Genomic DNA, 72,089 nt, shown 5'->3' on the forward strand with positions numbered 1-72,089 from the left:
TACTATTTATCCATCAAAGAGTAGTATGGTAGACCATCATAGAGTACACTCATCTACTCTAAGCCTTACATTAAGAGAATTGATAACCTACATATGCTAGTGGGTTATCAACCTCTAAAGTTTCAGTTTTTCAATAGAAAGGGAAATTCAAAGCAACATGTTACCCACTTTGTCTAAACTTGCAACAATGCTTGTATATAGAGTGACCTCTTAGTAAAACAAGTTGTTTGTTCCCTCTAAGGGAACATTTTTTATTGGTACACAAACCTTGGACTTAAGTACATTGATAGTTGGAACCAAATGGAGCATGAATTTCTCAATCGCTTTTATAGTTCCCTACGAAATGTAATAATGATGAAGCTTACCAATACCAAGTAATGGAAAGATGAGCCAGTCATTGACTACATCAATAATTAGCATTCGTTAAGCCTTAACTACAAGGATAGATTATTTGAGATGTTAGCTGTGGAGGTGTGCATATAAGTAATGCATTGGGGTCTTTTATACATCCTCCAAGGGATATGACCCTACACCTTTAAAGCCAAAGAAGACAAAATCAGATTCTCAAAAACACTAGAGGAAATTATTTACAAGTTTACTTGAGATCTAGTCATCATTGACTATTGATTAAACTTTGTTCTAAGAACACGTGTTTACCACCCTTTGGTTGAAATCAAATCCAAAAATCAAACTTCAAAAGATAAGATCAAACTCCAAACATTCTTCTACAAGCCTATTGAAAAATATCAAACAGAATACAAAAGTGTCATTCATCCACTTTCAAAGCCAAAGAATATAAAATTAGATTCTCCCAAACACTCGAGTAAAATATTTACAAGTTTACTTGAGATCAAGTCATCATTAACTTTTGATTAAACTTTGCTCCAAGAACATGTGTTTACCACCCTTGGATCAAAATCAAATCTAAAAATCAAGTTTTAAAAGATAGGATCAAACTCCAAACATTCTTCAATAAGCCCATAAAAGAATATCAAACGTGATACAAAAGTGTCATTCATCCACCTTCAAAGCCAAAGAAGACAAAGTCAAATTCTCCAAAACATTTGAGGAAATTATTTACAAGTTTACTTGAAATCAAGTCATTAACTCTCAATTAAACTTTGCTCCAAGAACATGTGTGAAAAAACATTGAAAGTCCAATAGGGAACTCTTAGAAGGGTAGTGAATGGATGATTAAAAATTTTAAACAAATATTTATATATCATACCTAATTTTTTTAACGTAATAGATATCAAGGGTATCCTAAATAACTAAATGGGTTATACTTAAAATCTTTAGATAAAAAACTGATTTTTACCTTTTAGAAATATCTTATGATTAGTTAAGGATAAAATAATATAATTATTAATATCTGAAATATAATGTGAGAAAAGTTAGGGAAAACAATAATTGGTTATAGGTCTAACTACCTTAACGTCTAAGATAACCAACCCAACAATCTCAATATCAAACTAACCAATCAATCTAAAGGATGTCAATATCATCAAATAGAATATAAGCAGGAATAAAAATATATGCAATAAGACACAAGATTTTTACATGGAAAACCCCCACAAACTAAGGAAATAAGAAACCACGAGGTCTAAGACCTACCAATCTAAATCCACTATTTGAAATCAAGTTACACAGATTTACCTAACCACTTTACCCTAAAGACTTACTCTTCAACACTTACAACTCAATTAACGTCTACGACGCAACAACTTCTTGTTGCTCCTTAGTTGATCCTTCAACCACTCAGAAGGGATGATGGGCTTCAACCTAATAATCAAATATCAAATCTTTGAATGAGAAATCGGGAAAGATGTGACACTTTAGGTTTTCTCTTTAGGAGATCTAAAACGATCTCGTCAATGAAACTCTCTTAACTAAAGTGAGATCTCTAATGTCCAAGATCTCTACTTTCAGATATCTAACCCTCAAAGGGTTATAATGAGGTATTTATAAGTAAAAACCTAAGGAGTTTCAGCATCTTAAGTTTGCAAATTAGAGTTTGAGTGAAATTCATCCAAAATCCATTTCTAAACTCTACAGGATTGTCATAATCGCTTGGGTGGACTTACATTGCTTGAGTGGTCCGCTTGAGCGAGCCTTACCATTTGAGCAGCTTAACCACTTGAGTGGGATTAACTACTTGAGTGGCCCCTGCTTTTTTGAAAAATCATTTAAAAAAATTTTAAGTCTAAAAATGGTATTGTGGACCCGCATTTTTCACGTGTGTTCCCACTCGATCGACGAGACTCACTTTTTATTGGTGAAAAAATAATTTTTGAAAAAGTGGGAGTCGCCACTTATTTTATTTTTATTTTAAAGGGAAAATAAAACAAGAAATAAAACCCTAAAAAAATGACTCCATAATTTTTGGAAAAGCGTGTCTTTGAAAAAACCAGAGTTTAAGTCCGGGGATCAGGTTACTTATTGGGACGGTACCTCTAGGAGGTAACACCCCTTTAAGCCCTAAAGAGGTCTCTACTGACTAAATTGGGGGTAATGTGGCAATTAATTGATTAATTGAGGATACCTAGATAGACTAAGGTGATTTCAAAAAATAACATGCCAAATAGGATCAAATTACCATAAAGGAGAGTTAGGGTGCATACCTGGACGGCTTCTCAAGCACTATCATAAAACATAAACGTTACAACATGCATTTTATCAAAGATAATCAAACAATCATCAAATATATATCAAGGCAATCAAACAGGATAGCAAGCATGGGCATAGTACGCAACGACAATCATATTCATAAGGTTTAGAAAGTGGGTATTAGGGAACATACCTGAATAGTATATATAACTCCTAATGCGCTTCCTTAGGACATGGGGGTTAGATAATAAATAATAAATAATAAATCCTAGCATGCTTATCTAATTAATTAGCAAAAATTATCAGAATACGTAATAATTAATTATCATACATATCTTGTATACAATTCCTAAAAAGAAAAATGTAAATACAATTACAATAAATAGTAGGGTGATAGCAAAAATAAATTTTGAAAATATTTTCTTATGTAGGGATTTCACCAATTCCCCAAATTAATATACACAAATTTAGCCTAAAATTATCCCATTTATTTGGGACCACAAGCTTTGATTCACATTTTGTTCAAAACCAAAATTTTTGTTGAAAATTGAGAAGGATGTGAACCAATTAAGATACGGTTGCATATTATTTTTTTAAAAAGAAAAGAGATTTTGATTATAGAGGCTTTAAATGAATTTTAAAAAAAAATCTTAAAAGGGTTTTTTGAGAAAAAAAAAAGTTTTGTTTTAAAATAAAAGAAATTAACTTTTAAAATAGCAAAAATAGAAAAAAAAAAATATCAATCAAAACAAAAGGAAACAAAGATCACAAAATAAAGATTTTAGAAAATCATGTCAATTAAACTGGCGAGAGTAAGGCTAACCTTCATAGATTTCCAGTGGCCCTCAAAAAAATTTGACCAACAAGCACTAAGGCAACAAATTTATAACTTCCTAATAAAATAAACTAACAAAATAATCATCCAAAAAGTAACATTTAGATTTTAAGAAACACATGAATAACTATAATTAAACTAATTGGAATTAAAAATGTAAACATTTCCTCACAAGATCAATTAAACTAAAGAATTAAGATCGATAACACGTTCAAATTAAAAATAAACTAGAATTTAAATTAATTGGAATTAAAAATATGAACTTTACCTTACAAGACCAATTAAACTAATAGATTTAAGATCAATAACTCATTCAAATTAAAAATAAACTAGAATTTAAACTAATCGGAATTAAAAATATAAACTTTACCTTACAAGACCAATTAAACTAATAGATTTAAGATCAATAACTCATTCAAATTAAAAATAAACTAGAATTTAAACTAATCGGAATTAAAAATATAAACTTTACCTTACAAGTCCAATTAAACTAATAGATTTAAGATCAATAACTCATTCAAATTAAAAATAAACTAGAATTTAAACTAATCGAAATTAAAATATAAACTTTACCTTACAAGTCCAATTAAACTAATAGATTTAAGATCAATAACTCATTCAAATTAAAAATAAACTAGAATTTAAACTAATCGGAATTAAAAAGATAAATTTTGCCTTACAAGACCAATTAAACTAATAGATTTAAGATCAATAACTCATTCAAATTAAAAATAAACTAGAATTTAAACTAATCGGAATTAAAAATATAAACTTTACCTTACAAGTTCAATTAAACTAATAGATTTAAGATCAATAACTCATTCAAATTAAAAATAAACTAGAATTTAAACTAATCGGAATTAAAAATATAAACTTTGCCTTACAAGTCCAATTAAACTAATAGATTTAAGATCAATAACTCATTCAAATTAAAAATAAACTAGAATTTAAACTAATCGGAATTGAAAATATAAACTTTATTTAAACTTTCATGTAGATTAAAATAAACTAGCATAGAACTAATGGATTGCAATCATAAAAGAGAGACATTTAATCTAAGAAAAATAAAAGATTGTTCGAAATCAAGATTTAAAAGAATTTATCATAAACAATTAATTAAACCAATCAACTAAAGCCCAAACTAAAAAAAAGAAATATCGTATCGAAAACCGAAAACTAACCTGTATTGTATCGGAAAAATACTCTCTTGATGTGTCCTCTCTAGAAAAGATCACCCTTGTATGTGAATTTCTGCTCCAAAAGAAAAAGTCTCCTCCCTCAAAAGCCAAAAGTCCCACCGTCCTTCTTCTAATCCTTTTTGTCCCATTTATATGGCAACCTATCCTTTTCATGGAATATTTTATTTCCTTTTGGGATATGTACGTGGGTATATGGAAAGTGATGTTTTAATTGCAAAGTGGTATTTTAACTTTCATGGAAAGTGTTTTTCTATTTTATATACATCATAATTCAAAAAATATATATATATTAACAAACCTTTTTAAATGTAATAATAATAATAATAACTTATCAAATTGGTATAAACAAATATATATATATATATATATATATATATATATATATATATATATATATATATATATATATATATATATATATATTAAAAACTTAACTTACCAAAAAATATATTAAAAGCACTTTAAGAAAATAACCAAATAAAATAAAATAAAATAAAATACAAAATAACTTACTAAAAAAATTTATTAACGTACATATTAGTAAAAACATTTAATAGTAATAATAATAATAATCGTAAAAAGAGATAAGATAATTGAACACATGCAATCTTGTAAAAACAAATAAATAGATAACAATAAACAAATAGCTAAACAAATATAATAAATAAATAACTAAATAAATAAATAGATAAATGAATAAGAAATCAAGCTCATGCAAGTGTTAAGAAATACAAATCATGTGAACTATGCAAGTCATACAGGAGTTATCTAAAAGGTAACATAGGTGGGCCAGGATGCCTAAGTGGACCTAGCAAACCAAAGTGGGCCTAGATGTGCCTAAATGAGCTTAGGTGAGTCTAAGTGGGTTAAAGTGGACCTAAGTGAGCTTAGGTGAATCTAAGTGGGTCAAGGTGGACCTAAATGGGTCAAGGTGGACCTAAGTGGGTCAAGGTGGACCTAAGTGGGCTAGGTGGACCTAAGTGGGCCTAGGGTGAGACTAGGTGGGCCTAACTAAGTCTAACCTGAAGTGCACTTAAGTGAAGCCTAATCTAAACTTGAAGGGCAGCCAAGGTCATAATGTGGAGCCGGGTAAACCCCTCAACTAAAGTCTCCGAGGTGGCTCAAGAAAGGTAAGGAGCGTGAGTAGCTATGGGCTACCAAGAGATTACTCTAAAGTATTGGTAATGGACTTTAAAACATGTGCTAAAGGGACAAAATTGAGGGTCTACAGGTACTGACCCTTTTCATACCTTAAAGGAGCCTAATATGCCACATGCCAAACCTCTTTAGACATACTTATGACTTCTCAGTTGGACAAACAACAACCCTTGATCTTCAATGAAGAGCAAGTCACTATCTAAAAAGATTTTTATGACCAAACATAAAAATGAACAAAATTGCAAATATATAAACAAGATTTAATCTCCTAATAATCTCCCATTTTGGCAATTTTATGAAAAAACAACATTATATAAATCCTCCCAAACTCTCAAAGGAGTTTACATAACACACATTAACACTTAATTAAAAATAAACTATGTGAATGTTTTGAATCACTTTGTAATACTTATCTTCCAACCTTGTAACTTGCACACATACAGAAAACTATACCAAAGGTAAAGCAGTGTGAGGGATAAAATAATGTTGTGAAAGCAAAGTAGGACAGTTAAAGATAATTTCCCTTAATAAATGTAAGAATTGAATTAAAGAATTCAAAAATATTAACTATCTCTAAATTAAGAAGTTTCTTTATGTTTATGCTCACCCTATCTCCCCCTATTCATATATCCATTTTTTTTAAGAGGATTAAATATTCAACGATCTCCCCCCTTTTGTCACAAATTGTCACAAAAATGGTAAAGCAATGGAATTAAAAATACAGATCAATAAAAAACATAGAGATAGATAAAATAAACAACTAAGCATCAGGTGGTGGTGGTGGGGCAAAGCTTGAAGTGCGAATCCATTAAATGATCAAGAGAAATTCTCTACACATGAAGACGTGTATACTTAAACTCTGGATAGGGTTGTTCTGAAGTATATGAATGGGAAGAGCTAGCACTAATCATCCTCTAGTGATGCACAAACCTTTCTTATAGAATCCATCTCATGTAGCAAAACTTGACTGAGTTGACATTCCCTGATACCATCTCTATAGATAATGATTCTATGAGGTTTTAGGGTCAGAAGGGAAACGTATCATACAACCTGAATGAGTCAACAAAGGAAAAATGAATAATATCGATCTAAGGACTCCTAACATTCCATTGATAGAGCCATAAAGTTGAAATGAACCTAAAGCGAAAAACCTTTAACAGGTTTGGATATCCCAAATGGGGTAACCTTAGCCATATCTAAGTGAATACCAAAGGATATGAAAATCGAGAAAATTTTGGAGAAAAGCTAAACCACTAGAAATACTCTAAACAAAGTGTAGAAAAATACTCTAAAGTCAAAAACTCAAAAAACAAAGAAAACTGACCTCAAATATCAAAGAGACAATCCCAAAGCACTTGAGAGAAACAGAAAAGCATTTGAAAACTAAAAGGTCCACTGGATAGGATTTTATAGTCAAACATACCACTGAATGCATATTATCGCTTGATCAGGATGCTCGATGGATGTGTTGTTAGATACAACTAAGAGTGTTGAACTAGTAGTGTCCCTGAGGCGCTTGAGCGCTGGATGAGGCGCTTGAGTGCTGGATGCAGTGCTTGAGCAGTTTGAACCTAATTTCAATACTTACAGGGGACACAAGACTTAATAAAAAAGTTGAAGATCAAGGATTGTCACCAAATAAATAAATAAATTAAAGATAAATTCAAATTAGCAGACAATTATGTCCAAAAACTCTCAACATTAGATCAATTAATAATAACTTAAGTAAGTTACTTTAGATAATACACATCAATCCATGAAGAATGAGGTTTCACGATAAAGGTCAAAGTTAATCATAATCTCGGTTTCAAAAGCCCAATGCATAACCATCAATGTATAAGAGAGATAACATAGAAACATAAGTATTTATTTTCAAGGGAATACTACTTATTGTCTAGTTTTATATTTCGAAATCGGTTACTTAGAAGAGATCTAGTCATGCCTTTGGTCAAATCAATGAATACATCTAGTCAATTTCAACTAAGATTGCCAAATTTCTATTAAACGCAACCTCATTGATCTACATAAAACACAACTTGACTCCCGCTTAATTTGATATCATTTTTTTTCTTTTGGAAGTGAAGACATCATACACCATGATCAATATTGATTTTTCATTTTCTTTTCCTTCATGGTTACCTTTGTATCCACTTTGGGGGTGTTTCCAAATGTTGCAAGAGAGCAATTTACATTTAAGAGCATGAATCTTGGAAAGAATATGAAAGTTATGCTTAACCAAAGATTCAATATTTTGCACTAACTCACTTTGGGAAACAAATATAATGATCATAGTCAGACAAGATATGTGGATAATAAGATTTAAGCATGAATATCCTTCTAAAGCAATCAAAGTCTACTTTATTGAGTTCCACTTAAGAAGTCTCCCTCTTGATCAAGTACAAGATGTAACTAATATTGACTTTCTCACATACAAAGATATTTAATTATCAGGAATCAAATACATCGATAGTGATTAACAAATATCTACGATTCCATTCACATCAAATCTTGAAGATATAGTATATTTCTCCAAATCACAAATTTGAGGTACTAGGAATATGCTAATATATCAAGTAAATAAACAAAAATTATATGCCCAAAGTAAAATAAGTCCAAAGAAAGCAAAAAAGATATAAACACTAACCTCAAAACCTTTGAAGCCTATTTCTAAGATGATCAATCAATTATGCATATGCCCAAGGATTTTCTAAGGTACTTAAACCTAAGAAAATCCAAGGGTTTGGTAAGAATGTCTTCCAATTGATGTTCAATGGGAACAAACTCTAGAGAAACAACCTTTTCTTCAACAAGATCCCTAATAAAATGATGACGGGTTTCAATTTATTTAGTACGTGAATGAAAAACAAGATTCTTTGAGATATTTATAGTACTAGAGTTGTCACAGTGTATATTCATAGTCTTTTGCTTAATTCCATAGTCTTTAAGCATTTGTTTTATCCACAGGAGTTGCATACAATAGCTCTCAACAACAATATACTTAGCCTTGGTAGCAAATATGGGTATAAAGTTTTGTTTCTTACTAAGCCAAGCCACAAGACAATCACCAATAAAAAAACAAGCACCAGATGTGCTATTTTCTATCCTCTACATTTATGGCCTAATCAATATCGGAATGTCCAATAATGACAAGAGAAGAATCATAGGGATACCACAAACCATAATCAAGAGTTCCATTTATATAGTGAATTATTCTTTTAATAGTAGTTAAGTGTGACTTTTTAGGGTTTGCTTAGTACCTAGCACAAGCTCCGACACAAAAAGATATGTTAGGATGATTTACAGGGAGATAAAGTAAGCTTCCTATCATAGTTCTATAAAGCTTTTGCTCAACATCTTTTCTAGATGCATCTTTGCTAAGCTTAGTGGTAGTGCTCATTGGTGTTCTAGAGTGTTTAAAGAATTCTAAACCAAATTTCTTAACTAACTCCCTAACATATTTGGATTGAGAAAGAAAGATTCCATCTTTTAGTTGTCCAATTTACAATCCTAGGAAGAAGTTTAATTCTCCTACCATGCTCATCTCGAATTCAATCTTCATCTCTTTAGTAAAACTAAGGGCAAGGTCACTAAAGGTAGCTCCAAAAACTATATCTTCAACATAAATCTAGGTTACTAACAAGTCATCATTTGACCTATTTGCTAGGAACCCTAGATTTCTCCATTCCCTTACCCTAGATCATATAGGTGTATGTAAAACTACCTTAGGCCTCTAAATCCTATACAATAGAAGTAAAAATCAAAATTTTAACATTCTAGGGTCAAGAAGAAAGTCATTAGAGAACTTTACCTTTGATTTGAATGTTCCCCAATCAATTCTACTCCATGAAGATGAAGAATAATGAATCTGGAAATCTTGTACACCCAAGATCTTCCGTCCGATGAATTGAACCATGATCTTGGCACTACAAAGTGTGGGCTTTGGAAGAGAGGATCTCTTGGCTCTCACTTTCTCCCTCTTTCTTTGGAAGTGGATGACAAATTTATGGAAATCCTAGCCCCAAAATGGATATTTATAGGGTTTCTCTATTGGGCTTAAGGGACTTGAGCCCACCAAGGCATGGGTCACTTAATATATCCAAAAACGGATCCTAATTGATTAATTAACCACATAAGGTCATATAATTAATCAATTATCCCAATCCAAAGAACTTGTTCACTATCCCCTATGCAACCTTGCATAATTACCAAAACGCACTTATGCACAAGAGTGAATCAAGAGCTAATCCAATCTTTATAAACTATGCCATCATGGTATATGAACTCAGAGCGAGCACTATTAGGACCCATTGGAGTACTGGTTCCCTTAGAATCCAATTTTGAAGTTGATTCAACATTCCACCAAAGAGAATCAACTACACTCTAGTATCCTAGGTAAATATAAAAGAGACGAAGATCGGGGTTCGTGACCTACTATCCACTACATGCAGACCCCCCATGAATTGGTGTCCGTAATTTAATAAGGTAGTGTTATCACCTATCAAAATTACCTCTCAAATCCTTAAGTTACAGATCCCACTTATTATGTGATCAATTGACATATTCTAGCTCCAAGGAGCATATGTCAAATTTCAGTTAAAAGAAATGTCATGACCATAGTCTTCTAGATCACATGCCCTTTGGATCACCCAATGGGACACACTACATCAATGCATGAGATATCATGGGATATATGACCATTGAAGGATCTCACCCATAGGTCAAAGCCTTTTGTTGACTTTAGCACAAACTCAATATCCTCTTAAGGTTAAGAGTTCATGCAGTATAGTAGCTTGGTGAATCATGACAATTGATAGCCTTGCATTATGATTCACCATAGGTCCTATCCAATGTGCATCACATGCACTAGTGCACTCACCATAGGAAAATCATCTTGACAACCAAGACAACTCATCCCTCGAATTAAGAGGTAGTGAACTATAGTCTCAAATGGATTGCCCAAATCCATGAACCAACCATGGACAACTCATCACTATGTAAGAAATCCATTACTTGGATCTTTTGTGCAACTCCTAATGAACCTAAGTCATGCACAATGCAAATGATGTGGGGTGTGTATGCTTAAATAACCAATTAATACAAATGAGATAATTAAGGGAAACCAATAAACATAAATGAAAACATTTATAAATGAATCTCAATCTGTTACATTATGTCATGCTTTTTAGGGCTCAATCCCAATACTATTAACAAACAAGGTTCTATCAACTGCCTCTCTTTCAAACTTTTTTCCAAAAGATAGGTTGTGAGCTTCTCATACCAAGCTTTAGGAGTATGCTTTAACCTGTAAAGGGCTTTTTTTTTTTCTAACCTATAGACTTTATTGGGGAATTTTCGATCTCGAATCCCTTAGGTTGCTCAACATAAACCTCTTCACTTAGAATTCCATTTCGAAAAACATTCTTGACATTCATTTGGTAAAGCTTTATCCTCAAGGAGCATGCTATTGCCAAAAAATATCCTAATTGATTCTAATATAACCATTGGTGTAAATGTCTCTTCATAATCAATCCTTTCTATTTGTGAGTATCCTTGGGCAACTTGTCTTGCTTTGTTTCTCACAATGACCCAATTTTCATCTTATTTATTCTTGAAAATCCATTTTGTATCGATGACATGTTTATCTTTAGGTCTAGAGACCACACATCATTCTTAATGAATTGATTTAACTCTTCCTAGAGTGTGGTAGTCCAAGATTCATCTCCTAAATCTTTCTCCACATTCTTTGGCTCCAATTGGGAGGTATAGCACGTAAGACCCATATCATTCAATCTTGATTATCTCCTAGTACCACTCTTTCATTAACATTTGCTATAAAATTTGAGATTGGGTGGTTCTTAGGTACTTTGGATCTAAGCTTACTCTTGTTTCTTCAAATGTTTCATCTAGAGGTACAAATTCATCATTGTTGGGGTTAATGTTTCTTTCAAGGATATCATTAGGGTTATCTTTGGTGATCTCCAAGTCTTTAGGGTTATCCTAAACTGATTCCTAGGTTAAAATTTGACTCTCAATTATATCATATTCATACCTAGTATCATTTATAACCACACTAGAAGATTTATGAATAATATGTGAATTTTGATTATAAACCCTATAGGCTTTACTCATGCTGGAAAAACCTAGGAAGATACCTATATCAGATTTGGCATCAATTTTTCCAAGGTTCTCCCCACCCCTAAGTATATAACACTTACTACCAAATGTCCTAAAATATTTAAGATTAGGTTTTCTCTCAATTCATAATTCATAAGATGTCATATTTGTTCTTGGCTTAAGAAAAATCCTATTAACAGTGTAATATGTAGTATTAATAGTTTTTACTCAAAATTTCATAGAGGTACTATGCATGTGAATCATCTCCCTAGCCATTTCTTGTAGTACTCTATTTTTTCTTTCAGCTACTCCATTCTACTGAGGAGTTCTAGGGGTTGAAAATTCATGTTTAATTCCTTTAGAATTGCAAAAGAAGTCAACATCCACATTGTCAAACTCTCTCCCCTTATTACTCTTAATTTTTACAATTGGATGGCCTATCTCCACTTGTATTCTATTGAATAAAGACTTTAAATGTGCTCTGACCTCTTATTTCTCCCTAAGAAAACTCACAAAGGAGTATCTTGAAAAATCATCCACAACCACAAGGAAATATCTTTTCGCACCTTTATTGTAAGTCTACATTGGACCTATGAGATCCATGTGAAGAAGGCTTAAATATCTAGTAGTCTTTACCTATTTAACCTTTTTGTGTGAACTTTTAATTTGTTTTCCTTTCATGCACTCACCACAAATGGGTTTAGGTTCACCAATAAGTCTAGGGATACCTCCAATTTTTTTAGTATTCACCAGGTCTATAAAGTCCCTATAGTTTATGTGACCTAGTCTTCTATGACAGACCTCAGTAGGGTTAAGCTTTGTCCCACTACACAAAAGAAGTTTTCTAGAGTTAGTATTTATAGCATAACAATTATCAATTGTCCTATGTCTTGTGATGACAACTTTTCCTTCTTTATTGACTACCTCACATAAGTCTTGACAAAAATTTGCCCTATGGTCTTTGTCACACATTTGACTAATGCTTAGGAGGATTACCTTAAGTCCTTTAACATAGAGAACTCCATCTAGTTTGGGACAAGCAAGGGTAGCTATACTATCGTTGCCTTTTACACGAGCTAAGCTTCCATCTCCAAAAGTAATTATGCCACCATTATAGTTTTCAAGAAGATTAAAAGAGGATTTGTCTCTTGTCTTGTGTCTAGAGCAGCCACTATCAAGGTGCCACTCACTAGAAGATTTAGCTTTAAGAGCATTGAACATAACTTGACATTTAGACCTATCATTTCTCAGACAGACTTGTTTAGTCCTAAGTGGTGACTTGGATGAATTAGGTTGACTTCTAGGCTTCTTATTCCCTTTCCAATTATTCAAGATGATATTTTTAAGGGAATTGAAGTCATTCACAAGCCCATTCATTTAAGTTTCAAACCTTTCTAAGAGCCTTGTCTAGCATCTAAATTAAGTGTGTCTAGTTTTCTTCTAGTATGTGCATAGTGATGGCTTTTTAGGAGATTCTATTTGGTTAGGGGTTTCATATTTGCCTTTGATAAACATAGTTTTTCCATTAGAAGGAGTTTCATGTACCCCAAACCTCCTTTATCACCATGGGTTTTACATTTATCAAGTATTTCGTTAAGCATTTTAGTTCTAGGGTGAAAATTTTCATTCATAGATGAAGAAGGGTTATTATTCTTGATCTCTTGAGTGAGAGCATTATTCTTCTCAATGAGAAAATGATGCTTAGATTTAAGAAATCTAATTTTCTCATGAATTAGTTTTTTCAACATTAAGCATATCAATCTTGTTTTTATGAGCTTCAAGAATATCATGATCTTTCATATAACACTTAATTAGTCTTTCACGCTCAACAATAAGATTATTGAAGAATTTAGCCCTTTGTTGATCATTAAACTCATCATCATCATTATCACTATCACAATCACTATCATGCATAGATTCCACAAATACTATAAAAGCTAACAAGTTATTGGGAACGTACCTTGCATTCTCTGAAGTTGTGGAAGCACTCTCTTAAAAATATATGTTACTCCATGTTGCCAGCATAAACTTTTTGGCATCTTTGGGACTAGAACAATCATTATCATAATGTCTTAGACCTCCATAGTTATAACACTCAATTTTCTTACCTTTGGAATAAATTTTTCTTTTCTCATTGGATGACTGTTTATTATGTCTTTTTCCTTTTCTAGATTCTTGGTTCTTGTAGAACCTTTTATTGAATTTCATGACCCTTTTAATCCTTTTAGCCATAAGGGTCAATTCATCCCTAGTTATATCTTATGGCATTTCAATATCTTTCTCTTCATTTTCAGAAGCCTTATAAGTAGTCTTTAGGCTTTTTGGAACTAGGTAGGGTCATCTCATATGTTTCAATGGAGCTTACAAGTTCATCAATTCTCAAGGAATCGATGTCCTTTTCTCCTTTATAGTAGTTACTTTAGGTCTAAATCTCTCTAGAAGAGATCTCAACATTTTCCTAACTACTTTTGAATCTAGAATAGGTTCTCTAAGGTTAAATGAGGAATTAACAATATCACTTAATTTAGAATAAAATGAAGAAAAAGTATTATTGTACATACCCTTATTTTTTTCTTTTTCATGATTTAAAAATTTTCCTGATTTAATTATCATCTTATTTAACTTTATAAATATACAACTATAAATATTTTAGTGTTATTATTTATTTATTTTTCAAATAGGGACTATGGTTGAATAGGAACATATGCAAATTTTTTAGATGTGATTAAGAAGAAACACATAGCAATGATTCTAGATATTGAAATTCTTCATCAATGCTACTGAGAGTGTGTTTGCCAGTGATTCTAGGAAGCGCTTTTAATCTTTCTAATACTTGAAAGTTTTTATTTTTTGAGTATTAGAAAAACTAGAAATGCTTCCAAGAATCATTGCCAAACACACTCTAAATCGAACAACCGTGAGGTGTGCCTTTCTAAATTAGTGCCATTAATTATAGTTTTGGAGGTAACTTGACAAAGTGTTTTAATCTAAAAAAACACGACAAGTTATATGAATCATTTTTCGACACTTACTTGTATTCACATTCCTACTAAAACACAGTTGATTATTACTTTTCCCTTTACATGAGCTTCTCTTTGAAAAAATTTTGCATAAGTAATATAAAATTAATATTGGTCTTGCATGTCATTAGTTGGATGTATGGGGGTTAATGATTGAGAAAAATGGGTTTTGACTCACTAATATGAAAATCTATGGAAAAAAAGAATCCCAGATTTTTTAAATCAGTATTATCTTCATTTATTTAAAAATAATTGAAAATACATACTCTTTTTAATGAGTCATATAATTATTCCTAAAATGCCACTTTTACTTGTCATGTCGTCAACACTAATTCACAATTAGACTTCTTTACGTAAATGTTTTCCTTCTTTCACAAATATTTATTATTATTATTATTATCTAAGGTTTTTTGTTCTCCAAAAACAAACACCCTATAAATACTTTTTTTTTTTTTTTTTTTCCTTTCTCTCAATCAACAAATATTCCATGGATAACAATATATTACCTTTTATCTATATCTTTATTGCTTTAATTGAAAGTGAAGCTAAAAGCAAAGAAAATGCTCTAAATAACTAGAGTCCTTGAAATTAACCTCAACTTGCCCTAATGAAAAAAAATCCTAAAGAGACCATGGGAAGAACCATAAATTTTATTTCTAACCAAACTCAAACTCATTTACAATCCACCAGAGTCACTACTTCTAATGACACACTCTTCATACTACCTCACATTTGCTATGAGATGCTTGTTTATGGAGAAAAAAAAAATCTCAACTTTTCCTATGGTGTATTTATTTATGGAGAAAAAAAATCCTAAATAATAATAATAATAATAATAATAAAATGAAGAACATATTTAAAATGAAGGAAAACATTTACATGGAAGAGTTTAGTTGTTAATTGTTGTTGATGACATGGCAAGTGGAAAGGGCATTTTTGGAAATAATTATATGACTCATTAAATAGTGCACGTATTTCAAATTATATTTAAATAGATGAAGATAATACTAATTTAAAAAAATTGGGGTTCATTTTTCCATATATTTTCATATTAATGAGTCAAAACCCACTTTCCCCTTAATGATTTCTCCTTTTTGACAAGGGTTTAGTGCAATAAATCCATCACTTGAAATAATTTAAGTTAATTTCAATAGGCTGGTATTTTATAAACATTGATGCAAAACTGTTGAAAACAACAACTGTGCTTACAGATATCTAATGGCTATTTTTCAATAGGGAAAAAGCATTCACATGAGAAACATTAATGAAGGCTTAAAGGCTTCAGAACTGTTGAAAAGAACAACTATGCTCATAGGTATCTGATGGCTATTTGTGATCAAAAGACTCAACTTTGATGGGCAGCCCGGAAAAGTAGTTTGCCATGAATAGACTGCATCCCCTTGTCCTCTTACTCCTTACAATAGACTGCAAACATATATGTAGGTGGAAGAATTGCCACCAGGAAAACAGACCGCATCCCCTGAAATCTCGTAAGATTACTGAACTCAACCATATTTGCAATAAAGGGAAAACAAAATTTGAAAATCCAGTTCTTAGAATACAGGAAATGTTAGTATTTTGAGATCAAACCAATCAGTTGACTGTGAAACACAGAAGATCCAATCATATGTACACTATAATACAACTTCAGAATATAAACCAACCTAAAACATTCCCAAGAAAATACACAAGTATATCAGCAGGACGTACAAATAACTCTGGTAAGGACCGTGAAATCTGCATCAACTACCAACTGCTGACAGCTGCAGATGTTGAAGAGACATGAGGAAGTAGCATAGCCAAATCAGCAGTGATATCAGCCATTTCAGTCCATATATAACTGATAACCAAGAAGAGGGCTTTCCCTGCCATTACTACCCAAGTCTGCAGTCACACATCCACATATCCAATGGGCAAGTTTCCACATAAGAAGCATATCAATAGCCTAGAAAGGAAAGAAAAAAAAAACATCAAAAGAGAAAATAAAAAGTTCTCTGTAGTGCATAACAGAGTAAACAACTCATTTTAATGTGAAAACTTTAAGTGGTGTTTGTTTTTTTGGCTTTTTACTGAAAACAATTTAGTTTTACTAAATAGAAAAAGCCAAAATATGTAGCTTTTTCTAAATAGAAAAAATAACATGTTGGTTTTTTTTACTTTTTAATACTTAATAGAAATAAAATACTATAAAAAAAAAACTTAATATTTAACACTATTAAGCATTAAGGTTCTATTTAGAATTAAGTAAAAAAACAAACACCACCTAAGATTCAAAGAAAAAATGGACAGCGTGCAAAATAAAAGGTCTGACTAAAAATGCTGTTTGATCACATTAAAGCTAGTCTCATCCAATGTTTGCCAAAGGAGGGGTTACTTACGCATGGATTTGTAGCAACAAGAGAACATAAGAAATCAGTCTGGATACTCTTCTCCAAGCCTGAAGGTAAAATATTCATACCATCCCTTTATGTTTCAATTAATGAACCCAGTAACTAAGGGAATTTCCCCCTTCCATGACTAAGCTTTTTACATTTAGAACACACATGTGAATGCCATGCAGGGGAGAGAAGAAAAAAAAATTCTTTCCATTGCTCATTGCTCCCATATATATATATATATATAGTTCCATGTCAACTTCCAATCAATGATCTCCATTATCAGAATACTGTAAGAACAAGTAACCAAAAATGCAGCCACATGCATGTTGAGAACCTGTTGACAACTCAAGACCACAATGAAAAACAACTCAATACCACAAATGTAGAATTAAATTTCATCTTCAGAAATTATTATAGCAGAAACTGATTTTATAGTTGGAATAGAAGCAATCCATTTTTCCTGCATATCCAAGTTGTGAATTGAATGTTTGCTTCAGGAATAAGGAAACTTGATGATATCTTAGTGGGGGTTATGTAGTGTAAATATCTCTTACAAATTCTTCAGTTACAAATTGTTTCCACATTTTAAATTAATTGAAGGATTGAATCTACCATTTAGGTGCTAGGACCATGCCTAAAATCCTTTTATTGTTACAAGAAAAAGTCTAGAAGTATCGTTTGTCCTAAAGCAGGAATAGTACCCATTAATGACTGACTGAAAAAATTGATAAATGGAAGGGAAGCACAAACTAGGCCTGTAATGAATGGAGTAAAGGTGAAAGAAGAAAGTACCTGAATGAAAATTGGAGTCCCATCAGTGTAAAGTAGAGGTTCCATGCATGGGCCTCATGGTAAAATGACTTCCTTATCAATCTTTATGCTAGGAACATGAGCAATTTTGGGCCATTCTTTCCCTTTATCCCTCTGGCACCGTTTCGTTAGCAGAGAACAGCCCTCAATTCTAAGCACAGAGAGGGAGCCTGGCAACCCCTCTTTTGGAAAGGATTTGAGTTCATCACAGTTGGAAATGTAAAGCCTTTCAAGAGAGGTGAGATGCTGAAACCCCTCCTTGGCTAGAGATTTCAGATTTGGAAAATCCTCAATAATAAGAAAGGTGAGGGTGGAGGGCAGAAGCCACATCTCTGGAAATGGGTCTGATATCTCTTCTTTACATCCTCTCAAATAAAAATTTTTAAGAAATGGAAGCCTTTGCAAGCCCCACTCCATCCTGTGCTCCATGAGCTTGTAGCAGTTTGAGATGTCAAGTAAAGATAGATTAGTTGGCAGACCCTCATCAGGAAACGAAACAAGTTCTTGACAATCATATAATACCAATATCTCAAGGGATGTAAGGAGGGTGTGCATTCCTTGGGGCAGTGACTTTAGCTTCTTGCACTGTTGGAGAATAAGCACTGATAGGTTGGGAGCTGACAATCCTCCTTGTGGAAAAGACACCAGATTCGGACAATTATTGATGTACATGTAATTAAGAGATGTGAACTCAACATGGTGAATGCCATCTGGAATGGAAAGGGACTCCAGATTTGTGCAGTTGCTCACATAGAAAAACTCAAGCTTTCTGAAGAAACCTAATGGGAAGGAAGTGAGAGAATCACAACTACTGTTTATAATAAGTGTTGTAAGGGAAGCATAGTAGCTGGGCATCATCTCCTCAGGCAGGGGTAAGTCCAGCTTCCCACAGTCTTTTATATCAAGAAATTTCAGAGAAGCAATGCTGGGGAAGGACCTCAGAGAACCACAATCTTTGATAGTCAGCTGTTGGAGACAAGTATTGTTTTGCATCACCGCATCTTCCAAGGACTCCAGAATGCCGCATTTTTCGATGTCAAGCTTTCGAAGCATGGGTGGGAGCCCCATCTCCAAAAGTGACTGAAGACTTGAGCATCCTTTGATAACCAACTGTTTAAGAGAGTTGAGCTTGTGTAGAATTGGTGGTACTTCCCTTAGCTCTGGACAACCATCAATGGTCAATCTTACAAGAGAATGAAGGTGTTGCAATTCCAGTGGTATCTTACAAATATCATTGACAATTAAAGAAGTAAGTGAGGTGATGTCAACAGCACTTCTAAACACCACATCATTACATTCTGTCAGCTTCAATTCACAAAGGGAGGGGACCATTGGAAGAGAATCCACTAGCTGCCCACATTCAGTAATCTCAAGTTTTGTCAAGAGAGGAAGGTGCTTGGGTATATCGCCTTTCAGCTTTGGACATTTCTGGACATAGAGCTCTTCTAGACAAGGGAATTCAACTTGAGAACAAGTCCATTCCTCCCACTCCAACATCTCTTCAAACTTCAGTGTTTTCAGGGATCCAAAGGGCTTAAAGGAAGATGAACCAGAACCATTCCCACAGAACTCTGGACCAACCCTCTGCACTCCAATTTTCACAATAGAGAGGCCCTTGAGAGACTGAAGCTGCCCAATTGGTGGCAAAGACAAGCAGTTTTTACAGCTTTTGAGTTGCAAGAAAACTAAATTCATGAAAGAAGGATCACCTAACCAATTTGGAAATTTTGAGCCATAGTAGTACTCAATAGTGAGGGTTTTCAACTTGTTGTGAGGCTGTAGGTTTTCAAGAACTCTTGTTTGATTCTGCAAATCACCAGAAACTGCATTACAATCCCATCCAAACACCAAGTGATCGAGCTTTCCCTTATCTTTCAAATTAGCTTCTAAAGCATCTGCTGCACACACCACATTCTGCAAGTTCAAAATCGAGAGCGTTCCCCCAAGTTGTGAAAGATCCCGCAAATCCTTAATTCTTGCTGCAGTATGCTTCCATCCAACAACAAAAGTAGTCAGTACTTGAAGGTCCTTCAGTCTATTAATTCCCATTGGCATCCCTTTTAATTTAGTTTTACTAATATCAAAATAACGCAAGTTGATGAGTTTTCCAATCTCTGATGGCACTTCAGAAAGAAAATTACAGTTTGATAGCATCAACGTTTGCAAGTTGAAAAGCATACCTATTGATTCAGGTAATTTATGGATTGCAGTGTAGGAAAGGTCCAAATAGCGCAAATGCTTCAACTTTCCTACTGAATCAGGCAAATGGGTGATATGATAGTGAGACAGGGAGACAACCCGTAAGCATCTTAATGTTGGCAATAGATGATGACTAACTATCTTGGATAGGTAGCAAGTAGAAACTCCATGAGGCATAGTCAATGGTAAGAAAGTTCGCAAATTAGAAGTTTCATGAACAGGATTAAATTTCTTGGAGACATCAAATTCTTCTCGAACGTATGATAAATATCGGACCCTTTTTGAAATTTGGTTTTGTTTTCCAAATTCCAACCTAAAAGAAAATTCTCCAGAGACAAATTGAGTTAAATCATGAATCAAGTCATGCATCACAAACAATGACTTGTCATGATTAGATTGCTGAAAAAATGATCTCAACAATAGATTGTGAAAACATGTTTCACCTTCTTTTTCTACTGTCTCTCCTCTTCTTGAGCCATTAACCAAACCTTCTCCCATCCATAACAAAATCAATTGCTTCTTTTCAAATTCATAACCCTTTGGGAATATAGAGCAGTACGCAAAGCATTGCTTCAGTTTGGTGGGGAGATAATGGTAACTCAAGTGTAGAGCTGGAAGAATACTACTTTGGTCAGCGGGTAAATCCCATATTTTGTTATTCAACATTTCCTTCCAAGCATTCTCATCTTGTTTAGAGCGTAGGAGACCACCAAGCGTCTTTGCTGCCAATGGCAACCCTTTACATTTCTTCACAATTTTCTTACCAATTAGTTCCAAATTTTGCAGTGCATCTGAAGTTATGTTTTCAAAGGCAAGATGTGCAAATAAAGACCAACAATACTTGTCAGATAGTTCGTTAAGATGATAAGAAGCAGTAGTGCGCATAATTGATGCAACATTTTCATTGCGAGTAGTTACCATGACGAAACTACCGTGTGCTCCAACCCTAAAAGGAGCCTGCAAGACACTCCAGTTGTTGGGGTTCTCATTCCATATATCGTCTAAAACAAGCAAAAATCTTTTCCCATTCAATTCTTTCTTCAAACCATCTTGCAGGAATTGTAAATTTCTAGAGTGTGATGAGTCTTTAGTGACCGATTCTAGAATAGCTTTTGTTATTTCTACCAAATCAAATTGATCAGAAACACAGACCCAAATTCTCGTATCAAAATGGTCCTCCACCCTCTTGTCATTGTAGATAATCTGAGCGAGGGTTGTTTTACCAACCCCACCCATACCAACAATAGGAATTACCCCAACTTTCTGATCAGCAGATACTTCATCTGATAGCAACAACTCCATAATCTTCTCCCTATCAGCATCCCTACCAAAAACCCCAAACTCATCTACCAGGGAAGTAGTCAACCTTTCCTCGGCCGAAAATAAAAACCCTCCAACGCCTTCCCTCAAATGAAGGCCAAATTTTCGGTTTGCAATGGTATCTAGATCCTCAGTAATTTTCTTTATCTTTTTGCTAATCTTGCCATTGAACACGGACCTGCTAGGATGGAAAGTTGGGATGAACTTCCGTACCTTGCTGGAGCTGGGTTGAGGTCCTTCTGTCAAGCTGTGTCGATTGGCTTCCGTGACCAGCTCGTCCAGGACATCTTCAATGTCGTAGGCCAAAGCTTTGAGATCATCCAACCAGACTTTTACTGCTCTCTCCTTTATCTGCTTCTCCTCAGCATCATTCATCACAGCTTCGATATGCAGCAATTTTTTCCTCCATTCTTGGAGTGTCATGTCAACTTTCTGCCTTCGTGCATACTCTAACAGCGGGCCCGCGATCAACTTGTCAATCACAACAGCAAGGAATGAAGATACAGCTGCCTCACCCACAAACATGTTTTCTGCGGAAACAAAAGGAATCGGCAACTTAGAAGAAAAACACAAATGGGATGAGTTTTTGCTGAGAAAGCCTTTGCACTGAAAACCAGAAAGATTGCAACACTTGAGCCTACAAGTTTCCAATTTTTGGTTCTCAAAGTCTCCGTCAAATAAAGAATAAAAATTGTCCTTGTTAACTTTCCATCAATTACTATGCTTTTAAACTTAGTTTTTTTCAAGTCCTTTTCAGAGAACCCCACACTTTGGATTGCTCAACAAAATAGTAAATGATGATCAACAGCAGTCCTTAATATTAATGCACTAAATGTTAACTTATAGTTCAGAAACCTCGAAAAAAAAACTCTGACATAAAAGTAATACAACTTCAGAATATGCTTAACATTGAAGGAGTGGCAGAAGATGCTTCATGAGCACAACAGATACCAGTAAACATCTTTAATATGACTATGAATTAAGATAGTAAGGTGTTAAGAAAAACATGGACATACAATTCACAAATTATCTAGCAAGCATTGTTCTTCACCCTTTCGAGTTCAATATTGACTGAAGTTATTCTCCTTTTAAGTTTCAAAAATTAAGATGGTAATATGGGAACGTAGGAAGGCAACAGAAATCTGTATGCCTACTCTTCTCCCACAACTGAAAGACAAAAGTGCCAAATCAATTTGAAGACAAAATATTTCAGAGCAAGCAAAATAATATTCATCCAATGGCTTCCACCTGCACATATTTTCAAAAGGCTATGAGACATGATGCCATGCTGTTTATTTTTCTATATAATTTTTCTTTGGGATTTTCCTAGCATTCTGCGGATCAACATGAAATCCAGTTCATCAGTACAAGTCCTACTTAACGGGTCTTTTTTAATTTCAGCTCCACTTACCCATTGCAAATTAATTCTCAAATGTGCTTTAAATCAAAATCTCATTTATATCACAATCTTCATACACTAAGTTTCAGAAATCCAAATTCTGATATGGATATAAACTATTAATTAAATTCAAAGTTTAAAATTATTGAATAATGACATGAAATTAGTGAATAAAATAAAAGAATATAAGGGTAAAATTATTTTTCTAAGTAATGGGTACTTTATTTTTTATACCATTTACGATAACAAGGTTGCTATACTTGTGGAGTGACTTTTACCAATGAAAGGGTTGACTGGAAAATAGTGATTTCACAAAAATGGGGCAAATTGCCAAATATTTTATATGGTTAGGAAGCTAGTCAACAAAAAGTGAGAGTTATATGGGTCCCTCCACAGCCCCAAACAAGGAAAAATGAGAGGATGGGTGTATTTTTGCCTTTTAGCAAAGGGTCCTAGTCAGTGATAATGCATTTTGATGTGGGGCAAGTGCTGAGAAAATACCTATTAAAAAAAAATACCCTTATCAAAGAAAATGCAATTTTTTTATAATACTTATTTTTCAATAAGATATGTGATACCTTATCATAATTCTTTGATGCTATCCCCAATGCGCTTATTGTAATTGAACAATGTTCTTTGTCATGAAACAATGGTTTTTTGTTTTTTTTTAAAAAAAATAAAATAAATAAATCACCCTTTTCTCATTTTATCTATTACAAATACATTGGATCGATCCATCATCAATTTCCATCTACTCTTGTTCACAAACTAGAAACTAAAAATTTTGAATGCTTTTTAGAAGCTAATGTTTCCAAGGCTTCTCTTGTTCTTGGATGTCAAAAGATAGAAGATTAAAGGACTATGAGGGTGGGGTTGACAATCTTACTACATATGTAGTTCAATTTTTTGCAAATCATAGCTTCATTGAATGCTCATGCCTACAATGAAGGAATTTGATACTCCAAACTCCTCAAAATATTAAAGAACTTTTGTTCTTTTATGAAATTAATTAGAGTTGCCATTGTTTTGGCATGGGAAGGCAGTTCCAAGTAGTGAACTACCAACTATAAGGGAAAACATTTTGATAGAATTCAATTTGGTAACATGGATCATAGAATAGAAATTGTCCAAGTTTGCACAAGATGACTATGAGGCTAATTTGGTATTATTTGAAATGTTACTTGAAGATGTTGAAACCCTTATGCCCTGACTATAAAAACTTTACAAAGGTATATGCTTTGGTTAAATTATAGAATCAAAAAGCAAGATATGGGTGGTTTTATAAAAGCTTCTCAGAGCTATTAAGATTGCCTAGTGAAATGTTGCCTCTTAACAATGAGTTGTCATTGTCTATGTATGAAGCAAAGAAAACATTGAATGCATCGAAAATGGAATATGAGAAAATGCAGGCATGTCCTAACTATTGCTTACTTTAAAAGAATGAGTTTAAAGATGCGTCTTCATTCCTACCTATGGTGCTTCAAGGTGGAAGGTGAATAGAAGACAAACCAAGCAAAGTAAGGTAGTTCCTACTAAAGTAATGTGGTATTTTCCACCTATCCATGATTTAAGAGAACATTTTAGTCCTCAAAAATCACAAAAGACCTCATTTGGCATGCACAAGGAGGAGAATTTGATGGGAAAATGTGTCATCTATCAAACTCCCTATAATGGAAGGTAGTAGATCATAGATAGCTTGATTTTGGTGCAAAACTTAGAAACCTTAGTCTTGTTAATTATTGTAGTTGATAGTAAAAATCCCCATAGGTTTTTAAGTAGTAGACATAGTTGTTGGCCTATAATCATGATCACTTATAACCTTCCACCATGGATACGCATGAAGAAGAAATTTATGATGTTATCTTTGCTAGTATTGAGTTCATGACAACCTGTTAATGACATAGATGTTTATTTAGCACCTTTGTAAAAACATCTCAAAAGTTTGTGGGAAGTAGGAGTTAAAGCTTATGATGCATATCCTTGAAAAATCTTTACATTGAGGAATTTTTTATTATGGGAAATCAATGATTTTCTTGCACGTGGGAACTTGTCTAGTTTCACAATTAAAATATATTTTGCTTCTCCAATATGTGGGGAAGAAACCTACTCAGATTGAAGCATGGGGAAAAGAACTCTTTTACAAGCCACAATCATTTTCTTCCTTGCAATAATCTTTTTATGAAACAAAAGAGGGCATTCAATGGTGGGCAAGACTTTTGATCACCTTCACAACCATTGAGTGAGGAGGAAATACTATTGAAAATTAATGCCATTTGAAATTCATGAGGAAACAAAGGGTTAGACATGATAAATCCAATGACACTACTACTAATTACTGACAAAAGAAAAGTATTCTTTGAACTCAAGTATTGAAGGTATATTCAACATATATATATATATATATATATTCTTCATAATTTGGATGTGATGCACATCAAGAAAAGTATTTGTGAAAACATCATTGGTAAATTACTCAACATTCCATGGAAAACAAAGAATGGACTCAATTTTCACCTAAACCTTACAAAGATGTGCTTAAGGTGTGAATTGACACCAAGGTTTGAAGTGAATTGAACTTATCTCCCACTTGCATGTTATACACTCTCTAGAATGCAGAAGAAGGTATTTTGTCAAACTTAATTTAGCTTACATAAAGGTTCCTAAAAAGTATTGCTCAAATTGTAGAAACCTTGTGTCAATGAAAGATTTGAAGTTTTGTGGTTTGAAGTCTCATGATTATCATACATTAATGCAACAATTCTTTCTTGTGTCCTTATGATCACTTTTGCTAAAGCATGCACGACATGCTATTGCTAAATTCAACTTCTTTTTTCAATGCTCTATGTAACAAGGTGGTTGATGTGTCTGCTTTAGATAAGTTATAGAGTGAGTTAGTAGTGCCATTATGCTTACTTCAAAAGTATGTCCCTCATTTCTTTGATACATCATGATTCATTTAACAATGCATTTTTCTTGAGAGGTGAGACTTTGTGGATTTTTTTTTTATCTTAAATGGATTTATCCATTTAAAGGTTCATGACAGTATTAAAGAGGCTATGTTTGAAACTATAATCACCTTGAAGGTTGTAGGGAACCCTGGATTTCTCTGTTCCCTATCCCAGGTTCAAGTTAGGTACATTAATACTCCCTAGGGCTCTAAATCCTAACAACAAAAACATAAAAATACAATTTCTATTAATAGGATCTAAAAGAATATTGTTATAGAAAACTTTAACCATGATTTAAGCGTTCTCAAATCAATTCCACACAATGAAGAATGTGTCTAGAGTATTCGGAAGTCTCATACACTTAAGATCTTCTCGTCCAATGACTCGAACCACGACCTTAGCACTTCAAAGAGTGGACTTTGGAATGAAGGATGCCTTGGCTCTCTCTCACACTCTCTACAAAGTGGAAGATGATAGTCAAAAGCCTTAGAAACCTTTACTACTAAGGTGGTATTTACAGGGTTTCCCTAGTGTACTTAAGTGACTTGAGCCCACTTGGGTTTTGGTCACTTAATCTACCCCAAAACAAATCTTAATTGATTAATTAACCACATAAGGTCATCTAATTAATCAATTGGCCCAATTCAGAGACTTTGTCCACTATCCCCTACTTAACCATTCATAATTACCAAAATGCCCTTATGCATAAGAGTGAACTTAAAGATAATCTAACCCTTATAACCCATAGTAATATGGTATATAAACTTAGAGTAACGACCACTAGGACCCATAAGGGTACTAGCTCCCTCATAATTCAATTCTAAATTTGATCCAACTCTTACTACAAATAATTAATTGCACTCCTGTACCCAATGTAAATAACAATGAGACAAAGGTCAAATCCATAACCTACCATCCGCTAGATATAGACTCCCCATGAATTGGTGTTTCTAATATAACAAGGTAGTGTTATCACTTATCAAAATTAATTTTCCAATCATTAAGTTATAGATCTCACTTAATATGTGATCAATTGACATACTCTAGCTCCAATGAGCATATGTTAAATTTTCACTAAAGGAAATGCTATGACCATAATCTTCTAAATCACATGCCTTTTGGATCACCCAAGGGGACATATTGTCTCAATCTATGAGTTATCATGGTGTTTTTATTAAAAATACCTATTGCCACCAGCCTCTATCAATAGTGACCCAATTCATAGGGATATGTGACCATCTTAAGGTCTCACCCATTAGTCAAAGTCTCTTATTGACTTTGTCACAAGCTTAATATTCTCTCAAGGTTGAGAGACCATGCAATATATTAGTTTGGTAAATCATGACAACTAATAGTCTTACGTCATAATTCATTGTAGGTTTTGTCCAATGTGCATCACATATATTAGTGCATTCAACAAGGAAAAAAACCATCCTACTGACCAAAACAAGTTCTTCCTCCAATTAGGAGGTAGTGCACTGCAGTCTCACATAGATTGCCCAAATCCATAAATCGATTGTAAACCTCTCATCACCCTGCAAGGAACCCATGACTTAAATCTTCTATGCAACTCTTTATGCATCTAAGTCATGTACAATGCAAGTGATGTGGGTTTTTATGCTCAAATAACCAATTAATGCATTTGGGATAATAAAGGGAAACCAAGAAATATAAATAAATGAGTCTTTCTATGTTACATCATGTCATACTTTATAGGTCTCAATGCCAACAAAGTTCACATTGTTGAATGCTACACTACAAAGGAAGTTATCAAATTTCTAATAAAGCGCTTATTAAAAATAAATGCAATTAGGATTCCTAGTGGCATGAACATTGACCATCAAGTTAGAGCCCTTATACTTGGAAGTCATATCACTATAGTTGATTCCAATTTGTGGTTACAAGAGCATCATTTTGTGTTTGAGAATAAAACTATCATTCAACTTTATATCAAGTAAAAAACCAATTATTTTTATTTTGTCTAGTTTACTTTAACTAAAATTTGAATACTTATTGTTACTTTGTTATACATATCTTCATAGAGAACACATGAAATGGTTGAAATTGAATGTTCCATGTCAATCTAAGAGATAAAAGTGGCTATAAGAAGAGAACATGCACACTTTTACTCATTGGTTGTGAAAAAAGGTAATGGAGTGATTGTAAAATTTTCAATATTTTTAGCACTAATCATAAAATGGATAACTGATAGTAATTAGTTCTTTATATATATATATATATATATAAAGAACTAATTACTATCAGTTATCCATTTAGGTCAAAGTTTCCATTGATTACTAAGAGTCGATAGATGAAACCCTTAGGTGGATAGCACATGGTCCTAGTGTCATGAGCACAAACTTTCCCCACAAGTTTTTCACATCCTTGTGGTGCTTTGAAGCCCTCTAAGCCAGCTTAGTCATACCTTATTAACTCCCATGTGTATATTTTGTAATATATCTTAAGCTTCCTTAAAGGTATTTGCACTTCAAAATCTTCTCAAAAGTACTTCATCCGTGGCTTGATAGATGATGGTGAGAGCTTTCTTGTCTCTTTTCCTTATTTCTTTCAAAAAATCTCTTTGATTTAGGGATAGAGTGGCTTTGTCTTATGGCTCTTTATAGCCTTTCTCTATAACCTCCCATGCATCTTGTGAATAAAGAAAAGCCTTTACCTTGATACTTCAATTATTGTAATTATCTTTATTGACTTGGGGGACTTGAAGTTGATACATCTCCCTTGCCATCCTTTTCCTATGGCTTAGATACCAATTTGTTGAAGTGATAGGTTAAAAGAGAAATACAATCAATTACAAAAAGAAAATAAAACTAGGGACGATTAAAAATTTTATTATCTTTCACCAATCTCTCTTTTTCAAATATTACATAATCTTTTATTTATAGAAACTCATACTTAACTAAATAGAAACTCCTAATAACAAAATATAGAAGTACCTTCTATAACTTTACTTAAATATAGAAACTAGAACTAGCATTAAAAATAGAATATTCTCTTTTGACTTACAATGATTAAATCTAATTCTACACTACAAGGAAAAAGATATATGGTGACATTTATAACGAGTCACCATAAACATAGGGTGTCACTATAACATAGCGTCACCTTCTCCACTGACACCATAGAGGGTACCAATTGGTGACATATTTGGAAGTGACACCAAAGTAGATAAATGGTGACCCATTCGGAAGTGACACCATATATATCTAGTGATGATGGGGTGTCACATTAAATGCATCATCTTTGAGTTATGATGTCACATTAAATGCATCACCTTTGAGTTATGGTGTCACATCATTGTAAATTATTGTAGAAAATATTATTGGTTTTAGTTATAGATTTTTGTAATGCTTATGAATTAATAAGATTAACCTGTTTATATTTTGTCCATAAATATAACAATCATATTATATTTAACTCATTTTTCTGTAATGTTTCTAGAATAACTCATAATGCATTGATCATCTAATAATATTTGTATATCAAATGTTCACAAAAAATAGTACATCCAACATATCAAACCCATCAAAACTAAAAAAGAAGAGTGAATACATACCAAAACATGATTTAGATAAAGATCCTAAGATTCATGTATACCTCCATTTCATAAGCATAAAATCGGCTAACTATAAAATGACATAAAAGTCCCATTTAAAAATCTAAATTTCTCAGTACCAATTAAAGTAACGTTTATGTCCTACAACGTATGACATAAGAGTTGCATTTAAAAACCCAAAATCTTGTTGCCTTCTTCTTTCTTTTTATTCTCCATTCCACCCTCCCAAGAGTGTATACCTGCATTTCATAGTTTAATGAGTTTTATAGATTTTTATTGAAGAAAATAAACATGGATCGATGCTATCATAAATTAACAAATCTAAGAACTATTTTTTTTTCTTTTTTTCAAATAGAAACATTATTCAAAGAATAAGCAATACTATACAATACCTATGGAAAAATTCATGTAGTAGCTAAGGGACTCACCATGCATGGTGATCATGATGCATCAACATGATTCATGATTAGTTGTAGTACAAAAGTAGCCCATTCTCCTCTAATTTCATCGAATTCTACTTGAGAATATGTTTTTTTATCACCAAACTAAAATCAAATAAGAAAATAACATTAAAAGGCATAACATTTGGAAGGCTAAAACTATGTACAATTCATTAAATAAGTAATACCTTTGAAGCAATAATTGTAGGATAAAAAATTATCTCTTTAATGAATCTCATAACAAAGTAGCCACATTCGAACCCTCCTTCTTGTCTTGGACACTAATCGATCAATTATAAAATAACATTAGTACTCATATATATAAATGGTGCAAATGCATAAGCTAATGTGTAAAGAAAATTTTTTGGATGTCACCTGCACTAGTTGCTAAGATGGCTCCCTCTTAGATGTTTTCTTTGCAGATATTCGAAGAGCCCTATGTAAATAAGTTCAATGGGTACATTTTTAAAATAGGTAAATGTTATAGGTTTTAATATATATATAAATAATAAAAAAAATGTGTTTGAGGTGAATGTATTTTTTTTAAAAAAAAATAATACTATGAAAAATAATAAGAAAAACTTACATGTTTACGATATCCTTTAAGTCTTCACATGGTTTGTGATGCATAGGGTCAAGATAGTGGACTATCATTTTCCTTGGCTCAATCACTACCAAGACCCAATGAAAGCTAAAACATTAAAAACAAAAGTAGCATCTAATTAGAAATATAAATCAATCATAAAACCTCAAATTAAAGTATAATATTCGTCACTTACTCGGGGTTGTAGGGCATGAAAACATATTTAGCATCTTGGCACTCTATTAAGCGTTTTGACAACAATTATGCTCTTTTCTCTATTTGAGGAGTACTAAAGTCTGCTCGTGATATTGTAAAAGGATTAACAAATATAAATTATGATTCCTTTTTGGCAATATGTAGTTGATCATGCATGTGCCTATTATTGTATCCAAACACCAAAAGAAAATTATCATTAGTCATATCCAATCTCGTTCAACATGGGCAACTCATATTAAAAAAATAAAAACAAATGAAAATAAAAGGTGCACACCATAAATAGAAGGAGATGCAGTTTGATGACACCTCTAAAGATGAAATAATGTATTCACAATCCTCTCTAGATATATATGTTTGAACTTCAACACCAAATAGTAAAATGGGGAGTTGTATTGGGTATGTCTTGTCATTACCAAGACAACCATCCACAAATTTCTGAAAATTTTTAATGACTGAATGATTTTGAGGCTTAGATTTTCGAATAATTGTTACCTTCACTATCTTCTTATTTCCTTTATCCAACACCTATGAAAAGGGAAGGAATGTTAGTAATATATACTCCTAAACAATAAAATACCAAGTTACAATCAAATTTACTATAGGCATAAAATGACATACCTAAGGATGTTCAATTTCAAGTATGACAAGGCTTGTTGGCTAGTCAAGCTCAAAGCCAAATATTAAATTTAAGTACTAAAATTTTAATTTATAAATACTAAAAGTTATAAGTAATAAAAACAAATAACTAATAAAAACAAAAGTTACAAGCTCACTTTTGGTAGTGAACTCACCTTTAAAAAATTAAATTCTATTTAAAATAAAAATGTATGGTAATTTCAAAATCATTTTTGATGAAATAATTTTTTAAAAAATTACACTACCTCTACAAAATGCCTAACTATGAATGGGTAGATTTTACCCCATACATGAACTTTCATAATCAAATTTAAGTATCTTAAATTTCTTTTAGATACGAGTAAAACTCTAATATATAAAATATTGTATACAATATTCTCACTAACATATACTACCTAAACTATTTTAAATAGGAAAAATAATCCATATATACCTCCGTTATACCATGTTGGCTTGTTGATATGGTATTTTATTATTATTATTATTATTATTATTATTATTATTTGGAATTTAGTTGTCTAATAAAATAACTTACTATTTCATTTTATTTTAGTTAATTTTTTTTAATAAGACAACAACAAAAAGGGATAGTTATGTCATGTCAATATATTTATATGGTAGAAAGAAGGTAATTGATACAAGGTAACCAAGTTATTGTATATTCTCTTTTGGTAAGGAATATATTATGTGAAATATTCATTGATATTCTTTTATGAAAATAGATTTTCATATACTAAATGAGAATTTAAAAATATTTCTATAAATTTTAATTTGTGCATATTCAAATATTAACCACGATCCTACTCTGGGATATACAAGGAAACGTGCATGAGAAAATTTTCAATATTTCATTAAAATCTTTTTTAAAAAAATGTCATAAAAAATTAACAAATTTAGAAAAAAAAAGAAAAAAGGATAGTGTTTTTTAGAACAAATTTTTTGTTTTTCAAAACAAAACAAAAACATACTTTACAATATAAAAAAAAAAAAAAAAAAACCCAAAAGTTTTTAGAATATTTAAGATATAAATACAGTGGCATGGTTGTGGCTTACAAACCTCGTTCAAAAAGATAACAAGCCTGAGAAAATCTGTAGAAAGGGTTTGGCAACCATGAAACCAAAGATAATATCCAAAGAAACTATCAAACCTTCCTCTCCGACCCCACATTCCCAAAGATGGTACAAGCTCTCCGTATTCGATCAAATGAGTTATGGTGTGTATATTCCCATCATCCTATTCTACACCAGCAATGGCGGTGATAACCTAGTTGACTTTTCCCATATTTTAAGTGGGCTCAAGAAATCCCTCTCTGAAACTCTAACTCGATACTATCCACTAGCCGAGAGGATTGGGGATGGTGGGAGTATTATCTTCTCGGATCGGTCCTTTTGGGGTTGGATACTCTCAACGAAATTCTATATCTCATTCCCACTTAGATACAAACAGAAAAATCATTCTTTTTTTTTCTCTCTCTCTCTCGTTTTTTAGAAGGGATGAAGATTATATGGCAGTATATTTCAACAAAATTATGTACCTGTCATTCTCACACAAATACATATTAAAAATCATTCATTTTTTCTTGTTTTTCACTTGTTTTTAAGGAATCGACCATGTGTTTGGTTCAAATTAAAAACTCAATTAATCTACAGGTTTTTTCTTCTATGCTAGAAGTTTAAACCTAAGTTTTTCTTCCCTACAACTCAAGAAAACGTAGTTCACAAAAATCATAATACAAAGATGTTGAAACAATCAATATAATGACATTAATAAAAGAAAAAAGATGATAGATCTAAGAGATTTTGGGTTACCTAGGAGTCCACAAAGAGAAGAATGTTGGTTGTGAGCGTGTTGACTATAGGTGAGAGAAAAGGTAGAAGAAGATCATGATTTTATAAATAGGGTTTGTATACTGAGATTTTTTGGATTGTGGGTGGCATGTGGAAACAATTGGCTTTTTATATATTGTCTCTCATTATTAATTCTGAAAGTGGGCTCAAGTGGGCTCATTAAGTTATAATACTTAAAAAAAATTATTTTATATGATGTCACTTCCCAAAAAATGACACTATAAATATAAAACTAATATCATAAAACCACCTCAATTGAAGATTTTTTTTATTTGATGTGTCACCTTTATTAATTATAAACCCTATGGTGTCATTATTTTAAAAGTGACACCATAAATAGTGACACCATAAATTATTTGTAGCAGTGTAATTTTTAGAAACTTTCTAAATCAAGTTTAACTTTCCAATAAAATCTTAACTAAAAAAAAAATCTCTAGCTTTCTCTTCCTACCTTTAGTTTCTTTCAAATTTATTTATTTTCCCTTTCGATTTTCTTTTTCCTTCCTAAAAAACAACATTCATTTGAAATCCCTTTTTGATACAAAAACTAAACATTAAAAAACTTTGAAATAGAATAAAAAAAAATGAAAAGAAACCAAATTAAAATTATGAAACCACACAAAAACAATCATGGAAGAAATAGTTTCAGACGCAAATATATATCCATTAATTATAGAAATGTCAACTTAGTCCCATAAAGTAATATCCTACCAAGGAAGTAATCTCTGCAATAAACGAAAGAGAGGAAGTAGTAAAGGAAAGCAAGAACCAAAGCTATTGACTAATGACATTAAATAACACAAAGAAATTGAACCTGTTATGAGAACTGTAGGTTTCTCTGCAACTTTTCCTTGTTGCTTGGACTCCAACGGTGGCAGAATAATTGCTTTATTTAGGGTTTGGTCATGTGGAGTTGTAGTGAAAAAGGGTTGTGAGAGAGAAGACAAGTAGATGTTAGCTAGGGTAAGAGATTAAGAGAAATCCATCTTGAGATTAAGAGTGAAAGAATGCACTGCATGATTTTCCATATGTTATTAATTCTCTCTCTGATATGAAGAAGAATGGTGAAACTGAATTAGTATTACAATTTTCTGTATAGAAAACAAGTCATACTGAATGTATGAAATATATAACATTCCAAAACATAGTAGACTAAGAAGAAACACTTTCACTACTTCCAAGAGAGAAAAAGCTCTTAGTATATATAGATAGCCTAGTATCCCTCCATGGTCTTTCCCTTGCCCGACTAGTATCCCATTGCATATTTAGTCTTTTCCCCCTTCTGAAGCTTTCTCTTTCAACATTGTAGTAGTGTAGGCTTTCTTGGTCTGAGTCAACAATTATTTCTCCCCTATGATAAAAATAGGAGTGAAAACAGTGTACACATCGTCAAAGCTATCCAAGATATCGACCCTGATGCTTTATTCTTTCACCCATGTTATATTGTCAAAGTCCTTCAACATCCATATGTTCATCATTAGAGGAATTGAAAAGTTATCTACCAAGCACAAAAATCCCCACAACTCCACCAGAAACATGTAGTTTTCTTCATCATATGAATTAGGCTCAGGAAGACGAATTGTTCTAAAATTTTCTTCTTCCAAAATGAGGGCGAGGATTAGCATGTAATCTGAAAGTTGCCACGTTTATCATCTATTGTCCAATAAAACACATTGTTGATCAGTAGTGCACAATAAGTGATGGGAAAATGGCAGCATTGATCAATTACTTTCCATGAGCGAGAACAAGCTGCATCACCATTTGACAAAGTAAGAATTTCAAACCCAATGTCTAAACCAATACTAGACTCACTTCGAGTGAACATGTGTACCATTTTGTACTCTTTTGTTGATATAACATATCCAAAACCAGCTCCATGATCATCGCAAAGGAATGATGAACCCTCTAACAAGCTTACGAATTCTTGCATGGCAGGGTTGTAAAGGTAGAAATGATTTTCATAGACAAAACATAATAGACCATAGATTGAAGGCAACATGTCAATGTATTCTCCATATACAAGTTTGGTCAACTCATTTCCTACCTTTCCATCCAAGTCCACTAAGGTTAAACAAATAATTTGCCACTTATTTTCATCGCTCTTAGAATCTTTCATCAGTAGTATTTGAGAATTTTCTCTTGATCTATCATAGTAGAAATCAACAAAACTAGGGTATGAGATTAAGCTGCACCAATGTTTTGAAACACACCTGAACTTGCATGAGTCTTTCACAGGAAGTCTTGATAACTTGATATCCCTTGGGAGGTTGCACATCCTTCTCATTTGTTTCTTTGATGACTGATATATCACACTAGATTGCTTAATGGAAAGGCTCAACATGTTGTTTAACCTATGCTTAATAAAGAAAGTAAATGTGAATTAAGAAGAAAAAATTATTATGAAACATAAAGTAATTGTTGTAAGGCATAGAAATCATCCCTAACATTAAAATAAATACTAGCTAATAAAAATTACACTACTTGAATTTGTAGAACAAACCAAACTGCAACAAAACAATACCTAAGGTAACAACATTAGGATCATCAAATATGAAACTGTTTTTGTAGAACAATTAGTATACCAACTTTCTCATATATTAAATTAGAACCTAAATTCTATTTTTTTTTTTTTTTTGTGTAAAAGTTGAGAATTGCAATAAAAGAAATCAAAAAAACCGTTAGCCGTTTAATTGAGTTCACAAACCTTGTTCTTTAATTGTTCTTCAAATAAATGAATCTTAATAGACATACTATATTTTCAACCATGCATCCCCAAATATCTACCGATGAGTATTGCCAATAATCCCCCAATTTATGTACAAACACATGAATAAGATGTTCCAATAGTAAATTCAATAAAGGTATAATATAGAAGAAAAATGAAGGATTACTATAATACATGTTTTAAGCCCTGAAAAAATATTTCTACTAGTGATGCAGAAAGAGAAGGTTTGTGCTTTCAAGAGAAAGGGGAAGAGTAATATACAATAGTTAAAAATACCAAAAAAGATCAGGTATACTTGGCATGCATATCTACAAGAAAGCCAATGCAGGTACCCATGCCTGCAAAAAGAAAGGCAATTAGCACAAATTATTATCTTACTTTGTTATCTTTTTCCCTCAAATATGCATTAGTCAATACCATATATGCATAGACAATAATTGTGATTGGAGCATTTAATATTTTTTATTTTCGTTTATTTACATCTGATTTTTTTGAATCCTTGAATAATTGTTGTGAAAATTTTTGAGTAAGTGATAGATGAATCACATAGTTGATGTTCTCATGACAAAAAAAAAAAAAAAAAAAGCTTTTAAGAACCTTTACCATGGTAATGGAATTCATGAGTTCATTGAGTCTTTTTTTTCTACTTTTTAAGCTTTTTTTCTCTCTGTTAAACCTATGGATAATTAATGTAAATAGGGACAATTGAGTTTTAGGGGTTTCACTTTCTTATAATAGGAAAAGAGCTATAAAAAGTGCATAATTGATGCAAAGTCCATGAATTTTCAAGGATAAAAATAACCATGAATATTGATACATTAAAATTTTATTAAATGTGTGCAGGTGTTTTTGTGGCAAAAATAACATGGGAAAATATCACAAAAAAAAAAACAATGAAATATTCCCCTAAAATATAAGAGAGTCAAACATTGCCTTAAGCATGATTATCCTAAAACCCTAGAAACCTTTATTTTTTATCCAAATTATAGAGGAGTTTGGAAATGCAAAATATGAGCAATTTTTTTTCCCAAACTTGAGTTCTTTAAAATTTCTTTGATTAATTTGTTCTTAGTATGGTTCTTGGTAAAAAAATCTTAGAGAAATCTAGTAAATTTTCTAAAAATTTCTGGATTTTGTTGTGAGCTACTCATATCCATGTTGAAATGTATTTGAGATTACCAAAGAAGAGCTCAAAACTGAAAATTGATGAAGAGACTAGGTGTTGCCCTAACTGTTGTACTTATTGAAAAATATTTCTTTTGTGTATCTATTCAATGAGAAAGAAGAAAATATATATAGACAACTATTCCCTATTTACTTTCTTATATACATAGGAAACAAATCTACCATTTCCTATTTACATTCCTATATACATGGAAAACAAATCAATGAGAATAAAGAAAATTAGTTGACTATTTGTATTTAAAATCGAGATTCCATATATCACATGCATTGACAACTTTTACAATTCTTAACACTCCTCAAGTTTGGGATCGGACAAACAAAGAATAGTCAACCTTTGATTGCTTGTAGTTGGCTTGTTTGAGAGCAATGGAGAATTTGATAAACCATTGACAAGAGGCTTGTTTGAGACCATACAATGATTTGTGAAGTTTGCAAAGTCGAGTCTCCCCCTTTCATCCAAAACAAGGAGGTAACCACATGTATACATCTGCATTAAGATCTCCATGTAGGAAAACATTATTAACATCAAGTTGGTGAAGCTGCCAACATTAAGACAAGACAATTACAAGAAGGAGATGAACGGTTACAAGCTTTACAACAGGAGCAAAAGTTTCATGATAATCTAATCCTTCAACTTGATTGTACCCTCTTGCTACCAATATGGCTTTACAACATTCGACAATACCATCAAATTTGAATTTGATATTGTATACCCATTTGCATCCAATCAATTTCTTCCTTGGAGGTAGTGCTTGAAAAGACCATGTGCCATTAGCCTTTAGAGTAGCAAGCTCTTGTTGCATAGCAAGACACCATTTAGGATCATGAATTGCCTATGCAAAGGATGTTGGTTCCTTTTCGATTGAAAGAAAAATGGTGAAGGCATGATGTTTGGGTAACTATTTATCATATGAAAGTACATTAGATAGGGAATAAGTAATACCTATTACTTTAACTAATGTCAAGTTAGATGAAGGAATGTTCCTAATAGGAAAAGGGATACCAATATGATGCTCACGGAGATAACTATGTATTATTGTTGTTCAAGTCAATCATGAGGGAAGAGCTTGCAAAGTAGAAAACAAAGTTGGAGAGTCTAGCATAGTGGACAAAGAAGTATTAGGTGAAAGGGGATCTAGGGATAGAGATTCAATGATAGAATTAGGAGTAGAAGCTTCTTAAGAGATAATTTCTAATGAAAAGGATTCGATGTTGGAGTGTGAAATAGAAGGTGGATTGGTAAACATCATCATATGTTAGTGATGGAGCAGAAGAAAGTACCAAAAAAGAATTTGCAATGAATTATGGAAAGTGAATAACATTCTCATGAAAGAAAACATCACGTGAGATAAAAAATTTACCAATTGAGATATCATATCGATATCCCTTTTGACAATATGGATAACCCAGGAAAAGACAATGTGTGGCTTTTGCATCAAACTTCGTAGGGTGATGTTGATGTGTTGAAGGGAAACATAAACATCCAAAAATTAGCAAATGTTCATATATGGGTGGTTTGTGAAAAAACACCTCAAAAGATGTTTTTCCTTTAAGAAGAGGTGTAGGTGTTTAGTTGATGAGATAGGTACCAATTAAAGTGGCATCTCCCCAAAATTGCTTGAGTAGATTGGCATGAAAAAGTAAAGCTTAGGCTACATTGAGAAGGTGACAATGTTTTTTGGTTTGCCACTCCATTTTGTTGTGGAATGGCAACACAATTCGTTTAATGAATAATCCATTTGTTTAAATAAAAACTCTTCATTCTAAATTCGGGGCCATTATCACCATGAAGAATTTTAACTTTCAAGGAAAATTGTGTATTAGCCAAATTGATGAATGCAGTTATGTATTTAGGAGTGTCTTATTTATGATGCATCAAATATACCCATGTGCAACAAGTGTAATCATCAATGATAGTAAGAAAATATCGGGTCGCACCAAGTTCAGGAATATGATATCCTTCCCAACTATCAACATGAATTTATTCAAAAGGTGCATGAGTATGAATTGAACTTACTCAAATTTGTAAAGCCAATGGTTGGACTATCACATCAAGTGACCAAAAGAGATAATTGAACCAATAATTGATCAAGTTTTTATATAAAATCTATAAAGAGGAGAATTGAATGATTATTGGTCCAATCACGATTCAATCAAAGAAAAAAAATTAATTGGAATAATGGCTCATGCATGTCTCAAACATGCGACCTTCATGTTATTAGCACAGCGCTTTAACCAACTAAGCTAATAGGCCGATGATTAACAAAATTGTGTAATAGCAAAATTGATGAATGCAGTTATGTATTTAGGAGTGTCTTATTTATGATATATCAAATATACCCATGTGCAATGAGTGCAATCATCAATGATTGTAAGAAAATATTGTGCCCCACCAAGTTTGGGAATATGATATCCTCCCCAACTATCAACATGAATTAATTCAAAAGGTGCATGAGTATGAATTGAACTTACTCGAATTTGTAAAACCCAATGGTTGGACTATCACATCAAGTGACCAAAAGAGATAACTGAACCAATAATTGATCAAGTTTATATATAAAAGCAATAAAAATAAGAATTGAACGATTATTGGTTCAATCACAATTCAATAGAAGAAAAAAAATTAATTGGAATAATGGCCCATGCATGTCTCGAACCTGCGACCTTTGCATTATTAGCTCAATGCTCTAACCAACTAAGCCAATAGACCAATGATTAACTTATGTTTTACAATAAGTATGTGTTAAACATGCAATTTCCTTCTGTTAGAAAAATTAGGCTAATCCAACCTATGGTAATCATCCTAGAGGGGGGGTGAATAGGGTGATGGTCTCTTTTCGCAAATTTAAACTATGTGAATGAAGAGACAATTATATGCAAGTATATAATAAGCAATATAAATACAATTGCATGTAAATTAAAAGAGTAGGGAAGAGAGAATGCAAACACAAGAGTTTATAGTGGTTCAGCGCAACCCGGCCTACATCCACTCTCCTCTAGCTTCAATCCCGAGCTTAAGGTTCCACTAATTCAAGGCTTCCAAACCAAGCCTTCAAGCAATACAATTGGATTATGGTTCCAATTCACCCTCTTGGACTTTTGGCTCCAAGCACCTTTTACACTTCTCAAGAGATATCCCACTCTTGAACAACTTTCTCTCAAGGATTTACAAATAAAATATCTCACAAAAATCCTAGCACAAAGACTTTAAGCTCAATTGATATAAGAAAACTAAGATTGAAAGGTGCACTAAAGATGTGCAAGTTTTAGAACAATGGTGCACTCAAAAACACTCTTCCAAGGCTCAAATATAATCAAGAAAGGTTTGGGAAGGTTAAGTTTTTTAAACAATGAAGATTGGAGCCTTTTTATAGAAGAGAAAAGTCAAACTAGCCATTTGGGGGTTCGACCGGTCGAGGTAAGGGTCGACCGGTTGACTAGCCGTTAGCATTTAATACTTGGCAGGTGACTGTTGGGCCTCAATCGGACCTCAATCGATTGAGGTTCAACCTTGACCGGTTGAACAACCGTTCTAGAAGAAAGAGAAAGTTTTTTGCACCCTCGACCGGTTGAACTAGGGGTCTACCCGAGCCTCGACCGCTTGAGCTGTGGGTCGACTCGGACCTCGACCGAATGAGTTGGGGGTCGACCTGAACCTCGACCGGTTGAGCTTGCGGTCAACTAGTTCCTCACTCGGTTCAACCGGTTGAGCTGTTTTTTTGGCTTAACAACCAAAGTTTTCAACTTAAAACATTTTAAAACAAGTTTGAAAGACATTTAACACAAGGTTTTAGTTGAAAACATGAAATCATCCAATTCTTAATATATTTAAAACAAAATAACACTTGGATGATTTTGGTGCATAAGTAAAGAATGTAATGTATGAAAATCCTGGTGCACCAACAACCTTACAAAGAGATCTTATGAAGCTTGGGTCTTGAAAAACTCTTCTCTTTGAGGTGGTCTTCTTCTTCATGATTTCTCCTTGGCTTGATTTGTCTTTGTGATTGCCACTTTGGAAATCGTCTTGCCTAATTACACTTGAAATATAATCATTAGTTCTAAACCTTGTTTTGTTATCATCAAAATCAAGATTAACCAAACCTTGGTTTCACACCTTCCTTATATCGTCTAATGAGTAGAAAAACTAGGTAGGCATTAAAGGGTTATAAAATTAATTACCTCCTATCAAGAGTCATGCTTACAAGGTAAAACTAACTATTTAAAGAATCAAAGTATCCACCATGGGGCCTAATGTGCTAAGCTTACATCAATTCTCATGGTTCTAAAGAAATAGATTTTATTTGTTAAAAATATTGATCATTTGGCATATATAGTTTTGGTTCATGGTATTGATATTTTTCATTGAAAATAAAAGGCAACATAACTCAAACATTTCTCCATAATTAATAGTTTGCTATTAAATATATGAGTACTTGAACTACTTTCAAGGGATTGAAACAATCCATTAAAAAGGTTTTAAATCAGAGAGAGAGAAATAATTGTCAAGTTTTCTAAGAAAATGGAAAAATTGGGTATAAGGCTACTAATCTAATAAATAAACAAATACAAAATTGATTTAATGGCAAACCATTGGAAAAAGGATTTGCACATAAATTTATGGTAGACCTTTGATACATGCATTATTATTATCAAGTTTAGTTATTTGGTCACCTGAATAGGTTAACGTTATGTGATTCATTTAATTATTTCTTGTTTATATCTCATTAATTCTATATTATGATTAGTTAAATTGTGCAAACTCCAAGAGATACCCATGGGATGACAATTATATATGACTTGCCTTCAATGAAATTTTATGAGAGCTTTATCTTAGTTTGTCATAACAAATAATTGACATTAACTCATGGGGAAGCCTACTTACCTTAATGCACAACACAATGTGCTTGTTAGGGACCAAAAGAGAGAATCGAATAGGTAATTAGTTACACTAACCTATAAATGGTCGGTCAAAAAAAGAATGGTTAGGTCAGCTTTTAAATAGTCCAAAAAAGAATGGTGAAGATGGAATAGAGAATTGAATGATTATTAATCCAATCATGATTCAAGCCAAAGAAATAAATTGGAATAGTGGCCCATGTAGGTCTCGAACCTATGACCTTTGTGTTATTAGCATGATGCTCTAACCAACTGAGCTAATAGGCCAATGATTAATTTATCTTTTACAATAAGTCTGTTAAATAGACAATTTTCCTTCATATACCATCTAATGAGTCAAAAAATCAGTTAGGTATTAAAGGGTGAAAGAACCAATTCCTTCCTATCACAAGTAATGCTTATAAGGTAAAACTAACTATTCATCGTATCAGAGCATCCACCATGGAGCCTAATGTTCTAAGCTTATATTAATTCTCATGGTTTTAATTAATGAAATAGATTTTATTTGTTAAAAATATTGATCATTTGTCATGTATAGTTTTGGTTCATGGTATTGATATTTATCATGGAAACTAATAAAAAAGAGGTGACATAACTCAAACATTTCTCCATAATTAGTAGTTTGGTATTTAAGATATGAGTACTTGAACTACTTTCAAGGGATTGAAACAATCCATCAAAGAGGTTTTAAATCAGAAACAAAAATACATCTTTAGCTTTCTAAGAAAATAGGAAAATTGGGTATAAGTATACTAAGCTAATAAAAAAAATAAAAAATACTAACTTGATTTAATGGCAAACCATTACAAAAAGGATTTGGACATAAATTTAGGGTACACCTTGGATACATGCATTATTATTATTATCAAGTTTAGGTATTTGCTCACTTGTATAGGTTAATTTTATATTATTCATTAAATTATTTCTTGTCTAGATCTCATTAATTATATACTATGATTAGTTAAATTGTGCAAAGTCTAAGAGATACCCATGGAAGTGACAACTATCTATGACTTGCCTTGAATGAAATTTTATGATAGCATTGTCCTAGTTTGTCACAAAAAATATTTTAGCTTAACTCAATGAGAAACCTACATCCCTTAATGCACAATAGAGTGTGCTTGTCAAGGATCAAAAGAGACAATCAAATGAGTGATTGGTTATGTCAACCTATAAGCGGTCTTAAAAAGAAAATCGAATGATAATTGGCATAATTAACCCCTCTAATTTTTAAAGCTTAATGGTTGACAGTCACATCAAGTGACTAAAAGAGATAAGTAAACTAGTAATTGATTAGGTTGATATATAAAAGCTCTAAAAAAAATAATTGAATGATTATTGGTCTAATCACAATTCAATTTGAGAAAAAAAAATTAATTGCAATAATGGCCTATACAGGTCTCAAACCTACAACCTTCGTGTTATTAGCATGACACTCTAACCAATTGAGCTAATAGGCCAATGATTAACTTTTTTTTTACAATAAGTATGTGTTAAACATGCAATTTCCTTCCCTATACCATCTAATGAGTAGAAAAACCAAGGAGGTATTAAAGGGCAATAAAACCAATTCCCTCCTATCATGAGTTGTGATTACAAGGTAAAACTAACTATTTAGAGTATCAAAGCATCCACCATGGTGCCTAATGTGCTAAGCTTACATCAATTCTCATGGTTCTAAAGAAACAAATTTTATTTGTTAAAAAAATTGTTCATTTGGCATATATAGTTTTGGTTCATGGTATTGATATTTGTCATTGAAAATAAAAAAGGCAACATAACTCAAACATTTCTCCATAATTAATAGTTTGCTATTAAATATATGAGTTTTTGAACTACTTTCAAGGGATTGAAACAACCCATTAAGAAGGCTTTAAATCAAAGAGAGAAAAATAAATTTTAAGATTTCTATGAAAATAGTAAAATTAGGTTTATAAGTCTACTAAGCTAATAAATAAACAAATACAAAATTGATTTAATGGCAAACCATTGGAAAAAGGATTTGCACATAAATTTAAGGTAGACCTTGAATACATGCATTATTATTACCAAGTTTAGTTATTTGGTCACCTGTATAGGTTAACTTTATGTGATTCATTTAATTATTTATTGTCTAGATCTCATTAATTATATATTAAGATTAGTTAAATTGTGTAAACTCCAAGAGTTACCCATGGGAGTGACAATTATCTATGACTAGCCTTCAATGAAATTTTAGGAGAGCTTTATCCTAGGTTGTCTCAACAAATAATCGGTATTAACTCAAGGAGAAACCTACATCCCTTAATGCACAACACAACATGGTTGTTGGAGACCAAAAGAGAGAATCAAACGGGTGATTGGTTACACTAACCTATAAACCATAAAATAAAAAAATTAAAAAAAAATGGTCAGGCTAACTTATAAACAGTCCAAAAAGAATGGTCAAGTTAACTTATAAACTGTCCAAAAAAGCATGGTCTTGTTAACCTATAAACGGTTCTAAAAATAAAATCAAATGATAATTGGTCCAATTAACCCCTCCAATTTTTAAAGCCTAATGGTTGGACCATCACTTTAAGTGACTAAAAGAGATAACTAAACCAGTAATTGATCTAGTTGATATATAAAAAATCTAAAAAGTAGAATTAAACAATTATTGGTCTAATCATGATTCGATTGGATAAAAACAAAAATTCCTTAAAATGATGGACCATGTAGGTCTCGAACGCGACCTTCGCATTATTAGCACAACACTCTAACCAGCTAAGCTAATAGGCTAATGATTAATCTATTTTTGACAATATGTCTATGTTAAACATGTAGTTTTCTTTCCTATACTATCTAATGAGTAGAAAAACTAGTTAGGTATTAAAGGATGATAGAATCGATTCCCTCCCATCATGAGTCATGCTTACAATGTAAAACTAACTATCCATTGTATCAAAGTATCCACCATGGAGCCTAAATTTGCCAAGCTTATATCTATTCTCTTGGTTCTAAAGAAATAGATTTTCATTGTTAAAAATATTGATCATTTGGCATATATAGTTTTGGTTCACGGTATTGACATTCATCATGGAAAATAATAAAAAAGAGGTGATATAACACAAACATTTCTCCATAATTAGTAGCTTGGTATTAAAGATATGAGTATTTGAACTACTTTGAAGGGATTAAAACAACCCATTAAAGAGGTTTTAAATCATAGAGAAAAATACACCATTAGCTTTCTAAGGAAATAGGAAAATTGGGTATAAGTCTAAAAAGCTAAGAAATAAAAGAATGCCAAATTGATTTAATGGCAAACCAATGGAAAAAATGATGACCATGGATACATGCATTATTATTATCAAGTTTAGGTATTGTGGCACATGTATGGTTTAACTTTATGTGATTCATTTAATTATTTCCTATTTGCATCTCATTAATTATATATTATGATTATTTAAAATGTGCAAACTTCAAGAGATACCCATGGAAGTGACAATTATGTATGACTTGCCTTTAATGAAATTTTAATTTATGAGATCTTTATCATAGTTTGCATCAACAAATATTTTACATTAACTCAAGGAGAAGCCCACATCCCCTAATGCATAACACAATGTGCTTGCTAGGGACCAAAAGAGATAATTGAATGAGTGATTGATTATGTTAACCTATAAATGGTCCAAAAAAGAATGGTTATGTTAACTTATAGATGGTCAAAAAAAGAAGGATCACATTAACCAATAAATGGTCCTAAAAAGAAAGTTGAATTATGATTGGTCTAATTAACCCTTCCAATTTTCAAAGCCTAGTTGTTAGACCATCAGTTCTAGTGACCAAAATATAGAACTGAACTAGTTATTGAGTAAGTTGATATATAAATGCTCTAAAATGGAGAATTGAATTATTATTAATCCAATCACAATTACATCGAGCCTAAAAAATTAATTGGATTAATGGCCCATTAAGATCTTAAACCTACAACATGCGCATTATTCGCACCATGCTCTAACCAATTTAGCTAATAGGCTAATAATTAATTTAATTTTTACGGTAAGTTTATGTTAAGAATGCAATTTTCTTCCCTATACCATCTAACAAGTGGAAAAACTAGTTAGGTATTAAAAGGTGATAGCCCAATCCACCAGTCTAGAAAGGTCACTCATAAGATCTATTGTAACTTTGTGTTTCCACCAAAATGCTCTCATGCACACTTATGAACTACAAATCCAATTCCCTCAAACAAAATGTACCACGATGAACTACGAGTTCAAGCAAGGACCATTGCGACCCATAGGAAAATATTGGCTTCCTCAAAATCCATACCTGAAGTTGGCTCTACATTCCACTAAAGAGAGTCAACTGCATTCCAATATCCTATAAAATTATAATGAGACAAAGCTTAAGTCCCTAACCTAATGTTCATTGCATAAAAACTCCTCATAAACTGGTGTCCATAATTTGACAAGGTAATGTTATCGACACAATAAGATTACATTTCTAATACTTAAGTTACAAATCCTCATAATATGTGATCAACTTACTTACTCTATCTCTAAGGAGCATATGTCAAATTCCACTAAAGGAATTACTACAGTCATAGCTTTCATGATTACATGTCCTTAATTTGGATAACCCGTGGGGACACATACACTATCTTAATCTCATGAGATATCATGTTGTCTATGTTGAAAATATCTATTGTCACTAGCTTCAATCAATAGTGACCTTATCCGTAGGGAGTATATGACTACTTTAAGGTCTCAGAAATAGGTTAAAGCCTCTAGTTGATTTCAGTATAGGCTCAATATCCTCTCAAGATTGAGAGTCCATTTAATATAGTAGTTTGATGAATCATAACAATCCAATAACTTACCATCTTGATTAACTGTAGATCCTATTCAACCTATAACCATATACATTGTGCAGTCACCATGGAAAACCCATCCTAATGACCAAGATAAGTTATCCCTTCATTTAGGAGGTCGTGCACTATAATCTCTATTGGATTACCCAAATCCATGAACTAACTATGAACAACTTATCATCTTGTAAGAAATCTATGACTTGTATCCTCTATGCAACTCCTAATGCATCCAAGTCATATATAATGCAAGTGATATGGGAATGAATGCTCAGATAATTAATTAATGCAAATGGGATAATAAAGGGAATAGAATGCATAAATAAATTTATTAATGAATCTAAAATTGTTACATCGTGTCATGCTTTCTAGGGCTCTATTCCAATAGTCCCCTAATGAGCTCTCCCATTTTCATAACCAGAAGTCCTTGCCTTTTTGTCAAGCTCCTCCCTATTTCCCTTTTCACTTGATTTATTATTAAAGTATCAAACACATAATTAGTTCAGGTAAACCTATAAGCAGTCTAAAAAAGAGAACCTATAATTAAATAGTGAAAAAAAATCATCAAAAAAAAAAATCCTAGCTTGTATATTTTTTCAACTCTATTAAATTATATTTTTGAAGACACACTTAGTGTTTGGACCATCAATTTAGGCAATTCTCTTCTAATTAAACATTAAATAGGCCCAAAAAAAAAAGCAAATGCAAACTCATAATTGGTTAGGGTTCACTTATAAATGGTCTAAAAAAAAAAAAAAGAATTGGTAATTAGTTTGTTATCAGAAGATTGGTATAATTTGAATGTATAAATAGATATAAGAAGGAAAAAAAATCATATCAAAAATCAAAATAACATTTTAGAAGACACGCCTACTTCTTAAGTAGTTCTCATCTAGCTAATTAACCTATAAATAGGCCAAAAACAAACAAACTTGTAATTGGTTTGGGTTCACTTAGTGCTTAGACCATTGGTTTAGGCAATTCTCATCAAGTTAACCGATAAATAAACCAAAAAAAAAAAAAAAAAGATAACCAAACTTGTAATTGGTTCGAGTTAACTTATAAATAGTATTTAAAAAAAAAAAATAGTACTTGGTTTATTCTCAAAAGATTGTTCTAATTTGAGTATATTAATAGACAAATGAGGGAAAAAATCATGAAAGAAATCAAAATAACATTTTAGAATACATGCTAGGTGCTTAGATAGTCAATTTAGTCGATACTCATCTAGTTAACCTATAACTAGGCTAAAAAAAATACCAAACCTATAATTGGTCTTTTTTTCAACTCTAAATAATGTTTTAGAAGACATGCCTAATGCTTGGACCATCGGTTTAGGCAACTCTCATCTAGTTAACCTATAAATAGGCCAAAAAAAAAAAAAGAACTAAACTTATAATTACTCCAAGTTAACTTATAAATGGTCTAAAAAGAGAATTGGTAATTGGTCCATTCTCGAAAGATGGGTATAATTTTAATGTATAAATAGACATGAAAAGGAAAAAACAAATCATCAAAAAAAAAAATCAAAATAACATTTTAGAAGACACAACCAATGCTTAGGCAATTTTCATCTAGTTAACCTATAAATAGGTCCAAAAAAAATAATAATAACCAAACTTGTAATTGGTCTAGGTTAACCTAGTGCTTGGAACATTGCTTTAGACAATTCTCATTAAGTTAACATATAAATAGTCCAAAAAAAAAGAACCAAACTTGTAATTGGTCTGGGTTAACTTATAAATAGTCCAAAAAAAAAATGATAACTAGTTTATTCACAACAAAATTGTTATAATTTGAGTATATAGATGACATGGGAAGGAAAAAAACATATCATAGAAAAATTAAAATAACATTTTAGAAAACACACTCGATGCTTGGACCATCAATTTAGGCAATTCTCATCTAGTTAACCTATAAATAGTCTTTAAAAAAGACTTTTGAACATGTAACTGGTCCAGTCTAACCTATAATTGGTCTATTATTAAAATATTGATATAATTTTAGTATATATATATATATAGAAGAGTGAAAAAAAAAATCAACAAAAGAAAAAATCCTAGCTTGTAAATTTTTTTTAACTCTATTAAATAATATTTTTGAAAACTCACTTGATACTTGAACCATTGCTTTAGGCATTTCTCATCCAATTAACCTATAAATATTCTAATAATGAGAATTGATAATTGGTGTTCTCAAAATATTGGTTTAATTTGAGTATCTAAGTAGACACAAGGGGGAAAAATCATCAAATAAGGGCCCATTTACGTCTTGAATGACTTTTGCATTATTAGCATGATGCTTTAACCAACTAAGTGAATAGGCCAATTATTTGACATTTATCATACATATTTATTAACAACAAATTTTCCTTCCCGTCAGCTAATAAAATAAGTTAAGAATTAAATAGTAGTTGAACCTATTCTCTCCCATCATGATTCATGCTTACAAGGTAAATTTTACAATTCATATAATCAAGTATCCACCATTGAGCCTAATATGCTAAAATATTGAGCTCTTAACATTCAATAGTTTTGGTTTATGGTACTAATATTTATCATGTAAGAAAAGAAAGGTGACATGTCTCAAATATTTTCTCTATAAGTAGTTTACTACCAAAAATATGAGTATTTCAAATATTTTCAAGGGATTGAAACAATCCATTGAAAAGTTTTAGATTAAAATAAATACATCTTCAGATTTCTAAGGAAATAGGAAAATTGGGTGTAAGTTCACTAAAACACTTAAAAAAACAAAACAAAACAAAAAACAAAAAACTTGATTTATTGGGAAAAAGATTTGCACAAAAGCTTAGGTTATGTTTGCTACATACATGGCAATAGACATTTTATTCCTTGTTTTTTCCAATCATTCTCATATTTGGATAACTTAAATGATAATAGGAATGGAATAAAAAATTATTCTAGTTTAAATTAAATCTCACTTATAAGTGAGATTAAACAATATTTTGATTTCTTTGGTGAAGGAAATGGTACAATACATTAAAATCACTATTTTACCCTTTCGTTTCCATAACGTTTGTATGACCTTTTATGACTAACTTTTTTTTTATTAAGTAAATATTGTTTTTCCGAGTATTATTATTTAGCAAAAAAAAATCTCAAAAAATGTTCTTTGAAAATAAAAAATAAAAAATATTTTAAACTATGATAAGATATTATTGTCAATTTATTTCTTTCTTATTCCCATTCCTATTATTACCAAATTTTGAATGGAAATAAATAATCTTTCCAACCTTACATTCCTACTTATAGATATACATTTGAAGTATAATAAATCATTTATGAACTCCGTAACCACTATATATTGTACTTTCCTATCTCTAAAATGCAAACCATCACTTCGTGCATAAGTTGAAAAAAATACTTTTCTAAAGTTTAATCGATCTTCAATTATCTTTTTTTTCCATCTAAATTTAGTCTTAAAATATCTTATATTATACGTTGGTTTCTAATTTTTGTTTTCTCTAATCAAAATAAACTTGGGCATACAAAAGACCAATTTTTTTCCCACCACTTTCATCTAAGACTGTCGTTTGGCATAATCAGAATACTATTCAATATTAATTGGTACATTTGTTTAAACTTTTTAATAATTTCATAAATCTAATACTTATCTTGCTAGCTTTTCTTCAACCACCCAAGTTATAGGTGATTTCTATCCTCCATTTCTTATATAATACTTAGGTTATAAATTTTGGTCTCTTAAATGATGTGACAAATAATTTAGATTGAACTAGATTTTACAATAGAATTTGATGGATGATTTGTCGCTGCTATACTTTCCTCTTAAGTGAGACGATTATTTTCAACAATATATAACAAAGATATATACAAATGAGATTGTCAACCAATATACCTAAGAAAATAAATGAACCATTCTTTCTAATAAAAACATTTTTATTGAAACAAACTGAATAATATGATTTATTTAAACTAGAAATTGAAATCAAATTATTTCTAAACTTAGATGCATAAAGACAATCCTTGAGTTCTAGTTGTTTATTATTCTCTAATACTAGGGTAATGTCTCTCATTGCCTGCATAACTATCCTCGTAGCAGATGCTAGAGTCAGGTACACCTCTCACTCACTCAACCTTCTCCTCAGTTGAAACCCTAGTAAAGAATTACATATATGGTTAATGTCCCCAAAATCTATCCACCATGAATTGGTGGAATCCACTACTAAACATGATTCAACTAAAAGTGAATAGGACATAACTTTCTTTTTCTTCAGGTAGTCAGGGTATTCCTTCTTCTAGTGGCCCTTCTTGCCACTAACAAAACACTTGCCTTTTCACTTACTTTTTTCTTTCCCAGCCTTGGTTTTTCCCTACTTAGGTTTCTTGAAAGAATTCTTCTTCTTTTTATTATGGGAAGAACATAAAGTATCTTTCATTGCCATATGAACACCTCTAAAATCCTTGAGAATACCCTAATCCATCTAGAGTTCCTTCATTAGTTCTAAAAAGCTCATCATTAACCTATTCATAGTGTAATTAAGCTTGAATTGCTTGAAAGCGTCTAGTAAGGTCTCTAGGATCATATCGACCTAAGTTTCCCCATCAATTTCAACTCCAAGAATCTTCCTCTTGTTAAATAGTATAATCATACAAATCATATGATCTTTAATAGGAGTTCCTTCTATCATCCTAGTGTTCATGATGGTCCTTAGGGTAGCTTGCTTAGTTAGCCTACCCTTATCACCAACATTTCTTGCAAGCTTAAGAGAATCTCATAGGTGGTGGCAATGCCTATTTGTTGTTGTTGCAACACATTATTGAGAGACCCAAGTATAATACAATGGGCCTTCTTATCTATCCTTTGCCATTGAGAATGAGCATCTTAATCTTCCTGCATGGAAATCCCATTGAGAATAGGTGGAGTGAGCTCTTAAGTTACCCATTTCAATTGTTTTATTGTTAACACTATCTCTAAGTTTGTCTTCTAGTCAACATAATTAGGTCTAGTCAATTTATTATTAGTGAGAATCAAGGTGATAGGGTTATAAGACATGATTTCTATTATAAACAAAACAAGAGTTCCATATTTAGGTTTGACCACTCCTACAATAAACATATATAGTATTGTCCTTTAAGTATAGTCTATATCCCCTGATTCCTTGGGTAACCCTATCTTTAGGATGGTCATGTGCCAAAAATTAAGATGGGCTCGATCTTGGAGGCTATAGGTTTGCCTATGACCCACTCTTACTTAATATTTTATAAAATAGACTTTAAGATAATTTTGGTAACCATCTTAAAATAAATTATCCATCTAGAAAATCCAAAACTTTTATGTATTACTTGAATTAGGATTCCTATGCTAAGTATGAATTATCTTGAAATTCCTTGTCCTTGAACTTTTTTTTTCCAATCATAGTCCTTTTCTCAGGAGTAGGGGGCTAGAGGATCACCTTTAGGTGTTGTTCTTCTTCTCTTTAAGAAGGAAGAGTTTGAAATAACCAATTCCTTAAATAAATAAATAAATAAAAATCTTCATGAAAAATTATTCTTTTAAGAAAATAAAAAATTATCAATTCTGAACAAATTTCAAATATATCCTAACATATATGATATGTTAAACATATGCATAAAAAGAAATAAAAAAAAAATTTAAATAAAAAAAAATCCCAAGGCCTTAGGAATCTTGTTACTTATTTGGCAACCGAAATATTTTGATTTTCATAATCCAATCATACTAAATATGTTCTATAACAAAAATTTAAGGTTAGTGACATTTATAAATGACCAAATTACCCCTAAAACCCTAAAATTGCCAATGGGAGCCACTCCCAACTCTTGAAGCGAGTATAGAAAAAGTTGGACCGCTAGATGCAACTTCCAATGGTTAAATCCACCACTTGATTGATTTAAGCACTCGATCGCTAATCTAGCAACTTGAGTGCTCTTGCATTTTTTCCAAAATCTAAGAGTTGGTTTCTACATCTCTGATGGTTGTTTTCTCTAAAAATCTCATATTTTTAGTTAGAAACTATGCATAAGCATCTCGTGATCATTTTGGATTGCTTCCAAATGCTCCATGGGTTACAAAGAACGAAAAAGAAAACTCAAACTTTACATTCAAAAATAAAATCCTATGTTTCTTTCAAATCGAAGCTTATATCCTATTATATGAACAAAAATGGGATTTTTACAAACTAGAAAAATTATGTCTTTTTTAATGAGGCTTATAACCCATCTAGATCAAAAACCAAAACCAAAAGCAACTGCAATATATAATTATCATTCTCATATAGTAATATGTCTCATATAATTTATCCTTAGGTTCATAAAATAGACAAAATACCATGTGAAACCAATGTTAGTACACCTTAGAAAGGTTCTTACATTCTTTTTGCTAACCTATAACTCTAATACCAATTGTAGGGAATCCTAAATCTCTCTGTTCCTATCTTAATATCAGGTTAGGTGCATGCAAAAACTAGAGTATGTTAGTTGATCACAAATATGAGGATTTGATACTCAAGGATTTTAGAGATAACCTTAAGAGGTTGATAGCATCTACCTTATTAGATTATGAACATCACTTCATAAGGAGTCTACATGTAGTAGGTAGTAAACCAAGGACCAGGGAAATTAATTAAATTAGATTTAATCAATTTTTTTCTTGATGTAATTTCATAGGATAATAGTATGACATTTTAATGGAGTATGAGTCAACTTTAGAATTAAATTCTAAGGAAAGTTATCTTTTCCTATGGGTCCCAATGGTGCCCGCTCAAGCTCATGTTCTTTGTTGGCACAAAATCTTGAGATTTTTTCTAAGAATCCTAGATTACTCTATTCGTTGCCTTTGGATGTTGTTAGGTGCATGCTACTATTCATAGGCTTATCTAGATCCTAGGAATAGAAGTAAAACAACATTTTAAAACATTATAAGTTCTAGATGCGTGGATTAGAAGTTCTTACCAAGATTTGGATGTTCTTAAATCAATTCTTTGCAGTGAAAATGTCATCAAATGCTATAGTCGTTGCTAAAGATCTCACAAACCATTAATCTTCCATCTAAACTCTTCATTGAAACTAGATACATAGATGGTGGAGATCTAGAGGGTGGGGGCTAGGGTTCTCTCTTTGGAATTTAATGGAGAATGGAAAATGTCTCAAGCCCTAACCCCTAATGGGGTATTTATAGACTTCCCACTAAGCTTATGTGACTTGAGCCCACCTTAGGCCACTTAATCTAGCCCAAAAGGTCTTTAATTTATTAGTTAACCTAAAAGGGATCCAATTTAATCAATTAGCCCAATCCAAAGATATCATTCGCTAACCCCTCTACAACCTTATGTAATTACTAAAATACCGTTATGCACATAAGTGAACTAAGAATGAATCCAACTATAAATCATGTCATCAAGGTATGTAAGCTCAAGTGGGGACCATTAAGACCTATAGGACAATATTGGCTCCCTCAAAATCCAATTCTGAAGTTGACTTAACATCCTAGCATAAAGAGTCAACTTCACTTTAGTACCATATGTATATTGCAACAAGGTAGAACTCGGGTCCTTGACCTATTATCCACTATATACAGTCTCCCCATGAATTGGTGTCCATAATCTAACAAAGTGAATGTTACTAGCCTCTCAAGATTACCTTTACCATCCTTAAGTTAGAAATCATCCTACTATATGACCAACTAACATACTCTAGCTCATAAGAGCATTAGTCAAGTTCCACTTAAGGAATCACTATGACCACAAATTTCATGATTCATGTGTTTAGGAACATCAAGGGGACACATTATCTCAAATTCATATCATGGTTCCTCTATTAAGTTTACCTATTGCCACCAGCTTCCATCAATAGTGACTCAATCCATAGGGAATATTTGATCACATTAAGATGTCACTCATAAGTCAAAATCATTGTTAACTTTGGCACAAGCTTGATATTTTCTCAAGGTTGAGAGACAATTTAGTATAATATCTTGGTGAATTCATGAATGCCTGATAGTCTTATATCATGAATCACCCTAAGTCTTATCTAATATAAAACAATACATACTAGTGAACTCACATGGGAACCTCATCCCGATGGTCAAGACCAACCATTCCTCTGATTACGATCTAGTGAATTACAACCTCTTATTTATTGCCCTAGTCCACAAACTATTTGTGAACAAATCATCTACTTACAAGGAACCCATGACTTGGATCTTTCACCCAACTTTTAATGTACCTAAGTCATATACAATACAAGATATGTCAGCCTAGAATTCTCATAAGGTATAGTGCATGGAACAAAAATAGATAAAAATGAAATTAAAATAATATTAAATAAATAATAAAGTTTGAAATTGTTACTTCATGCTATGCTCTTAAGGGCTTTATCTTAACAATTTTATGGAGAATTAATTATTTATGTGCATAAGGGTATTTTTCGTAGAAGCATAAGTTTGCACAAAATTCTATGATTAATTATCTTTTATTTTTCTAGATTTGGTTAATTAATTAATTGGGGCCTAATAGGCTACATTAAGGGACCTAAGCCCAAGTTGGGCCAAAGTCATTTAAGCTCACAAGGAAGTTAATATAAACCCTCTTAAAAGTTTAGGGTTAGAGACCCTTTATTGTTGTCTTCCATAGAGCCTCCATCTTTCTCCCTCAAAAAAACTATGTAGTAACTCTACACAAGTGTCAAGGTTTGAAGAAAGAATGACCAAGTGGAAGATCGCAAGGTGGTTGAGACCTTCTTCCACAAGTCAAGTTTGATCTAGGTATATCAAGATTAAAGGTAAAATTTTGAAGAGTCTAGACTACTTTTTTTGTTTTTTATGCTCGACTACATTTAGATTTAATATCACTAGGTTGCTAGAAAGCATGCACCTATCTCAACAGTTGTATGGTCTGAAACAATCCTCTTGATAATGTTATAAATTGCAGAAGTGTATTTCATCATTATGTTTATTTTAGAAAATTGTTTGATTTAAACTTCATTTATAATAAATTCATCTATGTTGATGATATAATGGTTAATTGCAAGAGTATGACAATAATTAACATGTTCAAAATCCAATTAAGTGTTGAATTAGAAATTAAGGATCCAAGAGCTCAGTTCAAATGGGAAAATTGAATTTGAAATATAAAAACATAAATATCAATTTTTGTCGTGAAAGTGTTCATCATTTTTTAATTGTTATTGTAACCTTTTGAAATCCTTATGATTATACCTTGTCACTGTTGTGGATGTAAGCATACTACAAAACCAAGCAAATCATTTGTTTCTTTTGGATATGTTTTTCAAAATTTTGTTGTAAATCATCTTTGATTATTTTACTATCACTTTCATAAGTTCATTTGTGTTTGCACCACATATAACATGAAATTATCAATTAATACACATTTCTCAAGTCTTTGTCAATATTCTTGTAGTTATTAGTGCCAAGTTGATATTATATATAATAAAGAAGAATCTTTCCTTTTTTATAATGTTGTAATTGCAATTGAAGACCTATCTCGGTTGTATCGAAAAACAACTTTAAAAATATCTTGACAATATCAAAGTAGGTTTTCAATATAAAAGAGAAAAAAGAGTTCCCAAATGCATCAGGACTAAGGATTTTCTCTTGCTTTCCTAAACCTACAATCCCTATATTCCATATCTCTATTCCATCGAAACTCCTCATTTTTATTCATTTGAAATTTCCTTTTTCAGATCGGATGTAACTCGATATCCTATAATGTTTACTTTGTTTCTATATCATTCTATGGTTTCATTGAAAGAGATATAACCAAGACTAGACATCTATCTTGGTTGCTAAGATCATTTTATTCCTATCAATTTCATCATTTGCAGACTTACCCCTTACTTATTGTTGTGTGTAGTTTCTTTTCTCTGTAAGTATTTCCTCTCAGACATGTTTTTTGTGTGCTTTATATTATTTTATTTGCTTTATGAGATATTATAGGAAAATCACTAGATAATCTAGTGTAAGCTCAAAGATAGAATTTTTTACCCCTTAAACTATTGTCGAAAGTTTTTTTTTTTAATGTGAAAACCCTAATTAAAGCTCTGATTCTTTTTAAGAAATATTCATTACTACCAAATCAACACCAAATGGTTCATTTTTTTATAATTATGTGTTGCGTGCACATTATAAATAATTTTTAAAAAAAAATACCAAATTTCTTTAATTCACTTTTGGTGATTTATTTGAAAACAAAAGCCCTAAAATCTTTCATGCAAATTATTGATTTTCTTTTTATTCTTACTTTTATTTATTTTTATTTTTTTAGACTGTTGGAGCCAAAAAGAATTAGTAAAATTATAGAAATTTTTTAATGAAATATCTTATTGAATATTTCTTTTTCAATTTTTCTTTGATTTTTGAGATTTTAACATTATTAAAACTTACATTTATAGATCTTTTAAAATTTAAAACACTTTTCTTTTAATTAATTTTTCCTACTAAAGATAACTGAATCTTATTAATTGTCTCTTATATTTCTTATTTGTTGTCTGTTTTTTTTTTTTTTTTCAAAATGATTGGTTGATTGATAATTGGATCTTGATAAGGCTTTCAAAGATTAGAACCATTTATTTGGTTATCATGTTTGAAATAGATCCTTTTTTTTTATTTTTATTTTTGTATTTAATGTTATTTTTCATTTTTTTTTTAATATGTTGTTTGATTTGATGATATTACTTGTTGTTCTATTTAATGTTTATTTCTTGAATTTTTTGATATGTTGTTTAATTTGATGATATCAACATTTTTCATTGTATATTTTTTGTGATTAATTATTTGAGTTTTTAGAACTGTCTTTTCGAGCTCACCGGGATTTTTTTTCTTAATAATTTTTGTGCTATTAGGGTAATGACACGATGCTTATATTATTTTCAACTATTGATTTTTGTTATTATTAGCAACAACATTAAAAAATTATAAAAAATAAATAAATAAATAAACTTTATTCATGGAATATTCAATCAAACCAATAAAAGATATTGTATTTGTTATAGCAAATTGCATACTACTCAATCCAACTATGAGATTTTTCCCCTATGCATCTCCGTCACAATAACTATTAGTAATATATATAAAGTTTCTTGGAAGTCTTTGAATCACATGTTTTGCAAATTTGCATGCTACGCAGGACAAGATAGAAGAACTTGGTACAAAAATCATTCTTGAATACACCTAGCTTTCTTCTTAGCTTTTGGTTTTCACATAAAGCGGTTTACATTGAAGGGGAAAACATTGACCAAATGTCACCTTCACAAGGAGGTATGCAATGCTTTTGGAGTTTTTTGCATTTAACTAAAGATTATTTGTTTATGATTTTCCTCTTAATATTTATATTATTTTTTAAACCTAAAATTGTCTTTTGATCATATATTTTCATGTTAAACCCAACGAAAAGTTAAATTTAGTAGTGATGTGGCTTATTATTCTAAAGAATATACTATGTTTACTTTATCATTTTTCTTTTGTAGGTTCACTTCTTATTAACTAAAACTTTAATGGTATGAGCAGAGTCGGAAAGAGGTATGACATTTAGAGATTTCAAGTAAACCTGTTATTTTAAGGTTCACAAATTCAATTGCTTTGTTCATTACATTTTTGGGGAAAAAAACATGATATTAGTTAACCAATCATTCAAAGAACTTGATGGAAACAATATTAAATTACATTAAATGATTGGCTCACGCTATTTGTTTATGTATATATGGCATAAGGTGGTGTTGCAAAGAAAGAAATAATGGAATCATGGATCAACCTGCTAAGTTATCAACATTAATTTCTACATTAACTTTGAAATGTTTTTAGAGTTAATGAATTGTGATATCCTTTAGTTATTGTATTTATTCTTTCAAGTTGATATATTGCTTCCAATAATCTCAATTAATTTGTGACCTCACATGTTCAAACATGGATAAATTCCACTCTTTCTATTAAAGTAAATGATATACAATGTGAGCTCAAATCCTATAAACTTAAGCTTTTGGAAAATTGGTTGTTCAACATGGTATTAGAGCCTTATTTGGTAGAGGTCCTGTGTTCGAGCCTCAAAATGAAGGCTACACGTGTGAGAGAGTGTCCTAAAAGCTTAAGCTTTAAGGAAAATCATTTTTTCAACACTTTTTTCCCCATCTCACTCCATGTAAAATCATATTAAATTTTTTAACATATAGTAGGCTCCATTTTTTATGAAGGAGAAAGCTTTCCAAATAAATCCTACACATGGGAGGAGTATCACTAACTAAGAGTCCATCCCTAATTAAGGTAGCAAGTTTCAATAAAGCCTATTAGGCCAAACCCATATGCCCAAACATAAGACATTTATGTCTTATTAGACTAAGCAAGATTGGGCCCTATACCTTGGAAACTCAACTATGCTCATCCTCACCAAATTAAATTGCTTTTAAAACCATGTAGAATAAGTTATGCTTGCATAAGCCATTTGAAATATGTCATCAGTTTAACTTATTAAGATTTCACACTAACTTGAGATAATTCAAACATTTTATAAATTAATAATATCATACTAGGAAAATCCAATGCTCTATGAATGTATGTGCTCTTGTTTAAATGATGTGGATGCTCTACCATTTATAAAGTAAAATATATCTCTATCATTTTATTTCTCTCTATTCATGTGCAATGGTGTCACTCTTAAGCTCAAGGATGGGTCACCTAAATAATGATAGTCGAATGCTATAATAGGTTTATGCTACCAAGACACTAATTGGCTTCTAGATGAGATGGTTAAAGCTTAATCCTAGAATTTTTTTATACTAATTGTGGATGAATCTCAACTATAGATAACACCTGTAGGAAGGGTGAATGAGTGTTTTCAAAACAATTTAAGATGGTTTCCCACAATGCAAATCACATCCTTGAGACCTTCGCTATTTTATTTTTCTCTTTTAAGTTTTTCAACAAGCAAGATTTACAAGATCTACAAACAACTCAAAACACATTCTAAATATCCCTTAATAGTATAACCAATTCAAAAATCATATCTAAGATTTCCAAGGCACACATGAACATTTTTGTAGCTCATTTTCCAACAATCTTACACATAAGAAACAATAGAACTTTCATAAGCTATAACAAACAAATGAAAATGATTAAATGTGAATAAAGAAAAAGAAAGATAATAACACCAAGTTTGAATGTGGAAAATATGTGAAGTGATGAAAAACTATATGGGCAACCTACAAGTGATAAAAGCATACACTATGAAGAAATCAATTGATTAATTAATATGTTTTACCTAGCTTAAGCCCACTAATACTTTCCAGACTACTTAACTAGCGTCTTCCAACTTCAACTACACGCTTTCTTTTAGAGCACACTTTGAGTCTACACCAAGCTTGATCTTGGCCACTTCTTGAATCTCAATCAAGAAGAAAATAGGTGCCCATGACTCCCAAAGCTTCTTTTTGAAGAGTATATATCCAAGATAACCATTAATTTGAAAAACCTAGTTGATTCTATTTCATTCATCCACTACCTCAGCTAGATTTCTTAGCCTCTAAGCATTTTCAAAATCTTGATTTTTATTAGGTAAGCAGTCTAATGGAGGATTAAAAAGACCTAAGTTGGGAGACTCTTTAGAATTTTTGTCCTAAATTTTCAACCTAACTAAGGCGCTCACTATTTCTTCTTTTGGCAATTTGGGACAAAACCCTTTACAACAAGAATAAGTACATGCATGACGCACCTACTCGCATACAAGTCACACTCACTTAACTTCTCAACCTCTTAACCTAGGCACTAAAAATCTTGCATATAACCTAAAAAAACATTAGTACCACCTAAGATAATAACAAAAAACATACACAAAAGGAGCAAGTGAAAATGTTCTTAGAGTATAAGCAAGATTTTTTTGGAACAATACACTAGTCATGGTCTAAATGGTGGAGAAGGTAAAAATTTAAATTCAAACTAATAAATAAGACTTTTAAATTCTAAATGTGACTCAAACTAAAACTTTTCAAAGAGAAGTTTTACTAGTCAAATAAAAACTTTAAAAATGATTTGTTTAGAAAATAAAAGTTGTAAGGAGAAATTGAAACTTCACAAATTCTAAAGATTTGTTTCTTTTTGTTTTCTTCCTTTTTTATTATCCTCGAGGAACTTATCATTTTCAATTTCCTTTCCACCTATTTAAGAGAATTTGACACCTATGAGTTGATAACTTTTGTTTGTCCATCAATTTAAGGATGGAATAAACTTGAAATTTTCAATTGAGTTCCTAATTTGGCCCATAAGGTCTTCCAAAATTAATTCACAAATTTAACATCAATCGCAATAAAAGAACAATAGAGTTTGAGATTCTATGTAAGTGAACTACATCTTTGAAGAACAAGTCAATCACATAAGATGCATTTGAAGGCATCTTACCATGGTATAAATAAGTCATCTTAAAAAATTGTTCAACCATAGTGTCCTCGTTAATCCAAGGATGTATATACCCTTTTACTTAGGACCTTCTGCTGATTATGATGCTTAACATTCTTTCATAACTTCTAGACATCCTTTTTAAAATTGGGCTAAAAAACTGATTTTCTACCAAAGTAATAGTTTTCTCTCATCGAAAATGTCATCCCATATCTCCTCCATGGACTAATCATATCACATAATCATGTTAGGAAGGTCCTAGGCAAGCTTAGATGATTTTTATATGGTAAGTACCCATTAAAAATATGGAAACTAACATGTGGTACCTTTGACCATTGAAAATAAAGGCATAGATAGTCCAAAAATCAACATCTTCTTCATTCAATGCTTTAGCTTCTCAAATCTAGTGGTGGATGCTAACATATTTACTAAAAAAAGTAACCTTTTTATTTGGGGTATCAACTACTTAATTCTCAATATTTGCATGGTCCTTTAAATGGAAGGTGAATATTTGAAGAAACCTACTATAATTTGCATGTTAGTCACTGATTGTAAAAATATAGGATCGTAGTATAGTAGTTTAGTGTTCATCTCAATCAATGGTTATGAGTTAATTATCATAGTATAGAAAACTATTTCTCATTCTCAAATATGGATACAATAAAGGTAGATAAAGATGGAATGATAAGAATTGATATGGTGGCAATACAACACTATATCACATAACATGGTGTCTTATAGGCACAATGCCCTTACATCTCTTGGCACGTTCCTTATTTAAAATGTTCTAATGCCTCTTCGTCTTTCAACACAAAAGATTACATGGTAAATTGGCTATGATATACCCTTCCATCTCTACGACATAATAATGGTCTAGGATACGTAACAATCAAACTAATAGAAATGATGAAAAAACACAATAATAATACCACCAATAGTGTCAGTGACTTTTCGTGAATAGTATGTATTAGGTAAGTTCCCAGGAAAGATTGGAGAAGTCACAATGGTCTTACTTAAAACTCAACCTCCTTAAACAGAGCTTCCCTAAACCTTACTCATCCTGTCATAATTACCAAACCATCTTAACTATTAATATACATAAATATCAAGGATACACGGAGCACATAATCATCATCAACACAGTATTTAACTAACACATTTTCAAATCATATCTTATGATATTTGAAAAATAATATATACACATAACATTATAAGCATGAGATATATAATTCTAAAACTAAGTAAAATCATGCATGATAAGATCATTCACATAAGAATTCCAAATTGGAATTGCAGCAACATGTCCATTATGATGATTTAAATATCCTACTTCAAAATAATAACACAACATGAGCTTCTTCACACTTTTCTTTTTCCCTTTCTTGGTAAATGGATATTCTTATTTATAGGAACCTAAAGTAAGTGAACTTATAGGTGACTCATTTCATGCTTACCTAGGTGTCAATTAAAAGAAAAGGATTAGTGTCTTTCTTATTACATGATGATGTCATGCGGTGGCATGCTTGATCCTTGCAATTACTTGGTAAGTGAAGTAGGTCCATGAGTCACCATGTGTAGCTAGGTGTCACATAATGGAAACGACTAAGTGTCCTTTTGGTTGCATGCATTTTGACACCTCGTGCTTGTTTGCATGCATTGTAATATCTCATGCTTCATTATATACTTTTGACACTTCATGCTTAGTTACATGTTTTTTACACCTCATGCTTGGTTGCATGCTTTCAACACCTCATGCTTGGTTTCATGCTTTAGACACTTTATATCTAGTTGCATGCTTAAAACACCTCCAACTTGGTTACATGCTTTAAACACCTCATACTTGGTTACCTTCTCTTGACATCTCATGCTTGGACGTTGCATGATAAAGGACAGATAAGGTGGTTAAAAAGGAAAACTTCAAAAATATTATTCATAAAAGAAAGCTAATTAAGTTCATTACAAATTCACTCATGGTAGAACCACTCACTAGGCAAGTTTTTAATGTTATCACACCCACAACGCGATAAGGGTTCCAAACCTCCTCTATCCCATATTGAGATTTTAGAAAAAAAGTAGGCATGGGCACCAACTCAACTTCTCAATTAGGCTACTACCTAGGGCTTAGTCTAAATGTAGACCTTTCTTTTCATTTGAATCTAATTTCTCGTCTTCCTTTCTAGTTTGTTAAATATACAGTCCGAGTAGGAAGGCACATTCAAAAACTAGATTTGGATCTCATTCCATGCCCTCTAAAAGGGGCATTCTAAGTCTATCAAAACATTTTCAATTACACTCAAAGCTTTAGGTAGACATTAACATATGTGGCCAAGTCTTTGTTCATTTAGGTAGAATTTCATTAATAGTGGGCAAATGCCTTATTTCCTGATGGAAAAGTTTTAGTATTCATATTTCAACTAAAGTTTATTAATCTCATATGATTCTTCCCTTGCCTAAGTCAACAATCATAACTCTTTTAATCCTTGTTGAAAGGTTTTTACTTCCTTCTAAATTTTTATCTTGGATGGTCTAATTTTGATTATGCTCAAGGATCATAATTACTTATCAGAAGTTCTAAACTGGTCTCTCCTCTTTAGCATAATTGTCTACCGTATTTGTACCCCAGCCTAGATTCATGTTGCTGCAATGTTTACACAACTTAAGACAAAATATTTGATTACATGCCTCACTGTTTAGCAATATATGCCTATTGAGCTTGATTTTCTCTTTCATCACAATGTTTACAGATTGTTTTTTAATTAGATAAATGAACTAAGATTTATTATCAATTTGATGTAATAAAAATGATTAAATCAGTGGTTTAGTTGCTACAATAGGTTCTATTTACACCATTTAATAAATTTTCAATAATTAAATAATTCAGTTCCAATTGTCTGTATGGTTTTTGGTTTTTATTAAGGGTGAAGATTGGTTACTACGTGTTTATTGCATGATGAATCAGGATAAGTTATTTCACAACTAGAAAAATATAATGTTTTCATTTGTTTTATCATTATGAACACTACTCATAAATAGGTTTTAACTATTCCTATCTTAATGATTGGAATTTCTAGGGTATAAAACTAGTATTATAAGTGATTAAATTCATGTAGATACTAATTTTATATGTCATTTCCCTCCCCCTTACAACCGTCATTTATTCACATTCAAAATTTTTTTCTTTTTTTTTTGGGTGATTTAAGCATATGCAACATTCATTTTGTAAATCAAAGTTTAGTCCACTTAGAAATTAATGATTTCTTAGTTTTATTGTTCTCTCTTCTATACATCTACAAATTGTTAACACAAGAGTCTGATCATTAACCCCTTGATATATTGACTTCATCACATTCCAATATCTAGATCATAAGTAGTTAGAAAAAATCTTTAAATTTGAGATAATACATCACATGACTAATCTTTAACATGTAAATAGTACGTGCATGCAATGGATTTTATAGTGTTAGGTTTTGTAAAGGTAAAAGAAAGGATGAAATAAAATAAACCAAATAAGGAAAGAGAAAATGAAGAGAGAAATAAAAGAAAAGACCATTATAGATTATTTTCATGACTTTATGGTTTATGCTAGTTTTAGTAGAACCACAAAATACTTAAACTTTTCCTTTGATTATTGCTAGAAATGTCATAAATGTTTTTTTTATTATTATTGATTTTAGCATGTTCCTGTATCTTATTTGTGGAACTTATTTGTTACTATATTATAGTGGCTAATATTTTGGAGAAATGGGATATTGTAAATATGTTGCATGTTTCAAAAATCTTGAATCTACATAATTATGTGTACATTTCACAAGCACTAGTTAGAAGTTCATAAAAGCACATTTTCCTTTGATACATAATCATCCTCAATCTTGATATGTTCTTGACAACATTTTTCTAGAAAGCTAACGTCGCGCTAGCTAGAGGTTAAAGAGAAGTCCTTGATGGTGTTGATACTCCACATCCTAAGGTACATTGGTTTAGTCATCTTCTATATTTTGATTTTTGACTTCATGAGCAAGTAAGTTTCATTATCATCTTTGCATTGCTTTTTAGGAATATATTTCTAGTAAAACAATTCTTTTCTTAATTTGAATTCATATTTCTTTTTCTTTTTCTTTTTCTTTTCATTTTTAGGGCTTAAGATTGTGAAGAGGGTAAAGTAAGTTATACCAAATTGCTTAAACTATTAGCAAGTCCAAAGATCTATTAAGTGCTTGATAATGATCTCTAAGAATGGAAAGAAGAGGCTTTAACCTTTCAAACTTGATTATTATGTCCATGGGTAATAAAAAATGTTTGATGATGGATACTATTTAGTGTTTAGAGGTGTGGCTACCTTAATATAGTTGAGTTGCAATTGTTCAGCTTAGAGGTCACTTCTTAACAATCTAATTGTGAACATGAAATAACGCTACCCAAGTCAGTTTTTCATACCATATTAGAATGATGGGTAATTGTATCATAGCATGACCATCTGATGTTTTGATTTATTTTGAGTAATAGCTCCCAATTTTTAAATTAAATATCTAGCAAGTTCTTATTTTCTCTCTTAATATGAAATAAAGATGCATTGAAAATGTTCTGGGTTCACCTCTTTTGTTAGCCAAAGAATCTATTGGTTTCAAGGTTAACCTAGAGAAATACAGCGACATTGTGTACATCTTTTTAAAATGAGATGGCATTACTAATTTAGCATATACTTCTTTGATAAGTAAGAAACAATATGTTAATAGCACCAATCACAATAGGAAATTAGGGTGGTTTAGCTTTGACATGTTAAGCAAGAAGGATATAACTATTTTTCATGATAAGGGTCCGGATTTTAGACAATAATACCTTACCTAAAGCTCTTGATATATAACCACTATTTGAATAGCTGCTTCAAAAAAAAAAAAAATCAATGTAAATTCTTAGGCTTCCCATCTATATGTTGTTTTATATCATCACTATGTTTCCCATTTATATGTTGTTTTATATCCTCACTATGTGAACAACTTGTCAGGTTGCTCCCCAATCTTTGTTGGATTTTTGTATCGTCCATCTGAACATCTGGTAACTTCTCCACTTCTCATTAAATGATTTTGGAAAGACATTATAATATTATGGAACATGTTTCTTCACTTTCCTAAAACCTTGGCTTTCTTAGGGCTCTATCTTAGAGCTTATAGAATTTTCAAGTTACCTGAACTTCTTAGAAGTTAACCTTTGAAATGTAGAGGATATTTTTTTTATCAATTAAACTTTCTAGTCTTTCAAAAAATTTTATTAGAATTTGGATTTAAAACTAAACTAAAAGAAAGGAAGTTGTAGTTTTAGCCCTTAGGGTCATATTTGAGGGTTGCATTAGTGTTTTTTTTTCTCTCACTTGGTGTGTACCTTATCATGCTACTTTCAACATTTAAGTGTTGATGTTGTATGAATTTCATCCGTATTCCAGAAGTATGAAGCTCATAGACTGATTGCTTATATTAAGGTTGCGTCATGTTTGGTGTTGTTCATTATGTTGGATTTGGCATAATTCTAGTTGCTTATATTAGATTGTTTCGCTCATTCTTTTGTATTGATGTTCAATTAATGTGGCATAGTCCAATATTTATATGCAGGTTGTGGTATTTCTCATCCCTCTTTTAGATGATAAATACCCTTTGATGTGGAGTGTTACTTACTACACTCTTTCTCTTAGCAAATTCATTGTTCAGGTATGAATGAATTATTTTTCCCATTAGTAGGAATAATTTTCCTAATATTTTTATATCATGTCATGCTTTGTCTTTAATCTAGATTCTTATTTATCTAGGATGGTATGAAAGGGGTTGGTCAAATATTGGGGTGGCCTTTGTTGACTTGAAGATAGAAAAGTGATGGTTGTTGTTGCTCTTATCAGAGGAAGTTTTGTACTTGAGTTAAGGTTTAAAAGCTGAGCTAAAACAATGCATAAAGATATGAACACCAGATATATATACCACTATATTATTGTTAGAGGGTTCGATGTGCACCTTGGATTCAACATCTAGTAGTGTCATTGTTGTATTCCAACACTAACTATTCCTAAGCCAAAGCCTATGTCTAATACTCTGTTTGCAGACATTGGGTCCAACATCCAATAGTACCATTGTTCAAGATTGTTTTTCTTCTTGTCTTTTCATTTAAAATCTCTTTAGGAACTTCACCATCTTTAAGTAAATTCTCAACAAAAGTACCTGGATCACTAGGATTCATCTTCACAAATTAAAACCCTTTATCTAACACTTCCCTACTAAGCTCCATTTATCCAACTGGTGGTGAAATTTTTCCATTTGATTCCTTCTGCATGTCAAATTCATCAATGCCTTCGAAATCACTCTTCTTAATTCTAGCATTTGTTTTCTTCTCTAGTACTTTCACTTTCTTTAGAAATGACCTCCCCTAAAATTGCATTGAAGTTAATATATTCTTGTGCAACAACCTCTGAGCTATCACCAAACTCAATTTGTGGAAGAAACGCCGATTTTTTTTCTTAGCAACAAGATTGACATGCCCAACACAAGGACACCATACCATGACTTCACTAGAAATCTCACTATTTTTAAAAGTGCCATTTGTCAAACCTGCATCAATAATGTGATTCACATATTCAACCACAACTAGGCAATTATCATGAACTAGACAATTGATGAGATTGTGGAAATATATTGTTATGCAGGATATTACATTATGCAGTATCTGAAGGACATAATTTCTTATCTGGGCCTCCTCACCTCTAAGGTATAAGCTAACCCCTAACATTTGCTTACTACTTTGAAGTTCTATATGTCAACACATTGATGTACTAACATTTTTTTAATCATATGCTAGTTAGTGGGAAAAAAAAAAAAAGGTCTATACTCAAGCTAACATAAACTCATTGAGATCAAAGTGGATGATCAGCTTTGTCAACACCCTCTTACAACACTAGGTAAATGAATGTTTCAACACTCTAATCCTTTTATCTCTTTAATTGATTACTGAAATATTATTTTACTTCTAAAGTTAAAACAATAATAGACTATTGATTACTGAAATGGGCCTTTTCATTTCATGTAAATTGAAATTTATACAAAGCAATGCATTCGGAGACGTAGGATAAAGGTTTAGGTAGTTAAGTTCTCATTTTAATAGTTTAACTTCAATCAATAAGTGGTTAATAATATTTTATTTTCTGCTACAGGTTTGATGTTATAGGGTCAGCACTGAGAGTAGTTTATGTAGAGAACATGTACAAGATATACATAAGCAACTTTTGGTTGTACACTTGTATATATGTATTCTATGAGTGCATACATAAGCAAGTTTGGGTTGTACAGTTGTATATATGTATTCTATGGGTATAAACATAAGCAAGTCTTATGTTTAAGTTGTTTTAGATTATCTTCTAGAATTTTTTAATGTACATTGAAAAAAGACGATAACTTAATTCACATGTACATTGTATATGTATAAATGTGTCATTAGTAATCAAATGTACATTTATAAAAAGGTTATTTGATTAAAAGGGTCTTTGGAAACCTAAAATTTGAAATTTAACTCTTCATCCTTTTTTTGCCTCATTTTGACAAAAATGCCCTAACTTTTTTCTTGTAAAAATAATCCTTTCTTTTAAAACCTATATGTAAATACTTGAAATATTAAAGGGTATTTATATCCAAAATGGGTTGCTTTTAAAAAAAAAAAAGCATAGGGATAGTTAAATTCACAAATTTAGGGATTATTTCATCCCTTTTAACCAATTAATTTTTAATAAAATATATTTGTGCTTAAACAAATAAAGGTTTCATTTTCACAATAGGCTTTTCATATACTAAAAGTTTCCATTTTGCCAATAGGTTCTCAATAAAGCAATAGGTTCCATATTCCATAAAAATAGGTTGCCTTGGCATATGCTTTCAATCCTAACTATGACATCATTATAGTTAAAGTTAACATACGTTAGGGCAACCAAGAGATATGTGACCAACATGCGAGGGCAATTAGCACATATGTTGGACCAAATCATACAATTACAAAAACAAACAAAAAATGAATGTAGGATTAAGATTTTTTAAAGTGTGTAATCATAGTCATTAAAGTAGATCTCACCCTCTTTGAGATTGTCTAAGTGTACTAGGTTGAACAATGATGGTCGACTTCTAGGTTACTATATTTAGCTACCTATAATGGTGCACTCTAACCATGATTAGCAACATAGTGACATGAGCATTCCTCTTGAAAAAAAATGATTAAAATTGAGAAAGGGAAACGACAAATAATGGATGATTAACTCTTTGTTTCCTAGAATACAACTCTCTAGTTTTTTAGAATACTTCTCTTTGTTTTCTAGAATACAATAGAGTTTTTTTTCTCTCTAATTTTTTCCTATAAGTAAAAATAACTTTGTTTTTTTTTTTTTTAGAAAAGATATCAAGAGTTTTTCTCTAAGAATAGAGTTAATTTTTATTTTTATTTTCTTCACCCAATTATAAAAGTGAGTGCAATTGAAAAAAACATTGCAAGATATTCTTTTAAAAACAAAGGATACACAACTCATGTAATCATCCTACAATTGCATGACTTGACATATATAATAAGAAGCATGATAACTAGAGGAACATGAGAATCCAATGTATCATAATTGGTACCTTTAATATATGAACTAGACTAAGGATAAGTCTTGAACCAATTTTTTCATGACCAGAGATTCTTATTATGGATCAGGGAACCACCATCCACTTTATTTTCTCTACTTCCAACTATGTAAAAGGTTATTCTAATAGATCATGCACCCTACCTAGATATTCATAAGAGGCTTAGAGAACCTGCTTAAGTTATCATAGGAAGCAACCAACTTCCATTCTCATATTGGTGAATCTATCTAATATTTCTTACAATTAGACACACCACCCATAAGAGATATGATATTCATTTGGAGTATGTGTCCACCTTCTTACAAAATATGCACCGTCTTATATCATTGGGATAGACTCTCATATTATATGATACAATCAACAAATGACTTGTTATTTCTCATACAAACCTACTTCTTAGGATCCCCATTAATGTAGATTAGGTACTTACCAACATTCATGACTTTACACTAGGCATAAGCATCATCGCCCTCACTGTGTCTTCCACTAACTTTCTATTTAGTGGTTTTGTCAAAGAATTAAATAAATTCAACTTTGACCTAACAAAATCTAGGAATATAACCTCTACTAATCAAGAAAATGTTGGACAATATTGTGCCTTATGTTTGTATACTTGTTCTTTCTATCATATACCTTACTCTTAACCTGGTTTATTGCAACATGGATATCACTATCCATAAATACATATATGATGTTGGTCTCATCTATAAAAGTATATATGCTAAGAGGTTTCAAAACCACTCAACCTAAAACTTGTTATCTTTAAGATAATTAGCCCAGCCTTGAAACTAAACTTAGTAATGCAAGTTTGCTTGGAAAACTTCCAAGAAACTACAACACTTCAAAGGGTAAAGACATACCTACTAGTGGATTCCATCATATCTAAATCTAGGATCAAATTACCATCATTGTACACTTCTAGCAAATTAGGCTACTATAGTTCAGACCATAATCATGGTGCCTCTCAATTGCTTAAATACTTGTAAATAACCTTCTAGTGATTTTGGTTAGGAATGTGGGTGTACCAATATAAGCAATGTTAGGTCTAGTATAGTTACTTAATACATGCTTGTGCTCAAGGCTTACTTCTTAAAGTTTGCTTTTGAATTTGAGTCCCCGAGTATGAAGACTTAATATTATTAATACCTGATAAGTGTTGAAGCCAAGGGATTAGGTTTTAACACAACTATTGATTTTTTCCAAAAGTTCAAAATCATATTATATTTGTATAAATGAGTCTATGCAAGGTGGATGGTTTTCAAAGGCTAACCTTACCCCAAATTTGGTCTTAATCAAGTTGTATTCTTGGTATTGTTCCCATTGTTTAGCCATCTTTCTAAAGAATTTTGTAGAAAACAATTAGAAGAATGATCAAAACAAATTAAGAAGGATTCACCTTTTTTTATTTATTTTCTATTACAGCAATATATTTAGGTGCATCAAATAGTTGTTCAACATTAGTTGGTTTTCTAAGAAAGGTTAATTAGGAAGGAATATTACAAAATACATTGGCCAAATAATTATGGGAAGGAATTCTTGCAATGTTGGAAATGACCTTGTTAGCAATGACTAAAAATGAAGAAATTAACCGTTTTAGAAATAAATTATTCTAGCAATATTAGTATTTTGTCAGTATCTTCCGAAAATGAATAGAAATTATTCGGGTAGTGCTAATTTTGGTTTGCTGGAAATTATTCTAACAATGCTAACAGTTTTGATATCTTATCATGCCCCATCAAGTTAGAGAGGGGAATGCAACGAACTCTAAGATTGAATTGAAGGACATGGGTTGAGTGGCATGGAAGAGACTTTAGGAGTATGTCATCTATTTGAAATGTAGAAGGAATATATCTAGTAAGGAGAGCTCCATTTGTCACATTTTTCTCGTATGAAGTGATAATCAAGTTCAATATGTTTTGTTTTGGCATGAAACATATGATATTTAGGCATATGCAAGGCACTCGTAGTTATATGTGAATAATTGAGATGATCTGAGTAATTAAATGTCAATATCTTGAAGGATAAAGGTAATCCATGTGAGTTCAACAATTGTAGAAGCTAGAAATCTATATTCGACTTCAACATTATAACAAGCAATAGTCTTTTGTTTCTTTAAACTCCACGAT

At 31.6% G+C, this 72,089-nt stretch overlaps 1 protein-coding gene and 3 non-coding genes across 4 annotated transcripts; all 4 read right to left on the reverse strand.

Moving 5' to 3' along the window:
* Positions 1-18,157: 18,157 nt before the first annotated feature.
* LOC117921891 (putative disease resistance protein At3g14460) lies at positions 18,158-22,165 on the reverse strand. The gene has a single exon (XM_034839837.1). It carries the CDS (start codon positions 22,163-22,165, stop codon positions 18,158-18,160), a length of 4,008 nt encoding a protein of 1,335 aa, XP_034695728.1.
* A 17,665-nt stretch (positions 22,166-39,830) lies between these two features.
* On the reverse strand, positions 39,831-39,904 carry TRNAI-AAU. Its single transcript has one exon. It is a non-coding gene; the product is annotated as a tRNA-Ile (tRNA).
* A 2,382-nt stretch (positions 39,905-42,286) lies between these two features.
* Positions 42,287-42,360, reverse strand: TRNAI-AAU. The gene has a single exon. It is a non-coding gene; the product is annotated as a tRNA-Ile (tRNA).
* A 1,119-nt stretch (positions 42,361-43,479) lies between these two features.
* Positions 43,480-43,553, reverse strand: TRNAI-AAU. Its single transcript has one exon. It is a non-coding gene; the product is annotated as a tRNA-Ile (tRNA).
* Positions 43,554-72,089: the final 28,536 nt, after the last annotated feature.

Source organism: Vitis riparia, chromosome 9 (genome assembly GCF_004353265.1).
Source record: "Vitis riparia cultivar Riparia Gloire de Montpellier isolate 1030 chromosome 9, EGFV_Vit.rip_1.0, whole genome shotgun sequence".
Taxonomy (NCBI): domain Eukaryota; kingdom Viridiplantae; phylum Streptophyta; class Magnoliopsida; order Vitales; family Vitaceae; genus Vitis; species Vitis riparia.

Coding starts and splice junctions, on each gene's coding strand:
- LOC117921891 (XM_034839837.1), bottom strand. CDS start 22,165: ATGTTTGTGGGTGAGGCAGCTGTATCTTCATTCCTTGCTGTTGTGATT.